Source organism: Ochotona princeps, chromosome 1, assembly GCF_030435755.1.
Source record: "Ochotona princeps isolate mOchPri1 chromosome 1, mOchPri1.hap1, whole genome shotgun sequence".
NCBI classification, from domain to species: Eukaryota; Metazoa; Chordata; class Mammalia; order Lagomorpha; family Ochotonidae; genus Ochotona; species Ochotona princeps.
In genome coordinates, this window is record NC_080832.1 from 82,985,010 (window position 1) to 83,055,658 (window position 70,649).

The 70,649-nt window shown below is 46.0% G+C and overlaps 3 protein-coding genes and 1 pseudogene across 3 annotated transcripts; 2 read left to right on the forward strand and 2 right to left on the reverse strand.

The window, feature by feature from the left end:
* Positions 1 to 11,154: 11,154 nt before the first annotated feature.
* Positions 11,155 to 11,726, reverse strand: LOC101529597 (COP9 signalosome complex subunit 8-like; annotated as a pseudogene).
* A 10,402-nt stretch (positions 11,727 to 22,128) lies between these two features.
* Positions 22,129 to 23,946, forward strand: LOC131481284 (putative KHDC1-like protein). The gene is made up of 4 exons (XM_058669606.1): positions 22,129 to 22,243; positions 22,391 to 22,573; positions 22,881 to 23,029; positions 23,872 to 23,946. The coding sequence occupies exons 1-4, from the start codon at positions 22,129 to 22,131 to the stop codon at positions 23,944 to 23,946; spliced, it is 522 nt and encodes a 173-aa protein (XP_058525589.1).
* Positions 23,947 to 30,039: 6,093 nt separating this feature from the next.
* Positions 30,040 to 31,645, reverse strand: LOC131481285 (KH homology domain-containing protein 1-like). The gene is made up of 4 exons (XM_058669618.1): positions 31,531 to 31,645; positions 31,201 to 31,383; positions 30,842 to 30,894; positions 30,040 to 30,078 (listed from the first exon to the last, which is right to left on the reverse strand). Exons 1-4 carry the CDS (start codon positions 31,643 to 31,645, stop codon positions 30,040 to 30,042), a joined length of 390 nt encoding a protein of 129 aa, XP_058525601.1.
* Positions 31,646 to 35,545: 3,900 nt separating this feature from the next.
* LOC131481287 (putative KHDC1-like protein) lies at positions 35,546 to 44,354 on the forward strand. The gene is made up of 4 exons (XM_058669626.1): positions 35,546 to 35,565; positions 41,325 to 41,443; positions 41,589 to 41,771; positions 44,137 to 44,354. The coding sequence occupies exons 1-4, from the start codon at positions 35,546 to 35,548 to the stop codon at positions 44,352 to 44,354; spliced, it is 540 nt and encodes a 179-aa protein (XP_058525609.1).
* The last annotated feature ends 26,295 nt before the right edge of the window (positions 44,355 to 70,649 follow it).

Sequence of the window (70,649 nt, forward strand, 5' to 3'; positions counted from 1 at the left end):
TTTCAGATCAGTTCAGATTTGGCCATAACAGCCATTTAGGGAGTAAACCTGTGCGTGGAAGATTCTGTCTCTCATCTATGTAAATCTGCTTTTCAAATACAAGTAAATAAGTACAAAACTTTTTAAAAAGTCAATGCTATTTTGAGAAAAGTTTCACTGACATTCTGTCCCTCAACACTAATTTAATGTAAGTTCTAGGCATTGTCTTTTTAGATTTTTTTGAAAGATTTATTTATTTTCATTGGAAAGGCAGATTTACAGAGAGAAGTTTCACTCCCCAGGTGGCCGCAATAGCCAGAGCTGAGCCAATCTGAAGCCAGGAGCCAGGAGCCTCTTCCAGGTCTTCCACGTGGGTGCAGAGTCCCAAAGCTTTGGGAATCCTTTCCTGCTCTCCCAGGCCACAAGCAGGGAGCTGGATGGGAAGTGGAGCTGCCAGGATACAAACCAGTGCTTATATGGGATATGGGCACTTGCAAGGTGAGGATTTAGTCCCTGAGCCGCCATGCTGGGCCCTCAAGTCAGCTGCACTAAGAAGAAAGAGTGTCCCCATTTCCTTTATCCAGCACTGCTTGTGTGTCTGAAAATAGGACAGGGAAGACGTTTTAGCCAGTGAAATATTAACATACAACAAAAAGTTACCTGTTCTAGTTTACACCTAGTAGCTCTCAAGTACTTGACAACCTGGTTCACTGAAGTAAATTTTCCAGATTTACACAACAGATAAATGGCCAACTCGGGCCTGTACCCCAGGTCAGCCTTGTCCTATCCCACAATCCCGATTTGTTGTTATATTCGTGCTGGCACCTGCTTCTGACAGCTCAGAAGGCTACTTAAGCATCTCCCTTCTGCCTCTGTAGGATACGGGCCAGCCAGCCAACCCATCCACATTCAGGTTTGCGAGTCAGGAGCTGCAGTCTCACCACCACCTGTAGCACATGCTCTGGGGGGAGTAACAGGGCCCTACAAGGTGTAAACGTACTCCTTCACCCAAATTGGAGCAATCTAAAGCCTGAGCTAGATCCAAAACACCAGGGCTGCAGCTCCCTCTGGGTCATGCCGAACCCATCGCACCTGTGAGGGTCCCGGGGCAGTGAAGCAAGAGAACCTGTTACTGCGACAGTGGAGAGCACCTGGGACAGCTAGAGCGCCTCTGCCTGGGCCAGGTGCCCAGGATTATCTGCCACTGTCCACCGTGCTCTGCACACCAACTAGAGCCTGAAAAATAGCGTTTCAGGAACGGTTTGGTTTCGGACAGTCTGGGGCTCAAATGTAATTTACTTCCTCTCCAAAAACTGCGTGGGCGTGGGTGTCCACGATTTCAGCCGGCAGCCGACCCTAGTTCCACTGCAAGGCCATGTGCATGGTCACAGTTTCCCTCAGGAGAGCAGGTGCGGTCCCCGCGATTTGGGAAGAACAGGCACCAGCCTTCAGAAGATGTGCAGACTCTGAGAGCAGGGCAATCCTGAGAAGGTGTTCATCTCACCACCCCCAACACTCTTTTTAGATTCCCTTTCCTTGGTATTCCTGTAGTCTCCCTCCAGTCCGGGTTTCCTTTGCACCGTCCCCCATGCGGTGCTGTTAGCTGGAGTTGAGCCTGGAGACCTGCTGGAGTGTCCTCGGGGAGGGCTAACGAGGCGGGAGAGGCGAAGACGGAGAGCACCAGAGAGAACTCGTGGCGAGCCTGGAGAAGCCGAGCGAGCACGGGCCGGTGCCGGCCTGGCCGGCGGGGCGCGCGGCGGAAGGGGCGAGCCGGAGACGCATAAGAAGGCGCCCGCCCGCCGCCCCTTCTCCCCGGCGCTCCTCCTGGCTCTCCGCGCTCCGCCGGCCGGCCGCAGGATGGAGGATGAACCCGGGGAAACCAACAGGCTGAGGCCGGTCGTGGAGGACTCCACTGAACCACTGGGCCTTTACGTCGACTCGTGGCTCTTGTTCGCGATGTTTGGTGAGCCAGTGCAGGTGGAAGGTTGTTCGGCATCCTAGAGTCCACGTTGGGCCGAGTCTGGTGGCTCTGAAGCTGGCTATCCGCTTCCTGGCTTCTGGCCCCTGGGGTGCCGCGGGGCTCCTTAGCCTGCAACTTAGCGCCAGCTTTCCTCTTGACAGGCTTGAACTTGGAATTGCTGCCCTACTTCGCGAGGTGGTGTTCAATCAAGATCGAGGTCTGGACGGACGCCTTCCACTGTGGATTCCTGCTCTTCTTTCGTGGACCGATATCTAGGCGAGATCTTGCGATGTTCAGGATTCAGTCGAGAATAGAGCAGCTCGGTGCCCGCCGCCTTCTAGGTGACCCGCTTTCTGGGGGCTCTGAGCGGGAATGCTTGGCGGCCCCTGAGATCCGGGAAGGCGGCCTCGCTTCCCGCGCCTTCTGGGCTGGCTCCAGTTGTACAGACTAAAGGCTCTTAACAGACGACCTGGAAAACATCACTAGATCTAGATCTAGACCTAGATCTAGATCTAGAGAGAGAGAGAGAGAGAGTGTGTGTGTGTGTGTGTGTGTGTGTAGTTCTTGATTCCTAGCAAGTCTAGAGCCAGGAGCAGCAGGGAAGTGCCATGGTGGCGAGACCCCGGGGGTCTCTGTACACCCACCCCTAAGGCAGCTCCCCCATGGGGCCAAATCCCTTAATAGGCCCAGCAGGGTCACAGGGCAGTGCATTTGGAAGCCGAGCCCTGGCCACAGCGTCAGCATCACCTGGGAAAGCCCACAGCCTATTCCACTCCTAGGGAAGCCAGTGGTTTACAAGCCCTTGCTCCAGGTGATTCTGATGCATGTTCCTGACCACCTGCTTTCTTTTCCAGTTGCAGTAATCGCCAGAGACCTGGGTCGCCGCATGAGGGTCTCCAGGGGCTTCATCTAAGGCCGCTGCCTGTCTGGAACCTGCTCTCCAAGCTGCGCTGGCCGGCGCGGGAACCCAGGACTGCGTCGTACCTGGCAGAAGGACTCTTGGCCGAGAGTCCAGTTCTAAAGGGGGTGGTGGTGCTGGTGGGAGATAGGTGTAAAGTCTAATTCTGCCGTGGTTTGAGTTATTGCAAACTCGAGTTTTAAAGAGTTTTTAGGTGAATCCTCAAAGGCTTTTATAATAAATAATCTTGATGTTTTTCATTTAATTTGTGTGTGTGTGTGTGTTTATTGAACAGTGCTCCTAACCAGGTGAGAGCCAACAGAAAAAGAAAATACGGTGGAGGAGTGGGGCATGAGGGAGCTTAAGATGTTTGGGGAAGGATGTGAAATGTTCCTGGCAGTCAGTGATTTCTCTCCCACCTCACCCTGCCCCCTGCTCAGATCCATGCTCCCCTGGCTGGGGGTCTCCACCAGGAAGAGCCCAGAGCTGCTGGTTGCAAGCGGGTCCCCTTCAGGGAGGGCAGAGTTGCCTTGGCTTGTCTGCTCTAGGGCTCAGCGCCGCCTTTGGCAGAAGCAGCTCGGTGCAGCCCTGAGTGGTGGCCTTAGAAGCCAGCCTGGGTGGATGGAGGAATTTCTGTGGGGATGCAGGTACAGTATGTCTAAACGATTTCTTTTCACCAAGTTGGACCAATGCTCCTGCAACAAAACAATAACAAATTTTTTTGTTGAGGTGGAAACAAAAATCTGGAGACAGAGCAGGTAGCTTATTTGCAGGGAGTAGCTTTTGATTGGAAGAACCAAAGGTCTCAGAAGGCAGGGAATGTAAGGATTCAGGGAGCAACATTATACCTTGTCTGATGTTGGCCGAGTTAATCTATGACTCTTTTTTTCCTTAAGATTTATTTATTTTTATTATTACAAAGTCAGATATACAGAGAGGAGGAGAGACAGAGAGGAAGATCTTCCATCTGATGATTCACTCCCCAAATGTCGGCAATGGCTGGAGCTGAGCCAAGCTGAAGCCAGGAGCCAGGAACTTCTTTCTGGGTCTCCCACGCGTGTACAGGGTCCCAAGGCTTTGGGCCATCTCGACTGCTTTTCCAGGCCACAAGCAGAGAGTTGGATGTAAAGCGTGGCAGCCAGGACTGGAACCAGCGCCCAGATGGGATCCCGGCATGTAAAAGGTGAGGACTTTAACCACTATGCTACTGCACCAAGCCCTAGGACTCTTTTTTTCTTGAAATAAAAGATTTAATTATTGGTAAGACAAAATTACAAAGGTAGGGTTGCAGGGGAGGGAGAGACAATTTTTTTTTTAAGATTTATTTCTTTTTCTTGGAAAGTCATCTTTACAGAGAGAAAGATCTTCTGTCCATGGGTTCACTTTCCATGCAGCTGCAACGGCCTGAACTTAATCCATGCAAAACCAAAAGCCAGGATTTCTTTTGGGTCTTCCGTGCAGGTGCAGGCTTCCAAGGTTTTGGGCCATCCACAAGCAGGGAGCTGGATGGGAAATGGATTAGCTGGGACATGAACTGGTGCTCAGATGGAATCCTGGTGTGTGTAAGGTGAGGATTTAGCCACTGTGCTATTGTGCCAGACCCCACTGTTCATTTTGCAAATGGCCCAAGCTGGACAGGTCTGAAGGCAGGAGCCGGAGCTGCTTCTGGGTCTCCTACATGGGTGCAGTGATCCAGCAGTTGGGCCCCCTTTGGCTGCTTTTCGCAGGCACATTAGCAGATAGGTGGATTGGAAGTGGAGCAGCTGGAACTCCCATCAGTGCCTGTTTGGTATGCCAATGTAGCAAGCAGCATCTTATGCCACTGTACCACAATGGTAGTCTGAATTCTTTCTTTTTTAAAGATTTTTTTTTTTTTTAAAAGATCTTTTTTCTTGAAAGAGATAGAGAGATATGCACACACAGAGAGAATGAGAAAGGCAGAATTTCCCATCCACTGGTTCACTCTTCAAATAGTCACAATAGCCAGATCTGGATCAGTGCAAAGCCAGGAGTTGCTTCCAGGCTTCCCGTGTGGGTACAGGGGTCCAAGGACTTGGATCATCCTCCACTGCTTTCCCAAGTTATTAACAAGGATCAGAAGTGGAGCAGCTGGAATTTGAAACTAGTCCATATGGGACACTGACGCCTCAGGCAGGGAATTAGGATGCTATACCACCACACCATCCCCCAGCCCCTATTTTATAACCTAATTAAATTTCTCGGGTCAGAGACATTAAGTACTTTTATACCAAGTTTCTTGACTAATAAACCAAAACTGATATAATTTGCTCAAATTAAACAAAAATGTGTTTTTATTTGAAAGGGAGAGACAGAGTGAGCCATGGCCAGTCCAAAGCCAGGAACTCATTGTTGCAGTATAGGAATCCAAGCATTTGGGAGCATCACCTGCTGTTTCCCAGGTCCCTGTTAATACTCCTGGGCAAGCTGCAAAAGAAGGCCCAGGTCCTTGAGGCCCCTCACCACATGTAATCCTGGGTATTGAAGCTGTTTGAGGGAGTTAACCAGCAGATGGAAGATCTCTCTGTATCTGTCACTTTCTGTCTCTCCATCTCTGTAAATCTGCATTTCAAATCTCTCTCTCCCTCCCCTCCCCCTGCCCCGCCCCTCCCTTTCTCTTTTTGAAAGAGTGGTATTGTTTGGTGAGTTAAGCTGCTACCTGGGACCACTGCCTAGAATGCTGTTAGCATCCCATAGAAGCAGTGGTTCAAGTTCCAGCTGCTCTGCTTCCAATTCAGCTCGCTGCTGATGTGCCAGGCAAGCTGAGGAAGATGGTCCAAGTGCTAGGATCCCTGCTGTCCGTGTTGGAGATATAGATGTAGTTCCTGGCTCTGGGCTTAGGACTGGCCCAGTCCTGGCTGTTCGCATTCATTTGGGGAGTGAACCAGCAGATGGAAGATCTTGTCTGTCACTCTGCCTTTCCAGTAAATAGATCTTTTTACAAGATATTTTTAAAAAGATTGATCATTATGCCAAAATGTATTTGTTTATCTTTGTTTTATTTTCTCAAAATCATTCTGAAGTATTTTCATGTTGTAACACCTTTTGTTCTGTGACTTGCTTTTTTCCATTTTCTTAGTGGTATCATTGGAAAGTGGTCTAAATAGCTTTCCATTTAGAAGCTATTATGATTGATGGATGGTTTTTGTGACCTATTTCGTAAATTTATTTTTTCCTTGAGGCTAATAGGCCCCATTTGTCTTTTGGAAACATTATTGCTTTGCATTAGATTTGTAATTTCCTGAAGTTTACCTTTTCATTTTATTTGTTTGAAAATCAGACAAGCATCTGCTATAGGCAGCTGCCTCGGTTGCCTGGTAGTTAGGCAAGTGTTACACTGCTGGGAGAAAAGCAGCCAGGAGCTGGTGGGCATCCTGGGCCTGGGTGATGCCAAAGTTGTGTTAACTATATCAGTGTGCCAGTATGGTTGCCTATTCTATTTTTTTAGGAAACTTCTGTCTGGGACATGCCATCCTGGCTTCCAGGCAGCGAGCTGCAGATTGCTCAGGGGAGAGTGTTTGGGGCTGTGTTGGAGTGGAAGTGGCTGAGGGCATGTTTGACAGGAGAGGAATGACTTCTGGGGTCCTCCATGGACCTGGCCACTGCACGTGCAGGTATTCAAGGGCGCTGAGGCCAGGTGGTTTAGGATGGGGGAAAGCAGAACATATGTCTGGATCCCCTGCCTGCATGGGAGACCTGGAATGGCTCAAGTAGCATTGTCTGCTGCTTGCTGGTGCACACAAAAGCTGGGGTTGGAGGATATGCTGGCTGGGCTAGGCCGAAGTACCCACTTGTGACTTTCAGAGCGTGAAGTGGGTCATATCAGGCCAGACTGCAGTACCCACCAGAAAAGGAGAGAACCAGATCTGGGGAGGGGACAGGGGCGGCAGATTCCCTAGGGGATTTGTAGGCTGGCCTCTGTGAGATTACATCATGTGCATGTTTGTGGGAGAGCTGGGGGTGGTAACAGGCCCAGCCAGGCTAGACTGCGAAACTTACCTGAACACATGGGAGCTGAGGTCTGGGAGGAGGCTGGGTAGTGGCTGCAGCACCAGCTGGCATATGTGGGATCCAGAGCTAGTAGCTGGCCTAGTAGGAGAACTTGGGGGAACACCCCTGCGAGGCAGCTGTAGCTGGGGTACACAATAGCTGGGGCTCTGAGCAGGCCAGGCTAGGAAAGCCTGCAACATTTGTCAGTATTTTTGTGGGCTGAGGCTGGGGGCTAGCAAGGCTGGCCAGGCTTGGCCATGCCACAACACCCTCTGGTAGCCAGGAGAATCAGGGTGTTGGCTGTGCCCTGCTGGGCTAGGCTGTACCACTTGCCAACGAGAGCTGAGACTATGAGCAGGCCAAGCCAGGCTGACCTGAAGCAGTCTCCATTTCACAGCTACTGTACACCTCTCAAATGAAAAGACATATTACAAAATCAACAATAGAAAGAAAAATAGAAATTTACAATGCCATGAAGTTAAATGACATGTTACTAAATATGATAGTCTCCATTACACAGCTACTATACATCCCCTTAAATGAGTAGCCACAAAACAAAATCAACATCAGGCAGAAAAAAGAAATTAACAACACCATGAAGTTAAATAACATGCTACTAAATGACTAATGTGCAGCTAAAGAAATGAAAATCAAGAACCTTCTTGAAGAAAATGATGCTACTGTATGATCTATGCGTCATTAAAGAATTTAATCAGAAGAAAGTGTTTTGAAGAGATGAAACTAACAGAAAACAACAAAACCCATGCAATATAGATTCTGCTGATTTTTGTTGGTGAAATGTGTCTTCTAGACAACAAATAGATGGGTTTTGTTGTTTAATCCAGTCTATCAGTCTATGAGGTTTGATTGAGCTTTAGCCATTTACATTCAGAGTTAATATGTATGGGTGTTACTTTGGTCCTGTCATTTTAGGAATGGGTTGTTCATTGGTTTCGTCTTGTGTTGTCATTTTACTGGGCTGTTCTTTCCATTTGCCTTTGTTTTTGGTAGGTGCTATTCCTCTTCTCTGTCAAGAGAACATCTTGAAGTATCATTTGTAGGGCAGGTTTGGAAGAGGCAAATTCTTTTACATTTTCCTTACTGTGGAAGAATTTTATTTCATTTTCAAAGACAAAAGAAAGCTTTGCTGGATATGTTATCCTAGGCTGACAATTTTTTTTCTTTTAGAATCTGGAATATGTCACTCCGTTCTCTTCTTCTTGCCTGTAGAGTTTCCTGTGAGAGATCTCCTGTGAGTTCAACTGGCATTCCTTTATATGCCAATTGATTTTTTTTCACATGCACATTTAAGAATGTTTTCCTTATGGTCGATTGAAGAGAGCTTGATGATCATGTGTCTTGGTGAAGATGGCTTTAGATCAAGCCTGTTGGGAGTTCTGTGCCCCTCCTGGATCTTGTTTCCCAATTCTTTCTCTAGATAAGGGAAATTTTCCTTTATTATTTCATTAAATACATTTGCAAACTCAGCTTCTCTTTCTGCACCTTCTGGAACTCCCATAACTCTTATACTTGGTGTTTTAATAGTGTCTTTCAATTCTTGAATACTTTTTTTGGCGTGATGCAGCTCTGCTTCCAGCTTTTTGTTTACCTTCCAATTCTGAGATTCTTTCTTCTGCTTGCTTCACTCTATTTTGGAGACTCTCTGTACTTTTAATTTGCTCTACTGTGTTCTTAATTTCTGATATATCAGCCTTGATTTGCTTTATTGCTGTTATTGCTTGTGTAAAATATTCCTTAAATTCTTTGAACTCTTGTATGTGCTTCTCATTGTTGATCGGAAGCTTCAAAAAGAGTTTTATGAATTCTGTGTCTCCCACTTTCTCGATGTCTTCCTCAGTGAACTCTGAGGCTGGCTTAGGGTTTTGCTGCTTCACAGGGGAGTTTTCATAAATATTCATTGTGCCTTTGTCTCTTGTTTTGCTCTTGGTCATTGTACTTCTGGTTATCAGAGTCTTCTCCTTGGGGCAGGTTTCTAAGCTGTGTCACCCACAGGGCTACATTTTGATTTTACTTATTGCAGTTGGTACACAACTCTTTACTTGCAGCCTCCAGCATTTCCAGGTCTGGGTTCTTATGCTAGATTTCCACAAAGAACTCCGTAGCCCCAACTCCTGGCTCACCACTTTCCACCTCCGGTGATACTGTGCTGAGACTGTACCGATGTCTATACAATCTCTGTCCAACTTCTGATTGGAGCAGGTCCCAGGATTAGGGAGACACCATGTGTTTCATATAGCTAGGTTGTTGGTGGCACTGATCTTGCCAGAACCTGTTGGCTGTTAGGTAACATGAACCTATTTTGACCCATATGATGCCACAGTTGGTATTATTTTCCTGTGGAACCAGTGCTATCCACAGAACTCAGTGATTTCTCGTGAGCTCAGCACATGTGCAGTTCACTGTTGTCCCCTGAAGTCCTAAAGCTTTTGCCACAGTGTACAAAATGGTGCCTGATGTACCACTACCAGAGTTCTTGATGTGAGGGCTACCCAGACCTATCTTGGGTGGAACCTGTAGAATGCCATGTTGATTTAGTTCACTGAGTCAGAAATGAGTTCACTCCCAGCTCAGCGTATGCTCAGTCCTTTTCCTTGCCTTTGCCTCCTTAGGCAGAATGGTGCCCAATTCAGCTCTAAGGGAGCTGACTGGACTGTGAAATCCACCCTGTTTTCGCACTGCCCGTTTGAGATCTGCTGCTCTGTCTCTGCTCCTGGTCAAATCAAACAGACCAGCAGGATGGACAGTTCTTTGTCTGGGTTCACCTCCCAAGCTCCCAGTGGAAGTCCCTTCCCACCTGGTTGCTGGTGGAGTTCCAGCTGCTGGTGGAATTCAGATCACCATTAGCTGAATGCTGTGGAGTATCAGTCACTGCAACACCACACCGTTGTGTCTGCTGCCTTTCTTTGTCAGTCTCCAGGTACCCCTGTGCTGTTGTTCTGTCCTTTCCTATTTCCTGGGATGTGTCCTCTCTGCTTCATCCTGATTAAATGTTTCTCTGTCATGTCCTGGATGTTGCACTTTTGGTTCAGCTCCCTGTTAATAGTCTGGGAAAACAGCAAAAGTTGATTTAAGTCCTTGGGCTGCTGCATCATGTGGTAGACCCAGATGAACCTCCTGGCTCTTTTTTTTTTTTTTTTTTTTTTTTTTTGAAAATCAAACCTTTATTGAACAAATACACAACTGAAGTAAAGGGTGCTTCACTCTGGAGATAAAATCAACAGCTTCCACTGCTCGGTGGGCTCTCCCCAAAACATGAGACATGTTCAGGGTGTCTTCTAGCCGCAGATTCTGCGCTGAAGGTGGGCACAGCCTGGAGGTCATGGCTGCTCGGGCGGCTGCCTCTGCCTTGTGCATGCCACACTTCCCTGTCTTCTGCTGGCCTGACAGCTTGTATTTCTCACAAATGCCTCAGGCAACATTTGCATGGCAAACGTTCCACACCTGGCAAGGGACACACTGCTGCTATTGAAAAAACGTGAAGTTACCAAGTGGCTTTACTAAGGAAACAGTGTATTTGTTCTTGGCTAATTTTCTGTATCGGAAGGTGGGAAGGGTGCCTGGCACGATAGCATAATGGTTAAGGTCCTTGCCTTGAACATGCTGAAATCCCATATGGGCGCTGGTTCTGGTTCCAGCAGCTCCACTTCCCATCCAGCTCCCTGCTTGTGGACTGGGGAACCAGTTGAGGATGGCCCAAGGCCTTGGGACACTGCACCCGCGTGGGAGACCTGGAAAGAAGCTCCTGGCTCTTGGCCTCGGATCGGCTCAGCACCGGCCATTGCAGCCACTTGAGGAGTGAATCATCGGATGGAAGATCTTCCTCTCTGTCTCTCCTCCTCTCTGTACTTCTGCCTTTCCAATAAAATAAATAAATCTTATATAAAAAGAAGAAGGTGGGAAGGAGCACTTTCTCCAAAGAGTGGGAGTCACTGCCCCCAGCACCCCAGCGACAGGCCTCCCCAGCCCCCAGCCCCCATGCTGAGTGCCACCAACTGTGCAGGCGACAGTGAGGTGTGTACTGCGATGGGGAGGAGACCGCTGACAACCTGGTTCGACACAAAGCACAAAGCTCACTCTTGAGTCACTAGGAAATAGAAACCGCGTAATTCTGACAGGTTAACTATTACCATAGGAAAACTGTTTCAGTGACTGCAGCTGCCTGAGCACCGTGTATCACCCATGTATTTTATCACAGTGCTGAACTGAGCCATTCAAGTGATAAACATTTACATTTCTCTATGTGTCACTTTGCAGAATGCTGAAGGTGGATCTTGATCTTGGGGATCCGTCATGTCAACCTGGCCAGCTGCTGCTCATTCTGGATTGGGGGCAGTGGGGAGGGCTCTGAGAAGGGAATAAAGTTGTTAAAGGAAACATCTATGGCCCCTGCAACTGGCTTCCTGGGAAGCAGCATCACCATGGTGGAGTCGGCTTGCCATCCCTGCTTCAGGACATGTTTCACAGCCCACGAAGGTGATGAAGTTGTCAGCAACATTGGAGGTGTGCACCTGGGAGACCAGGGCTACGGGTTGCTTTCTCGTGGGGTCTGGCAGGGCCCCCATAATGGGCCAAAGGGCCTCCAAACACCAACGTGCGCTGATGGTGATACAGATCCCGGGGAAGTCCCTCTGCCAGATGTGCTGTCCAATGCCCAGATGGCCCCAAGCACAGCGTCCATAGACTTGAGAGCAGGCAGGATTCTTTTGCACAGGTATCTTACGTTATTCATGCCATTATGCAGCACATCCAAGGCCAGGGACTGGGCATGTCTGGGGTGATGACAATCCCTCAGGGAGCCTCGAGCTGATCCAGGAGCTTTTTGAAACTGAAGGCACCTTCTGCTATCATGGCCACAGGCATCTTCCTGGTCACTCCTGCTGCCACCGCTGCACCTGCCAGGCCACTGAACTGCACTGGCCCTTGGGGCGTCCCCTCCAGGCTCTTAGTTTTATACTAGCCTAACTCTGGCTGTTGTGGCCACTTGGGGAATGAACCAATGGATGGAAGATCTGTGTCTGTCTCTCCTTCTCTCTGAATTTCAAGCTTTCAAGTAAGTTTCTTTCTTTCTTTTTTTTTTTTTTTAATGAGAGCTGAGAAATCAGTACGGGTAATAATTAGGAATATCATTAAATTACCTAAGGGCTTTGTTTGGAAACCCCCTTTGATATGTTTCCATCAGTGTTCTGAATCTTCCCTCCATGGCTTGAAAGAAAATAGAGCTCGGGCAGCGGAAGAGTTATCTCTTACGCTGGAAACATTCTCATCCTGGTGTCGTCTGGCTGCAGGGTGAGGCACTGTGTGTGCATGAGAGGAGAGACAGGAAGAGGTAGTGTTCACTGGCTACATGCATGGCTCTGAGTCTTGCTGAACCATATGTATAAGTTTCGAAGTTTTACCCTTTGCCTTTGCTCTTAAAATACGGTTATCTATAGGAAATTAAAAAAAAAAAGTCCCGGGGGAGGGGAGATACTTTGGAAACTCACTTAAACACTAAGGCTAAAAGCTTTTCTACTTTATCCCTCAAAAAACCTGACTGATATCATACCAAACAGATTGTACAGGAGGAATAAATTCTGTTCTTTGGTACAGTAAGGTGACTATGACAAGTTTTAGGAATAACTAGAAGGTCTCAAAGGATCCAAGCAAAACAAGAGAGAGATAAGGAAACGGTAATGCTGATTATCCTGATTGGATCAGTATACATTGTTTGCATATATTGAAATATCACATTATTTCCCATAAATATGTCCATTGATTACATGTGAATTAAAATAACAAAGAAAAACTAGCTGGGAATGGAATTAAGGTAAGATTGAGCTCCATCTGCTGGCGCACTCTGAGAATTTAGTCCTTGGGATTAAGAGGTGCCCATGGTTGAAAATGCCACAATTACTGTCAAAATAATGGAAAGCTGGGGGGCTGCAGGAGGGAGCGTCTTGCTCGGATCCCGATCCCAGCCACCATGTGCTCATTATGAGCTGGGCCTGGGCGGCCAATTCGCCATTTGGCGCCAGGCTGTGCCTGCTGGCCACCCAGCAGGGGAACTCTGGGGTATTGGTTGTCCGAATCGCTGCTTTGGTAGCTCCAGGCTGACCTCACTGTTTCTGGGATCTGAGTCAATCCTAAAAATTCCCAATGCCAGTAACTCTTCCTTTGAAGAACTTCTAATCACTTAACAATGCAGAGCTGTGAACACCTATCATGCAAAAGATAAGCTCAGGCTTGTCTAGCAGGATATTGTTTTGCCTGACATGATGATGGTTCAGGAGACTGGTCACATTAGTCAGGACCATAATATCAACTAGCACTCTAGAACCTTATCCTGGGGTGGATTCTGTGCAGGATGTGTGGGCCACACCCTATAGAAAGTTTAGCCCCACTGGTAAACCTTAAAGTTTGGGTGGTTATGGACTAAGCTAGGGGTGACCAAGGAGCCTGCCATCAATCACAGGTAACGGGACCCACGACAGACTGGACTGGGCAAGGCAGCAGCACCCAAATGTGCATTCTGAATAGGGTGTGGGGTGGGCCGGGCTGCAACATTCACCAGCTCATACAAGGCCAAATGGGAGGCCAGAGTATACCGGGCACTGGCCTAAAACCCATTGACATGTATGAGAACTGGGTCTGGGAGTGGATCAAGTGGAGGAACGTGGGAAACTCTCCTGGCGAGTCATAGCTCCCGCTGGTGAACATGTGGTCCAGATCTGGGGGTCGGACAAGCAGAGCATAGTAGCTCCAAGATGTGTAAATTGGTAATGGAACGGAATGTACTGGGCAGCACTAACCAACCTTAGCCTACAAGCAAAACTAGAAATCAGCATGGAGCACAGGTCATACCGAGCTAGGCTCTTGTACCTACTGGTCCTCAGAGCAACCACGGCAGGTGCGTGATTTACGGCTAGGAACAGGCCCAATTGGGAAAGTAAGGGGACACCCTAACTGGGTTGAGGTTCCCACCAAAGGGCGCGTGTGCTGCAATGGGGGCTGAGTTCTATCTAGGAAACAGTTGCAGTCACCCAAGGCACTAGTGTGGACTGGGATTGGATGCACTGAGCAGGTCAGACTCCAACACCATCTGGTGTCATGGAGAACCAGGGTAGATGTGGGACTGACTAGGCTGGGTCTCAACCCCCTACTGAGCCATGTGTGAGTTCTATGTGGGTATGGAGGAGCCATGGCCGGGCTGAAACATCCAACAACAAGAACCAGAATGGGGTGAAAGCCAGCCAGGAAAAGTAGGGTTGGCTCAAGGACCCCCTGGTATGCGCAAAATCTGGCATTGGGAGGGGTTCTGATGGAGGAGCCTGGGCAACTCCTCTGGCAGGACACAGTCCCTGCAGGTAAGTGCAAGAAGCATGATAGGAAACAGTCCAGAATAGGCCATGGTAAGTTTCCCACTGGCACACATTCGGCATGGGTCAGGGCAGGCCAGGCTGAATCAGTTCATGTCATCCACTGGCAAATCCGATTATCAGAACAGAGTGTGGGTTGAGCCGGGTTTGGTCGCGACAAAACCAGTACACATTATGGAATGCCAGGGCATGGTTGCCTGTACTGGATTTGACTGCAGCACCCAACCAGCACATGTGAAATCCAGGAAGGGAGGGGCAGAGCTGGCAGGGGGATTAAGGGACTGGTCCCTGCGCTGGACAGCTACTCCCCCTGGAGAGCGTGGGCTGGGCTGGGGACATACCAGGCTAAGCGGGGCTATAACACCTGTGTGCCGCATGTGGACTAGATCAGGGAAAAGCCAGGCTGGGCTGATTGTTCCTACTGGTGCAAGCATAAATTAGAGTGGGTGAGGGATGTTTGGGCTTGGCCGCAGCATCAGATGGCAGAAGCTGGCACTGGGGGCTAATTCTGTCAAGTCAAACCACAGACCCACCTGGAGAGTGCATCAGCCGGGATTGAGAGAGACCTGGGAGGGAAATAGTGGGTTCCCCCTTCTTGGGTTACTACTCCCATGGGAGAGTATGAAAACTAGGATGGGGGCTGGGATGGCTAGACAGAGAGGCACTCAACAACATCCATGAGGGCTGGATGGTTGAGTTGGTTAGATGGAACTAAGCTTTAATACCCATTGACAAGTACAAGAGCCAAATGGGATGGGGGACAGACTGGTCCACTGCTACACATACTGGCAAACCAGGGTAGGGGGCGGGCCTGGTGGGGGTTGTTGTGAGTCGCCCCGACTAGGCTGCAGCTCCCACTGGTTGAAGGGCCGAGTATGTGCTGGGCAGAACCAGACTGGACTGCAACACCCATTGGTTCCAGTGCAACTCGGGACTGAAAACAGAAACAACCCAGCAATTGAAACCACCAGCTGATCGGGGTGATGGACTGTGCCAGGCCCTGTGTTTGCTAGAACATACAAGAATCTAGTCTGGGAATACCTCAAAGTTTCTTTGGAGATCTCCCCAATCAAACTGCTGGACTCAGAACTCTAACCAAAAAAAGACAGAAGACAGAACAGGTCAATCATTCATATCAGCTATATGTTGGCAGCGAAATATGGGGCAAACGGAGACTTTATGATGGACCATATCAATTGGTGGACGACCTCATTGAGCGAAACTGGCAGCGATACATAACTGGAGAACTATTAAAACCACTTGAGCAAATATCTCAGAGCATGCCCCACATCCGGGACTTGGGGTGGGCGGGAAACCGGGTGGGGCTTCTCCCTCAATATCCCCCTTTACCTCAGATACAAGATGGAAACAATATGGACATAATAGTATTACCCACTTCCCTATACCTCCTGAACCTTTTTTTGTTAACCATAATTGACTATGTAAAGATTGTCAACAACTATACAATAAAATAAAATAAATTAGAAAAAAACACACAAAAAAATAATGGAAAACAAGCCATAGTAAGCATAGGGGGCCAAATCAGCAGGGCCAATGTGTGTTTGGCAGTGTTGCAGGATTCTTGGCCAGACTCTAAAAGAAAACGAATAAGGAGTAAACATTGTCTTTCTATGGCAAAACAAACCCTGTGAAAATTTAGAGTGGTATATTTATAATGCAAAGTTGTAGCAGCAATTCTCAGGCCACAGGCACGGAGCTGGATGGGAAGTGGAGTAGCTGGGACACCAATCAGCACCCAGATGGGATCAGGGCGCTTGAGGGAGAAAGATTAGCCAATTGAACCATTACACCAGGCCCACAGCAAGAGTTCTCATAGAAGACAAGGTTGAGAGCAGTGAAGAAGCCAGCTGTCCCAAGGGAACTGGAGTTTGAGGTCTGGTGAACACATGAAGCCACTAACTGGGTGAGCAGAGGGCTGGCCGAGTGGGTGGGAGGGGTGTGAGCTGCACTGCAGCTGTCAGAGGGAGGAAGAATGGGAGCTAGTGAGGCCAACAATTCCAAAGTTAGGGAAAGAAAGGATAATACCACAAAAGCCAAACAAGAACAAAATGTTAGAGCAGAAGTAATGGGATAAGAAACACGCAGTATAAAAACAAAAGCATTTTTTAAAAGATTAGAAAGACACGAGTTCACATATACATATATAATAAAAAAAAAAAAAAAGGCGAGGGATGAGGTGAGAAAGAGCGGACGAATATCCCACCCCGAGTTCCAGGTAATCTACGTAGAAACTCTGTCCTCAGAGACGTGGAGCACGCCTCCCGGTTTCCTCATGTGTGAGCTGTATGTAGTGTCTTCCTTCCAAAGACACCACAGCAGGGGAGCGATACGCATTGCTGTTGCACAGAAACCTGCCAAGGACTGCCCTAGCTGCATCATTGAGGTCAACACTACAACTACGGTCAGGTGAGACAGGTGTGTCAGAGTGGATTTAGCTGTTGTTTGGGATGCCTGCATCTCACATTGAAATGCCTGGGATTGGGTCTTGCCTCTGCTTCCAGCGCAGCATCTCTGCTAATCATGCTCCTGGATGCAGCAGATGATGGCTCAGGAACTGGAGTCGCTGTCAACTCTACGGGGCACCTGGAAGGTCTCCTAGCTCCTGCCTGCGGCTTGACTCAGCCCTGGCTATTGTGGATTTTCAGGGACTGAACCAGCTGATTGAAGATTCGCTATCTTTCTCTCTCACACACACTCTCTCTGCCTTTCAAATAGTAATTGCTATAATGTGATGAAATTGATACTTGCATGATCTTAAAAGCCACAGCCCTACTCTAAGCATGACAAAAACATCCGCAAAGTCCACCAGAGGGCGTCTTACATTTGACGGTGTGCCTCAAAACTAAGCATCAAAAACAAGGAGAGCCAGTATCTTTCACAGCCAGGAGTTGTGGCATCCTGGGTGAGAGTCTAGAGCGAAAGGGGGCATTGAGTAAAAATTAATACATCAGAATAAGGAAATTGGAATAAAGTATACTATTAGCTAATAATAGTGTATCAATATTGAACCACCAATTGTAACAGTCATAGTAGCGTCCCTTTAGTGTTTCCCTTGTTTTTCTGCAAAAATTTAAAATTATTATTAAAAAATAAACCTATTTTAAAAATAATAGGGGCCAACCACATGGCATAGTGAGTAAAGCCTTCTGCCACAATGCTGACATCCCATATGGGCACCGGTTTGGGCACCGGTTTCTGATCCAGTTCTTTGCCAATGATCCAAGTTTTTGGAGTCATGCACCCAAATGGGAGAACCAGAGGAAGCTCCTGGCTTCAGCCTGGCCCAGCCCTGGCCACGTGGCTGTCTGTTGAACAACCAGCAGGTGGAAGATTCATTCTTTGTCAATGTGTGTCTCACTCTTTCTTTGTGACTTTCAAATGATTAGATGGATGAATGCATTTTCAAAAAAAAAATTTATTATCTTTTTAATTATTGGAAAGTCATATCTACAGAGAGCAGAGACAGAGAGAAAGATCTTCCATTTGCTGATCCACTCCTCAAGTGACCGCAACAGCCAGAGCAGAGCCGATCCAGAGCCAGGAGCCAGAAGCCTCCTCCAAGATCTCCCACATGGGTGCAGGGTCCCAAGGCTTTGGGTCATGCTCAGCTGCTTTCCCAGACCCTGGAAGGGAAGCGCAGCAGCTGGGATACAAACCGGTGTCCATATGGGATCCTGGGGCATGCAAGATCGAATTCTAATTTGACAGGCAGCCAGACAACAAATGAGGCACAGCAGGAAAAGGAGTAGGAAGCACTTGATGTATTCCAGCAGCACACAGGAGGTTTGCACTCGAAAGGGACTCTCCACTTTGCTCTCGAGCTCTGTTCATACTGACCCACGACATCTTCACTTCAAGCTGCTGGTGATACCAGATAAGCCCTTAAAAGGAAAGTAACTCTTCCAACATTTTCTTCCAAAAGTTTGAAGGTTTCTGGATGTAGGTTTAGATCTTTTATCCATTTAGATTTGATCTTGGTGTATGGTGAGAGATGTGGATCTATCTTTTTGTTTCTACAGGCTATCAACCAGTTGTCCCAACAGCATTTATTGAACAGACCTTCCCATTTCCTGGCTCTGCCCTCAGACCAGAGAGGGTCTCCCCAATAAGTAGTTGGACTTGACTGGACTATAAGATGCTGGACTCTCTATGCTTGGCATATGCTTGCTAAGAGGGAATCTCAACTGAACTTGAACTATGGTTACGCAACAGGGTGGTGGAACCCACCATGGGGGGAGGGTGTGGGGAAGTGTGGGGAGAATCCCAGCTCCTATGAAATTACAACACAATGTAATTAATGAATAAATTTAATTAAAAAAATGACTAGCAACTTAAAAAAAAAAAAAAAAAAAGAAAGTAACTGTGATGATCTGCGCCCTGCTTTTAGGTTTGCTGTTTTTTATCTTTGTAGTTTGGTGCCCCCTAGAGGGTAAGTAAGAGTTTTCAAAATCATGTCTGATAGGGGAAATTTTCTTTTCTGTAGTGCTTCTCTACAATCTGAGGAAAGAAACTCTTCTGAGTTTTTCTCAGAGTTTAGCTGTTATTTTAAGTGTCATCTGTTAGTGGAGTTTTAAGCTTTCACCTGATTCAGCTCAGAAAAACAGAAGAGCTATTCCTTTCAATGCTTTAACAAGCTGATTTTCTTCTACAGGTTACTTCTGGAATTTCTCAGAGCACTAACCCTAACCTTCAATTCTAACAGGCAAGTACAGCCATTGGTCAGAGAGAAACTATCAAAGAGTTGTGATGTTCATTTAAATATGGCTCAGCATTGCAATGGGAACATCATGAGTTATCTAAGAGGTTGCAGCAAAGGAAAACTTAACTTTTTTTTTTTTACTTATTTATTTGAAAGCACGAGAGAGAGAGAGAGATCTTAAAGATATCTTAAAGATATCTGTTGGTGCAATCCCCAAATGGCTACAACAGTTGGAGTTGGGCATGTCTGGAGCCAGGAGCCAGGAGCTTCTTCTGGGTCTCCCACTTGGATGCAGAGGCCCAAGTCCTTGGGCCATCCTGTACTGCTTTTCCAGGCTCATTAGCAGGGAGCTGAATCAGTAGTGGAGTAGTCAGGGCTTGAATCCTCCACCCATATGAGATGCCAGTGCTCTGTCACAGTGCCAGCTCTAGTACTTTCCCCACTCCACCAGCAGGGCGCTTGATCAGAAGTAGAGCAGCGTGTGTGAACCCGTGTCCATATGTCATACTGGCCTCAAAGGTGCAGCTTTAGCTGCTACAGCACATGATTCGCCCCCAGCTGTTTGCTTTTTGTTCAGAATGGTCACAATGACACCGTTTTGATTTTTAAAATCTTTCACAAGTTCTAAAAATGATACTACATGATCATACGGTTTGTGCAACACTAAGGTATTACTTTGCCTGTGGACCTTAGCTTTTGAGAACTAACTTGTGTAATATCTCCATATTACATTAGAATATTCTAATCATTAACTTTAAATATTAACTTTATTTATCTTTATTTAAAAAAAAAGATGTATTTGGGTCCAGCAGGGTGTCCTAGTGGCCTCACCTTGAACATGCCGGGATCCCATATGGGCGCAGGTTCTAGTTCGGTGGCCCCACTTCCCACCTAGCTCCCTGCTTGTGGCCTGGGAAAGCACTCGAGGACAGCCCAAAGCCTTGGGACCCTGCACCCGTGTGGGAGTCCTTGAAGAAGTTCCTGGCTCCTGGCTACAGATTGACACAGCTCCAGCCATTGCAGCCACTTGGGGAGTGAACCATCGGATGGAAGACCTTCCTCTCTGTCTCTCCTCTCTGTATATCTACCTTTCCAAAAAGAGGTAAAAATGTGATATTCCCTGATGTGACAGTTAGCTTTGAGTGTCAACTGGACTGGGTTGAGGCAGATCTGGAGAATGGGCGAAGTCTGGTCATTTTTGTGATAGTATTTCCAGAAATGATTGGCATAAGGGTTAGAGAAATGAGGGGGGAAGCCCACTCTTAGTGCAGGCAGGTCCCTTTCGGGTGGTGGTGGGTGAAAACGCTTAAGAACTACTGCTGATTCTTGGTTGGGGCACATTTGCTGGTGCAGCTGTCCTTGACTCTGTGTTTATTGGTCTTTGGATTCTAGGAGTTGTCCCAATGCCCTCCAAAGTCTCCCAGGCTCAGTGGCTTCCTGTTTCTTGGACTGAATCGTGCTGATGACGTTTCAGGCTGCAGATGGCCTCTGTGAAACTTGTCAACCTCTGTGATCATGTGGTGTGGGTCTGTTACTGAACATGAGCACCTGTTTCCACCAAGAAACAAGGAAGACCCCAAGTGCATGAATGAAGTTGCTGTTGGATTAACAGGGTGTACTAGCTTACAGCAAATTTTATTTTATTAGCAAAAGGAATACTTTCTAAAAAAGTGGAATATGGGCTCAGCACAATGGCTCAGTGGCTAAATCCTTGCCTTACATGTTCTAGGTTCCCATATAGTTGTCTGTTTGTGTCCTGGCTATTCCACTTCCCATGGCAAACAACAGCAAGGTCGTCCTCAGTCAGGGGCCGGCTCTGGACACACCGCAGCATCTCGAGGCCTGGGGAGGACAAATCCGAAGCTGAGAGAGGGCTCAGGACAGTGGCACCGATGTAATCCAACACCCCTCCCTCAGGGACATTGTAGGTGAGAGAGCCGCCTTCTCAATGGCCTCCCCAGGTGACCCATGACCACCTGCCACCACCTTCTCCCTGAGTCCCGTTATGCCACACAAAGACCTGAGGCTTTCCTGCTTCCCAGTGCAAACCCTTGCTTTACCACTTAGTTTTACTGGTTGGTGATCAGATTGCACACAGCAACTCCATCTGATTCTGCCAGATCAACAAGGTCTGTAAAATTCAACATTGACGGTAAACATCAATGGTGATGGCTGACATCACTGCAACCGTGTATGCAGCCCCTTCTTGCTAGCATTAGCATTAGTGAGTCCTCTTCAACTCACACGGCTCACACAGAGGGAGTAATCATTGTGCGCTCCCAGTGTGAACACGACACTTGTACCTCTCACCAAAACAGTTCCTACAATATTAACATATTCCTTTTATGTTAACACTAGGTAGTTAGCTGATCACCACACAAACCTTTCTTGTATATACACTGAAACTGTAAATGTGCCTTGTTCATAGCTAGTGATCATCCATAGGGGTGCTGAGTCATGTCTGGCTGCTCCAATCCCCCATTATGGCTCAGGAAAGCAGTTCAATTCCCTGGACCTCAGTACCCATATGGGAGACTCAGAGCAAGCTCAAGGCTCCTGGCTTTGTATCAGGCCAGATAAACCACTGAAGCCAGGCAGATGATAGACCTGTTTCTCTGATCCTCCTTGCTGCAAACCAACCACTAAAATCATAATAAAAAAGCTAATATATTCCGATTAAAATGAGCACCCCATAAGACTTTGCCTCAAGTTTACAAGCTGTGTATTGGTTCTACTTGAGGTGCTACACTAACTGGTTCCAGTTTTAAATAATTGTGTTATCTGTTGCCTGGGGGTTCCTGTCCACATTTGGGAGTGTATTGGAGAACCTTGCTGTTGAGCAGCTTCCACCCCTCCAGTCCTGGCCCTGCAAACGCCCAGCAAAGGTGATTGCTTCCAAATTCTCAGGCATCACAGTGAAGAGCTTTTTGCCTCCTGGGCATCAGAGGGGCCAGCCCTGATTCGAGAGCCCAGCAGGTGTGATAAGCTTAGGATGAAGGCAGGCCTGGCTTGAGTGGATCTTGTTGGGAGAGGCTGCAGAAATGTGTTGTCTCTGTAGGGTGGGACCAAGGGAGGGTTCTTTGAAGACTATGTGTTAGGCAGGTGGTGGGCCCTTCTATACTCCTACAAGGCTTTGGCGAGGCAGCAGTTTCCTGGATTTCTCCCTGTGGAGAATCAGCTGGGAGCCATGTATGACCTGGAAAGGAGCGCCGACATCCAGAGGCCGTGGTGGATGGTGCCTGAGCACTTTGAGCAACCGTCTGTGCTTTACATCAAAGAGGAGCACGAGGAGCAAATATTTGGTAGGTGTTCTTTGGTGAGCCTCCTCTCCCATCCCTCTCTTGAGGCTTTTCCAGCCTGCCCTGCCTTGCCATGGCCTGGTGGCCGAGGATCCTTCCCCCAGGTGCAGGTGGATGACTCAGCCCTTTGGTCACTTCTTACATTCACAGGTCCCGGAGATGCCTCCCTTCACCACATTGAAGTCAACAGCCACACCCTCATCCAGCTGGAGAGGTGGTTCACAGCCCACGGACGGACACGGGTCAGTGTCGTTGGACCACTTCGTGCACGCCAGTGGGTGATGGACATGATCTGCAGAGTGGGCAGCCCCGACTCATCGGTTCGGGCCCAAGGTAGGTCTCCCTGTTTGCATTGTGGCAGGTGGAGAGTTCCTGGCTGGGTCGCACGGCATTATAGGAGGATGTCTTGGAGACTGGAATCAGCTGCTCCTGGCTCTGCACTGGGAAGCAGGAAGGCCTCAGGTCTTTGTGTGGCATAATGGGACTCAGGGAGAAGGTGGTGGCAGGTGGTCATGGGTCACCTGGGGAGGCCATTGAGAAGGCGGCTCTCTCACCTACAATGTCCCTGAGGGAGGGGTGTTGGATTACATCGGTGCCACTGTCCTGAGCCCTCTCTCAGCTTCGGATTTGTCCTCCCCAGGCCTCGAGATGCTGCGGTGTGTCCAGAGCCGGCCCCTGACTGAGGACGACCTTGCTGTTGTTTTACCTGCAAGGCAGTCCATCCTCAGCAAGCTTCCTCTTCCCAGCAACTTTAACTTACCATCACTCTTGGGTTTCTGCTTCCCCTCGGTTTGAATTCGCTTTGCTGCATTCTGTTCCACTGGAGTTCTCTCGACCCATAATGAAAGCCTGACTTCCTGCGTGGAGCTGAAATCGGCAGACAAGTCTTGGTCTGGGCCTTGTGGGGACACTGGAATTCAGGGGCCCTTTCCTGCCCCTCAGCTCTGCAGAAATGTTCAATAAAATCAACTCTGGAAGATGCACATCCCTTGCTCTGCATTTGCTTGTGTCTTTTTGGATGTGGGTTTCTGGGTGCAAGCTGTATGCTCAAGCTGTGTGCATGTATAAAGGGTTTTTGGGAGACCAGGCTCACGAAGGAACCAGAAAGAAGATGGTTGTAGCATTAACTTGTCACATGAGGAAGACATGAAATCTGCCTTATGACAGTTAAAGTATCCTACTTCACTGAAGGCTAGTAAAACTGAAGAGGGAGATGGCAAACATGCTCTGTCAAGAGCCTGGTCAGTGATACAGGCCTAGCAGTTACAGGCTAACTACCTTTTCCCCAGAAAAGCTTCTTTTCTGAGCTTCTAGGTTAGTCTGTCACCTAAGCTAATTTGGGGCTCCTGAGAGGCCCTGATGGTCACTGTAAGAGAGGGAAGAAGCCAAAGCTAGCTAGGACAGAGAAGGCAATGTCCTGATGGAAACTTAGAGTTTTCTCTTGCACTGTGAGTATCTCCTGGGGCTCTTGGGTGCTGTTCCGAGGTGTCACTGAAGTCAATGGATGGCCTTGAGCCTGTGCAGGTTCCTGGGCTGCTTCTGTCCCATGCGGGAGATCCAATCGGAAATGAAGTACTTGGCCTTCAGGGGCAGTCATATCTCCATTGACCTCTTTGGTACTTGGTCTTCAGGGACAGGATATCTCCATTGACATCTTTGATAGTTGGGACATGGCCCTGGATGTCCTTTCTGATGATCCTTGGTGAAGTGTCCATTGCTTCTGCAATGAAGTGCACTTGGGAAGTCTCCGGGGGTCTCACTGGAACCAGGGGCACACATCTCTCTCATCCTGCTCTGCCATGGGATCCCCTCCTGGTCTCTAAGGTAAAAGACCATAGTGACCCCTTTAAGAGGATATCAGGATACTTTCAGGTTCCATTTGTAAGTTTCTAAAGCTCTGTCCTAATGTCCAGGGCAATTAAGAATCTAGCATCTATACATCACCTGTTCTTGTCTACATAGAATCTAATGGAATATTCTCAAATTCATTCCTCAAGCATTTTAAGAAGCTGGAGGATTTCTCTGCAGTCCTAATCTCAAGGATTTGTTTAAATCAAAATTAAGAGATTTAGCTTAGCAATTCTCATCTACAAACATTTTCATCTATAAGTCAATTAGAATAGAATAGAATAGCTTACCACGTTAACATGTACATGCATACAAGGTAACATTCATTATAAAACAAAACAACTTTTGTAATAGCTTTTGAAAAACAAGTTTAAAGTTTTTTAAAAAGTTTTTTTTCTTTTTTTTTAATCTATTTTATTGTATTGTTGTTAAGTTTTTTAAAAAGTTTTAAAGTTACCAGTTTAAATTACCAGTTATTTAGAATTATATCTTGCTCTCAGCAAACCAAATTAAATATGCTTTTAGTTGGAACCTGTAGCTTACTGTTTAACTTTAGCTCTATCTGCAATGGATGCAGTAGTATCTACTAGAACCTAGAAAATGAGGCATTCATTGTTAGAATTATAAAGTATCAACAAATGTAAATATCCATTTACTTCACACAACATACTATGGAACCACCTGTAGGACTTCACACACATTTGTACTATTTAGGCCTCTAGTCCGTATTCATTAGGATAACAAATGTGATTATTAATGCAATAAATTCATTAGACTTTAGTGATATTCTGACAGTTGTACCAATAGCAACAGATTATTTTACATATAACTCTTACATTAAGTTCCGGAACAAGTTGCCTTTTTTCTTTTTTTTTTTTTATTTTGCTCTTTTTTTTTTTTAAAGAAAGGTTAAATCACTTATCTCTCACTCCAACCCTCTCAGCTAAGAGGTGGGAGGGAAAGCTAAAGAAATTTAGGCCCTAAGGGTGGCTGGGTGTGGTCAAGTCAAAAGAAACTGGGAGAGCAAGTTAGGCCACGGGTTAAAGCAGGAAAAAAGTTTTAAACAGGAAATCTTTGTCTGCTACCCAATGAGGAGAGCAAATGGAGACCTCCAGACAGAGGGGGATGGAAGGGAGAGAAAAGGCAAAATGGCGGACAAGATAAGATGGGGGCTGAGACCACAGATGGAGAAGGATAAGATGGGGGTTTGTTAGAAAGATGACAAACGAGATGGGGTATCCCAGTACCTATGAAACTGTATCACATAATACAATGTAATCAATGAATAATAAAAAAAAAAAGCAAAAAAAAAAAAAAGAGAGAGAGATGGGGAAAGCATGGGGTGCCAGAGCCCTGGAAGAGGGCACTGGGGTTCCCTATTTCATGGCTAGAAAACTATGGAAAAGACAGACAGAAAGCTGAGAGTAAACAGGGAATGAGACCTCCCCACATTTTTCCGAATGCATGTAGTAATTAGCTAGGTTCCGAAGGATGCCCTGATCTAAAGTGCCATCAACCGGCCACTTGGAGGAGTTAGCTAGGGAACACTGGGGCCAATCCACATTACAGAGGCATATTAGAGTTTTACGTTTTAGGTAATGAGCCAATTCAAAGGTTTCTAAATTTGCTAGAAGACAGCCCAAGGGGGTGTTAGGAGGAACTGGCGATGAAAAAAATAGCCCCCATGATTAAAACTCAGGACTGATTACCACATGGACCTGGTCCGTGAAAATGACCCAGCAGTTGGACCCAGTGGTCAGGAAAAAATGGCTCTCCTAGAAGGTCCTCACCCCCTACGTAAGGGACAAGCCAGGTCCCAAAACACTGCCTGTATCCGAAGTCATTAACAGCCCAGCAGCCTGACTCGGAGGTACAGGGGACCGCCACACTGACCCAGTGGTCGGGGGACTTCCAGCCCAGCAGCTAAGAGACATGGCACCTGGCCAGGGTTTACAAGTTTACAGAGCCGGTCTCCTAAAAGCTCGTAAAAGTGGAAAATCAGACCTAGTTGGAGAAGCACAAATGTGCCAAGCAACATCCAAAACTCCAAGGGCTGAGAGGGAACCCTACCTATAGCAGTGTATGCATGCAACAACTTAGCATTCGGAAAGATGGTGAATACCTCGTGTGCTCCACGTGGAGATGGAGTACCGGGAGCATGTATTTGGGTCATGTCATTGCTGGATGGAGGCAGATGCTAGCATGGTCAGGTCAGATGAATTCAAGGACGGCCACGTGGAGGTTGAGAATTCTGAAACTAGCAGGTTCAGGTGAAGTCAGGAACAGGCCAAGAAGGTGAAATCAGGAACATGCCGTTGGAGATGAATTCGTGAACTAGCGGGCAGATGGAGACGGATTCTGATGACTGCTAACGAGTCTCGGTGGTGCAGATGAAGACAGTTATAGACGCATCGCAGTTCTCATGGTTCGGATCTGGGTAGTGGCTGAAGGCCCTAAGGTCACGCGGCCAAGTGCTGGGAGAAACTGACTGGTCACGGCACCAAATGAAATGGCGCCGGTCAGATATTTGAATAACTCCTTACAACTACAATTTCATGATCATAATGGACAATGCAAGAAAGCTGTCTGCTTTATTTATACAGAAGCAGTCAAACTCTGGCTCAGACTTTTTACGTCATGGTCAAGTGGGTATTTCTAAGGATAATTCTGCCATTTGTTTCACCTAAAACTCTAGAAGTTCCTGCTACAAGTCTTATTCTACAGCTCAATCTTGTATCACAAAGAAAAGGAGAACCTAAAGATCAAGGAAAGAATGAAGTCCTAAATACAGGTCCCTTGATTAGCATAAGGTCACTGGGGACAGCCAAGACAGTATGAATAATAAAAGGCCCTTTTGCAAGACGTTATTACTGACATTAATCTCCAAGCTCACATTGAGTAAAAAAGCCAAGTCCACAGTAGCAAACAATGCCTGAATAAGTTAGAATTCTTCTGCAGGGTGATCCAGTGTCCATGCAAAGGAAAGTAGAGCTGCATTCAGGTGGCTGTAGGGACATCTGCTAGACCCTGCCATACAGTGGGAAGTTCCTTGTGGCCCTGCCTGCAATGGAACAATACTCTTTACACCTTCGTGTCCCCCACATCCACTGCACAGATCCCAACACTCCCTGCTGGACCAGTGCTTCTACTGGGGAGCGTGAGACTGGAGATTAGAGCAGAACAGGCTAGCAGGGCTACAACACCTGATGGCTCGTGTTAGCTGGATCAGAGGAAAACCTGGCTGTGAAGACTGTTCCTACTGGTGCTGGCATAAGCCAGAGTGGGTGTGGGTTGGTTGGGCTTTGCTGCAGCATCAGCTAGCAGATACTGGCACTGGGGGGCTATTCTGTCAAGTTAAACTGCAGAACCACCTGTAGAGTACAAGATCTGGGAGTGGGAGTAGGCCCATTAAGGAAACAGTGGGTACCTCCTCATTGGGTTGCCACTGACACTGGTGAGCATGAGAACCAGGAATGGGGCAGGCATGGCTACACAGAGAGTGACACCTGCCAGCAAATGTGTGAGCTGGAGAGTGGGACTGGTTGTATTGAACTAGGCTTCAATGCCCATTGACATGTATAAGAACTGAATAGGATGTGGGACAAACTAGACCAGTCTGCTGTACATACTGGCAAGCACGGGAACCAGGGAAGGGGGAGGTCTGGTGGGGATTATTTGGGCTGCTCTGACTAGGCTGCAGCTCTCATTGTTGTATGTGAGGGCCGAGTATTTGGTGGACAAGATTGGACCAGGCTGCAACACCCATTGGCTTGTGTATAAGACAGGGCTGGAGACAGAACTGACCCAGCAGTTACAACAACCAGCATGTGCATAAGCTGATTGGGGTGAAGACTGTGTCGGACTCTGTATTGGGAAGCACACACAAGAACCATGTGTGAGATCACCTCATGTAAAGTTTGTTTGGGGATGTCTCTAATCGAATTGCTGAACTCAGAATTATGGAAAGTATCGCGGTGCCATGGTCTGACCAAAGAGTGCATGTGTCAGAGCCGGACCTACTCAGTGGCTTAGACTGAGCAGTGGACCGCATGTCCAAGTGCACATGGAAGATATGGCAGTACATTGGAGTCTACAGGGGACACCTGGTACAACAGAGGATGCAGGACAAAACAAATTGATCAACTACCCCAATCAAGTATTGGCAGTGAATATTTGGGCAAACGGAGACTCTAGAGTGGACTATGTCAGCCAGCAGATTCTGGAAAGATTTCAACATGCTTGGAGTGGCAAGACTGGCAGTAATTCAGAACTGTTGAACTATCAAAGCCTCTTGAGCAGGACCCTCGGAGCATGCCCTGCATCAGGGACCTGGGGTGGTGTCGGGTGGCTGTCCTCCATCCCAGGGTACAGAGGTGTTTGGGAGACTGAGTGTGACTTCTCCCACTAACTTCTGTTTTTTACCAGATACAAGAAGAAAAAAAAGAGAATGTGGAAATAATGGTCTGACTCACTTTCCTGTACCTTGACATTTATCACCATAATCAACTACGTAAAAATCAACAAAAATAAAAGTAATTTTAAAAATAGTGTAGAAGAGACACAGTAGTGTGCTATACCAGACTAGAGGTGATGAAAGTATTGCAAATTGTGGCATTTGGAGAATATTTTCAAGTCGCTTTAATTTGATGATCATTATGTGGTTGTTCTATGGTCAATAACTTGAAAAAGATAACAGTATTGGGGTTCATTAGAGAAAATCACTCATGAGTCTGGTTGTGAGAAAAAATTTAATTCGGCATTGAACATTAGTACCTACTCCAAATTTTAGGGAACAGTGGTTTTCTAGTCTGTTGCCTTAGGATCCCGGAACACAAGAATATCCTATCATCAAGGGTAGACACAAAGGGGTTTCTCATGGAGAGGTGGAGCAAGGTCTGGCTGGGCTTGGCCTTATTTATTCCCCCAAATTAATTTATTATCATTTGAAAGGCAGGTGTACAGAGTGAGACATGCAGAAAGATACGCAGCCCCAGAGGAGACTGCTGACTCTCCGCTCACATCCCCACAGTGATGACCATTGAGGCCAATTTAGAGTGAACCTGCAGATGGATGTCTTTCTCCATAGCCTCCTCTATGTAAATCTGGCTTTCAAATATAAATAAATATATATGGAAAAATAAAAGCACAGAGCAACAAGACCCTTCTCCACCTCTCCGTGAGCAAAACTTCTGTACCTACCAAGGATGATAACAGAATATACGTTTTGTTTCCGGTTCCTAAGGCAAATCACTTGATTCATGAGGGATTTTCTCTAATGACTCTGATACAGCTATCCTTTGTCCAGTAACTGACCATAGAATAACCACATAATGACCAAATGTAATTGATTTCAAAATGTTTGTATATATGTATTTATCTTTATTGGAAAGTAGATTTACAGAGAGGAGGACATGGAGACAGGTTTTCCATCTGCTGATTCACCCTGTGAATTGGCCCTAAGGTGATCAGAACCTCTTCCGGACCTCCCACTCGGTGCAGAGCCCAAGGTTCTGGGGGCATCATTTGCTACTTTCCCAGGCCAGAAGCAGCAAGCTGCATGGAAGTGGAGCAAACGGAACAAGAACAGGCGTCCCATTAGGCTTGTTTGGGTTTTTTAAAGATTTATTTTATTTATTTTTATTGCAAAGTCAGATGTACAGAGAGGAGGAGACACAGAGAGGAAGATCTTCAGTGCGAAGATTCACTCTCCAAGTGACCGCAACAGCCAGTGCTACACCAATCCAAAGCCAGGAACTCTTCCAGGTCTCCCACACGTGGGTGCATGGTGCCAAGTCTTGGGTCCTCCACTGCTTCCCCAAGGCCACAAGCAGGGAACTGCGTGGGAAATGGAACTGCTGGATCTAGAACTGGCGCCCAAATGGGATCCTGGCACGTTCAAGGCGAGGACTTTAGCTGCAAGGCCACCACACTGGGCCTACCCTATCGATTTTTCAATGCTCTTTGTTCAGTAGCAGGCTCAAAGAGGTGACCTGGTGATCTAGTTATTTAGAAGGGAAGCAGTTGGATTTGGGGACCTGGCTTCATGGCCTGCTTTAGGAATCTAGGGCCTTGTTTTGCAGCCTATTCATGGGATTAGTATATGTGCTTTCAAAAGATTTGTTGATGGAATTACTTGAAAGGCAGGATCACAAAGTGAGAAGGGGAACCCCTGTTCACCTGTGAGGACCCTCAACGATCCTGGACTTCCTGGCAGCTCTTTCTTTTTCGCGGAAAGCCCTCTTTTCATCAGAGCTCTCTATGCAGGTGGCACGCAGGGAAAAGCAGTTGCTGCTACAACCAACCATCTTGTCTCTGCTTCCTTCCCGAGCCTGGACACCCAAAACCCTACACACGAACAAATGCATCTCAGCCTCAACCTGAGCACCCAGCTTGTAGCCAGAAGCCCCTTCTGGGCTCTCTACCCGCATCCAAAAAGACACAAGCAAATGTAGAGCAAGGGATGTGCATCTTCCAGAGTTGATTTTATTGAACATTTCTGCAGAGCTGAGGGGCAGGAAAGGGCCCCTGAATTCCAATGTCCCCACAAGGCCCAGACCAAGACTTGTCTGCCGATTTCAGCTCCACGCAGGAAGTCAGGCTTTCATTATGGGTCGAGAGAACTCCAGTGGAACAGAATGCAGCAAAGCGAATTCAAACCGAGGGGAAGCAGAAACCCAAGAGTGATGGTAAGTTAAAGTTGCTGGGAAGAGGAAGCTTGCTGAGGATGGACTGCCTTGCAGGTAAAACAACAGCAAGGTCGTCCTCAGTCAGGGGCCGGCTCTGGACACACCGCAGCATCTCGAGGCCTGGGGAGGACAAATCCGAAGCTGAGAGAGGGCTCAGGACAGTGGCACCGATGTAATCCAACACCCCTCCCTCAGGGACATTGTAGGTGAGAGAGCTGCCTTCTCAATGGCCTCCCCAGGTGACCCATGACCACCTGCCACCACCTTCTCCCTGAGTCCCGTTATGCCACACAAAGACCTGAGGCTTCCTGCTTCCCAGTGCAGAGCCAGGAGCAGCTGATTCCAGTCTCCAAGACATCCTCCTATAATGCCATGCAGCTCAGCCAGGAACTCTCCACCTGCCACAATGCAAACAAGGAGACCTACCTTGGGCCCGAACCGATGAGTCGGGGCTGCCCACTCTGCAGATCATGTCCATCACCCACTGGCGTGCACGAAGTGGTCCAACGACACTGACCCGTGTCCGTCCGTGGGCTGTGAACCACCTCTCCAGCTGGATGAGGGTGTGGCTGTTGACTTCAATGTGGTGAAGGGAGGCATCTCCGGGACCTGTGAATGTAAGAAGTGACCGAAGGGCTGAGTCATCCACCTGCACCTGGGGGAAGGATCCTCGGCCACCAGGCCATGGCAAGGCAGGGCAGGCTGGAAAAGCCTCAAGAGAGGGATGGGAGAGGAGGCTCACCAAAGAACACCTACCAAATATTTGCTCCTCGTGCTCCTCTTTGATGTAAAGCACAGACGGTTGCTCAAAGTGCTCAAGCACCATCCACCACGGCCTCTGGATGTCGGCGCTCCTTTCCAGGTCATACATGGCTCCCAGCTGATTCTCCACAGGGAGAAATCCAGGAAACTGCTGCCTCGCCAAAGCCTTGTAGGAGTATAGAAGGGCCCACCACCTGCCTAACACATAGTCTTCAAAGAACCCTCCCTTGGTCCCACCCTACAGAGACAACACATTCCTGCAGCCTCTCCCAACAAGATCCACTCAAGCCAGGCCTGCCTTCATCCTAAGCTTATCACACCTGCTGGGCTCTCGAATCAGGGCTGGCCCCTCTGATGCCCAGGAGGCAAAAAGCTCTTCACTGTGATGCCTGAGAATTTGGAAGCAATCACCTTTGCTGGGCGTTTGCAGGGCCAGGACTGGAGGGGTGGAAGCTGCTCAACAGCAAGGTTCTCCAATACACTCCCAAATGTGGACAGGAACCCCAGGCAACACAGGCCCACACAGGTGTTTTCCAACAAGCCTAGGCCATTGATTACACTGCAGCCACATAGGGCCAATACGTAGGAACCTCAGCCTTTTATTATGGTTTCGCGGAGAGGTCACAATTTCATTAAGCTGAGTGCTTTTGAGAAATGTTTAGGGAAACACCGACCAGTTTTCTACAATGCGACTATTTGGGCTCAGCCGTAGAAGGGTTGATCTAAGAATCGGGGATATTGAAGGAGTCCTCTGGCCACAGAGGGCCACTGACTTCCTGTGACTCCAAACACAGTGTCAGAGTGCCCCTTCTTTAGCTTGTTCCATCACAACCACTGCCTGGGTCACTGACTCCAAGAGTTGAAACACATGTTTCTCTTTGGGAGATGATTTCAACAAAATTGTCATAGAAAAGGAAACTAGTAGAAATTTATTAGCAAATTGTTTTGTATCATTCTAGAAGTTGATGTGCTCTGAGCTTGGTATGATGTTTTTCCCAAGTGGATGAAGCCCATTTGAAGGTGAGGCAGTGAAGGCAGTATGTCTTTTTCTCTCTTCCTTTTCTTCTCTCTCTCTAACTCTGCTTTTCGAATGCATTTAATAAGTCTTAGAAGAACAACAGCAACAACAGTGTACCCCTTGCTGGTCCTCTGCATACTGGACCGCCGGCAGCAGTAACGTGTCCAGCTCCGCCTGTTGCAGCCTTCTGGGGACTGGACCAGTACACGCAAGATCTTTCTGTCTCTGTGTCTCCTCTTCTCTCTCTGTCATTCTGCCTGTCAAATAGTTCAGTTAATAAGTATTTTTCAAACACTCAGGATAATCCCACAAATAGGCCACAACAAGGCCCATGTTTGCAGCTGCAATGACTTGAGCTGAGCCAATCTGAGGCCAGGAGACAGGAGCCTCTTCTGGGTCTCCCACATGGGTGAGGATCCCAAGACCTTGGGCTGTCCTCAACTGCTGTCCCAGGCCACAAGCAGGGAGCTGGATGGAAAGTGGAGCAGGTAGGACATGAACCATTGTCCATACGAGATGTCAGTACTTGAAGGCAGAGGATTAGCCAGTTGAACCATCACAACAATCCCAATACTATGTCTTAGGAGTTGCATATATTTGGCCCTACACTCTTCCAAAATTGTGACATTGATAATTCCAGTTAATCAGGATGAGTAATATTTAAAAGGGATAAGAAATGCAGTAATCAGAAGTATTGTTTAAATCAGTTGGAAGGAACACATCATGCCAATAGGAGGAAGCCCAGGCATAACATGACAAAGGCTTAGACCTGATTTTTATTTCTTTTCTTCCAATTTGTATGGGTCTGCTCTTCAGGCCTGAGAAAGGGTACTTATAAATGCTCCCCAAAATCATATACACAGTAATCCCCAGGACAAGAGAAGAAAAATCATTTTTTTTGGTCTCTTTTCAGAATAGACATAATCTATCCCAGAAGCCTCTTTCAGATTTCATCTCATTTTATGATAGATACAAGTGCTATTTCCTAAAGCAGCCATTGGCAGGAATATGATGATCATAACCAATGAAGTTCATCATATGTAGTGGAAATGATGTTGGGAATTATTGTCCATCATCATTAAGAAAAGACAAGACCATAATAGACCATAAATATATTAACTGTGTTTGATTTCTGCATTTGTTTAGCACTCTTGCCTGCTCATTGAAAATTGCTGATACTTCAGGTTTTAGATCTACTTGTCTTCCTATGAGTGTACTTCCATCAGGACTCATGCAAAACTCAATGTGCACACGTACAAGAAGATATTGAATAAAAACAATTACCTCCATCTGTTATGCTTGCCATTCAGGGACTTTTCTATTGAAGATTGTGCTCAATTAACAAAACTTACCGCACACCCTTAGCTGTGTTTTTAGCTCCATTGTAATTGGAAAGTGGTTCTTATAATCATTCATGAAAAATTTAAGAACTGGCTTCTTATTTTATAAACATGTTTTCTTCATGCAATCTGACTTTTTTTTTGGTTAAGATTTATTTATATTTATTGGAAAGGCGGATCTACATAGAGGAGGAGAGACAGAGAGGAAGATCTTCCGCCCGATGATTCACTCCCCAAGTGACCGCAACGGCCGGTGCTGTGCCAATCCAAAGCCAGGAGACGTGAGCTCTTCCGGGTTTCCTACGTGGGTGCAGGGTCCCAAAGCTTTGGATCATTCTTGACTGCTTTCCCAGGCCACAAGCAAGGAGCTGGATGGGAAGCAGAGCCAGCTGGGATTAGAACCGGTGACCATATGGGATCCCGGCGCATGCAAGGTGAGGAATTTAACCATTATGCTGTCGCGCCGGGCCCCATGCAATCTGACTTTACAAAGCTTTCTTGTAAATGTTAACTGGTTGCTTTGTTTCAGCAGAAGACTAATATTTAGAAAGTGAAGATTGAAATGTGTACAGAACTAGCTAGATCAGATTTCTCAAGTAGAATGCCAAATTTCTTGATGTCACAGTTGCCATTTATAAATGTTTTAGAATTTCACATTTCCCCCTCTCAGTATAAAAGTCATAACAAGAAATCATAGGAAAGTAATAATGTGTAATAATCTGCTGTACTCAACAATTTCCTCAAAGTTCAGTAATGCTGAAGAAATAGCCCACAGAACACTTGGAAACAGGCAACATCAGATGTAATCAAGTCATTGATATTGGCTTGGATTGTTGGTTAATCTGTCATTTGAAATAATGGAAACAGAGCCTCCAGCCAGGAGCTGTAGTCGGTATCACTCATTCCTTCTTAGAGGACAGAGTGGGATGTGAACCATGCTCCTGGGTAGGGTAGTTGCTTTCTGCACTCTGAGTTGGCCAGAGTTTGGTTTCCCTATGGTTTCCCCATTGGCTTCCTCTTCCCTGGCAGAAATAAATCTTGGTCTTAATTTTGTCCCAAGTCTTTGAAAAAAGCAGTCTGCCCACCCAGGGTAAGAAAGACACCCTGTGCCTGGTAGAGAAGGATGGGAGGAGAGAAACCACTGGGGTGGAAGACAGAGGAGAGAAAGAAAGAATAAAAAGAGGGGTGTTGGGCACGGTGTGACAGTGTAATGGTTAAGGTCCTCACCTTGAATGCACTGGGTTCCCATATGGGCGCTGGTTCTAATCCCAGCAGCTCCACTTCCCATCCAGCTCCCTGCCTGTGGCCTGGGAAAGCAGTTGAAGACAGCGCAAAGGAACCTAGGCTTTGGGACCCTGCACCCGCATGGGAGACCCGGAAAAAAGTTCCTGGCTCCTGGAAATCTGCCTTTCCAATAAAATAAATAAATCTTAAAAAAAAAAAAAAACCAAAAAAACAAAAAACTAGGGGTATCTGTGGTCTCCTGAGAGGTGCCGTCTGCCGCATAAGATATACATGTGGGCTTGCGGTATTTCTCACAATTGATCCTCAGAGGCTCCCTGCTCACTCTCAATTTCCCAGCATAAGACTCCAGATGTGTTGAGAGGAAAAGCTTGAAGTGGGACCCAGGCGTGGTGACTTGATGTTGGCCATGCACCTGCTTAAAGACAGGTATTCAAGCCACCTGTCCCAGACAGGGAGTTCACACGGTCCTGTGAGCTGCCTTCAAATTACATCCCCAGTTCACACATTTGCAGGGATGAGGACAAAATTGCTTGCTGACTCTTCTACAACTAAAAAAATTTCAGTTTGTTTCTTAGTGACATGGGGAGCACATTTCACTGTGTTTGTTACTAAAGAACTGTTCTGAAAGGTCTGTTTAAAAGATATTTGTAACCAAAATTTTAATCTCAAGGATTCTCACAAAGTTCAGCTCTAGAATACACACTTGAACTTGTAGGACATCTCAAATTTCCCAATAAAGACTGTTACATAGCTGTGTATTAGACACTATAATCAAATTAGGAAGTTATGATCTCAGGAAAGGTTAACTTTCTCAAAACTTACCAAATAGTTGGTATATAACTAACTGGACAACCTCTTTCCAGAATAAGAGTAGTTTTTTTTTTTTTTCCAAAAAAAATCAGTTTTAATATTGCAGCTTTTATTTATACCTGCTGGCTTGCAACACAACAGCTTTTTTTTTTGTTTGTTTGTTTTACTTTTTATCATTATCATTTTATGATATAGTTCCATAGGCCTTGGGATTTCCCTTATATCCTCCCCAGTCCCCTCCCCGCTCCCTGAGTTCCCCTATATCATTACTAAAGTATAGTTCTTCATATACAGTCCTATGTCCATCATTGCGGGCATGGACAGTGGCAGAGAGTCCAGCATGCTATTGTGAAGATAAACAGTTGCATTGGGAATCCATCTTTGCCTGGAAGCACAAGTGCACACCGCATCGTACCCCACATCTGGATATGACAGTCTCCATTTCACAGTTACTGTACATCCCCTTAAATAAAAAGCCACAATACAAAATCAACAAGAGGAAGAAAAAAAGAAATTAACAACACTATGAAGTCAAATAACCTGCTACTGAATGACTAATGTGTCTCTGAAGAAATGAAAAAGAAAATCAAGAGCCTTCTTGAAGAAAACGATGCTTCTGTATGATCTATGAGTCATTGAATAATTTAATCAGAAGAAAGTGTCTTGAAGAGGTGGAACTAACAAAAACATTAGATGAGACACAGTCTGCAGATCTTTGTTGGTGAAATGTGACTCCTGTAGGCAACAAATAGATGGGTTTTGTTTTTTAATCTAGTCTGCTAACCTATGACATTTGATCACTTTAAGCCATTTACATTGGGTGATATGTATTGGTGATAATTTCTTTTTTTTTTCAGATTTAGTTTTTATTGTAAAGTCAGATATACCGAGAGGAGGAGAGACAGAGAGGAATATCTTCTGTCCTATGATTCACTCCCCAAGTGACCACAATGGCTGGTGCTGCGCCGATCCAAAGCCAGCAGCCCAGAACCTCTTCCAGGTCTCCAACACGGGTGCAGGATCCCAAGACTTTGTGCCATCCTCGACTGCTTTCCCAGGCCACAAGCAGGGAGCTGGATGGGAAGTGGAGCTGCTGGGATTAGAATTGGCGACAATATGGGATCCTGGGGTGTTCAAGGGTAGAACTTTAGACACTAGACCTCCACGCTGGTCCCGTGGGTGATAATTTCGTTCTGTTGTTTTGGCAATGGGTTGTTCATTGGTTTAGTCTTCTGTTGTTATTTTGCTGGATGTTCTTCACATTTGCCTTTGGTTTTGGTGGGCGCTATTGCTTTTCTCTGTCAACAGACCATCTTGAAGTATCCTTTGTAGGGCAGCTTTGGAAGAGGCATATTCTTTTAACTTTTCTTTACTGTGGAAGAATTTTATTTCATCTTCAAAGACAAAGGAAAGCTTTGCTGGGCCGACAATTTTTTTCTTTTAGAATCTGGAATATGTCACTCCATTCCTTTTGGCCTGTAGAGTTTCCTGTGAGAGGTCTCCTGTGGGTTCAATTGGCATACCATTATATCAGTTGATTTTTTTCATGTGCACATTAAGCATGTTTTCCTCATGTTCAACTGAAGAGAGCTTGATGATCATGTGTCGTGATGAAGATGGCTTTAGATCAGGCGTGTTGGGAGTTCTGTGCCTCTCCTGGATGTTGTTTTCCAGTTCTTTCTCTAGATTAGGGAAATTTTCCCTTATTAGTTCATGGAATAGATTTTTAAAAAAAATTTATTTATTTTTTATTACAAAGGCAGATATACAGAGAGGAGGAGAGACAGAGAGCAAGATCTTTCATCCGATGATTCACTCCCCTAGTGACCACAACGGCTGGTACTGTGCCGAACCGAAGCCGGGAACCAGGAACTTCTTCCAGGTCTCCCACGCGGGTGCAGGGTCCCAAGGCTTTGGGCCATCCTCGACTGCTTTCCCAGGCCACAAGCAGGGAGCTGGATAGGAGGTGGAGCTGCTGGGACTAGAACTGGCGACCATATGGGATCCTGGCGTGTTCAAGGTGAGGACTTTAGCTGCTAGCCCACCACTGGGCCCTCATGGAAAAGATTTTTAAATGTAGTTTCTGTTTCTGCACCTTTGGAACTTCCATAACTCTTATACTTGGTCTTTTAATAGTGTCTTTCAATTCTTGAATATTGTTTTAGATTGATCCAGCTCTGCTTCCAGCTTTTTGTTTGTTTCCCCCTGGTGACAGGAAATATCTTCCAATTCTGAGATTCTTTCTTCTGCCTCCTTCATTCTACTTTGGAGCCTCTCCACTGTACTTTTAATTTGTTCCACTGTATTCTTCATTTCTGATGTATCACCTTTCATTTGACTCATTTCCAGTGTGACATATACCTTAAATTCCTTGAATGACTGTATTATGTGCTTCTTGTTGTTGATAAGTTGTATAACAAGTGCTTTGAATTCTGTATCCTCCACTTTCTCAATGTCTTCCTCAGTGAACTCTGAGGTTGGCAAAGACTTTTGCTCCTTTGCAGTGGAGCCTTCAGTGATATTCATTGTGCATCGGTCTCTTCTTTTGCTCTTGGTCATTGTACTTCTGGTTATCAGATTTTTTCTCCTTGGGGCATGTTTCTAAGCTGTGTAACCCATAAATCTACAGTTCGATTTTACTTACTGCAATTCGTATATGGCTCTTTGTTTGCAGTCTGTTGTGTTACTCCCTCCTGTGAGTTATATGTCTGAGTTCTTATGTTAGACTTTACCATGGTCTTCGTAGCCCCAGCTTCTGGCTCACAACTCTCCATCTGTTGTGATTCCATGCTGAGGCTGCACTGTTGTCTGTACAACCTCTCTCCCACTTAAGGTTAGAGCAGGCCCCAGGATTAGGGAGACACCAGGTGTCCTATATACTAGGTTGGTGGTGGTGCTGATCTTGCCAGAACTTATTGGCCATTAGATTTGAGGGCCACATGGACCTATCTTGACCCATATGAGGCCATAGTCAGTATTATTTTCCTGTGGGAACGGTGCATGCAATGCACTGAACTCAGTAAGTTCTTGCAGAGCTAAGCACATGCACAGCTCACTGTTTTCTCTGCAGTCTTAAAACTTTTGAAACACTGTAAGAAATGGGGCCTGATGTGCTACCACCAGAGTTCTTGATCTGCTGGCTCTCAGGTCTGAGTGTTACCCGGACCTGTCTGTGGTGAAGCCTGTAGGATGTCACGTTGTTGTAGTTCACTGAGTCAGAAATGAGTTCACTCCAAGCCCAGTGCATGTGCAGTACTGTCCCTTGCCTTTGCCTCCTTAAACAAAAATGGCGCCTAATTCAGCTCTAGGGGCTGGACTGGGCTGTGAAATCCACCCTGTTTCCCCCATCACCCATCTGGGACCTGCTGCTCTGTCTCTGTTTCAGGTCAAATCAAACAGACCAGGAGGGTGGGCAGGTCTTTGGTTTACCTCCTGAGGTCCTGTTGAACATCTTTTCCCACCTTGTTGCTGGTGGAGTTTAGACTGCTGGTGCAATTTGGATTGCCACTCGGTGAATGGCACTGGGTTGAGTCACCGCAACACCACACTGTTGTGTCTGCTGCTTTCCTGTGTCTGTCAGTCTCCAGGTACCCCTCTGCTGTTGTTCTCTTTTCTCCTATTTCCTGGAATGTGCCCTCTCTGTTTCATATTGGCTAATGTTTCTCCATCTGTTCAAACGTGTCTTTACCCTATTCTTCCATCTTGATTTGATATTATTATTTAGTTTTTGAAATGACCAGATGCTTATATTTGGCATTTCGAGGTGGAGATGTAGCTAACTGAGCCACTGTCTGGGCCCATAAAATATTATTTGTTTATTTATTTATATTTATTTAGGGCCTGTCATGGTAGCCTAGTGGATAAAATCCTTACCTTGCACCTGCAAGAATCCCTAATAGGCGCTGGTTCTTGTCTTGTCCTCTCCATTTCCCATCCATCTCCTTGATTGTGGCTTTGGAAAGCAATCGAGGATGGCTAAAACTTGAGTCCCTGCACCAGTGTTGGAGACCTAAAGAAGTTCATGGCTCCTGGTTTCGAATTGCCTCAGTTCTGTCTGTTGTGGCCCAGTTGGGGAATGAACCAGCGGACACAAGATGTTTCGGTCTGCCTCTCCTTCTCTCTATAAATCTGACTTTCTGATATAAATCTCTATAAATTTGACTTTTTAATAAAAGATTTATTTAATCATTTGGAAGTCAAAGTTACAGAAAGAGAAAGGAGAGACAGAGGTCTCCTATTCTGGCTCATGTCTCAGATAGCTACAATGCTACAACTGCTGAGATTGGAAAAGCAGAAGCCAGGAGGCAAGAGTTTCATCCAGGTCATTAGCAAGAGGATGGATTGGAACTGGAGCAGCTGGTCCACAATAGCATGCTGGCCCTGCAGGCAGTGGCAAAGCAGTCCATGTATTTTCAGCAGCCAGGTCATGGCAGGATTGTGATGCACCAGTAGGAAACAAGGCAATTCTGAAACTATGTTTGAAATCAGTAGAGTCAATGACACTCTGCAATCCAGACCTCATTAATCTTCCCATTGACTAGATGCGAGCACAAATGCCAGATGTTCCCATTTTTATCCGTGAATCTCAGCTTCCTTAAATATTGCTTGGAATTCATCAGTCAAATCCTGTAATAGACTTCCCTCATCCCCCACTGTGAGCCCTATGGTTTTGAGTTGTCTGGGCGCTAAGCAATCCCACATGTGTAGTCACTTACTGGCTGCTGCAAACTGTCCAAATCTAGGGAGCCCACTCTGGAGCCTTTCTGCTCCAGTGCCTTCTTAATCCCCTTCTATGGTGAGAGCAAAGTAGGTGAATTTCAAGTCCTTTGAAGTTAGAATGAAGTGGGACCAGATGGGTGCCAGATTCCAGTCCTGGAAGCCCAGCTTCCTACTTAGTTCCCTGCTAATGTGCCTGGGAAAGCAGTGGAGGATGACTCAAGTGCTTGGGAGACATAGATGAAGTGCTGGTTCCTGGTCCCTGGCCCAGACCCAGACATTTTGGCCATTTGGGGAGTGGGTTAGAGGATGGAAGATCTCTCTTTGTCTCCACCTCCCCTTTGTAACTCTCCCTTTCAAATAAATCCATCACTCTTTTTGAAAAAAGTATGTAGAATGAAAAAAAGGTTTTGTCCTGGACATTAGCAAGGGCATCACTGATAAGCAAATTAACTTGAGATGAAAAGATCAAGCTGAGAACTGGCAACTACTTTCTTGGGTTTTGGGCGGAGCTGCAGTGATTGTATAATCTTGGTAGGGTGGGTCAAGGGTGGGGAGTTTGAGGCCTATATAAAGGACAGTCCTGGGCCTTTCTTCATTATTGCGAGCCAGCTAGCTGTCAACTAGCTTCCTCTTCGCCTTGTTCTTTGTCACGTGAGAGCAGTGCAGGACGTGGGCATGAGCAACCTCAGCAGCCAGCCGTGGTGGATGGTGCCTGACAACTTTAATGCTCCAATGGAATTATACATTGAAGAGGAGCAAGAGGAGCAAATATTTGGTAAGTGTCCCTTGTCCACACCTCCCCCTCTACCTAGTTTCCAAACTTCCTTTCCCCCACCCTGCTTGTCGCAGATTCCAGCCTTTAGAGCTCTGTTTTCCCAAGTACTGGTGTTTTAACATCTCTTCTCCAATTCTGCTCACAGGTCGCGGTGACATGTACCTTCGCAGCATTGAGGAACACAGCCAGAGCCTCATCCAGGTGGAGAGTTGGTTCACAGCCCAGGGACAGACTCGGGTCAGCGTCGTTGGACCCCGTCATGCACGCCGGTGGCTGATGCACATGTTCTGGAGCTTGAGGCACATAGACTCCTCCCAACGAGCCCAAGGTAAGGGCTGATGAAATTGTAGTTGAGGTATTTTTTTTCTTTTTTTTTAAGCATATATTTTTATTGCATTTCATTTTTTAAAATTAATTACATTGCATTATGTGATATATTTTTTATGCACTGGGATTCCCCTCGCCCCTCTCCACACCCTCCCCCTTGTTGCATTTCCATAGTTCAAATTCAGTTGACATTCTTTCATTGGAGGTATTTACCAAGCATAAAGTCCAGCATCTTATTGTCCTGGTAAGTTCAATGGTTTCTTGGTGAGACCATCTCTGGTCTGAAGGAAGAGCCGGCAGAGTATCATCCCAATCAATTAAAGGCCCAACATAATATTTCCAACCATTTACAACATTATGGCATTAATTGACATGGTATTGATTAACCAATATGTTAATAGGAAAATGCAGGTTCTCAACCACAACCTGTGACTTCTTCATAGACATTTGAATTTTGGTTTATATTCAACTTGGGTCTATACACCTTAAAATGGCTTAGATTGCTATTCAGCTGTCTCATGCCTATTTTAATTTTAGTATTTAGCAGTTTATAGCATTGAAGCATGATTTTGCTGAACCTGGCTGTTTTTCGGGCGGTCTAACTCTATAATTTTTTATGTCAACAGTTTAGGTGAGCGTGTTTAGGACGGGTGTGCAGAGAAATCTTCCATACCCCAGTTAAGATATTTTTGGGCTCGGCAGTGTGGCCTAGTGGCTAAGGTCCTCGCCTTGATCCCATATGGCCGCTGGTTCTAATCCCGGCAGCTCCATTTCCTCTCTATCTCTCCTCCTCTCAGTATATCTGACTTTGTAAGAAAAATAAAATAAATTAAAAAAAAAAGATATTTTTAAAAAAACATTTATTTTGGGGTAATATGTATTTCTTTATTTTAAAGGTTTATTTATTTTATTGGAAAGGCAGATCAGATTTACAGATAAGAAGAGATAAGGGAGAAAGGTCTTCTATCTGATGGTTCACTCCCTGGGTGACCAAAATGGCTAAGGTTGAGCCTATCTGAAGCCAGGAGCCTCTTTCAGGTCTCCGCTGTGGGTGCAGGGTCCCAGGCTTGTGGCTTTCCCAAGCTAGACAGGGAGCTGGATCAGAGTGGAGCAGCTGGACATGAACTGGTACCCAAATGGGATTTTGGCACATGCAATGTGAGGAGAGGATTTTGTCCTTGAATCATTGTAGCAAACTCATAAGATGTATTTTTAAAAAATTTATTTGAATGGCAGAGTTCCAGAGAGAGGAGAGAGAAAGAATCCTTCACCTGTTGGTTCACTCACCAAACGGCTGCAATAGCCAGAGCCAAGCTAGTCCAAAGCCAGGAGCTTTGCCTGGATTTGCCATGTGGGTGCAGAAGCCCCCAAACTTGGGCCCTCCTCTGTTGCTTTCTCAGGCCATTAGCAGGGAGTTGAGTGAGAAGTGGAGGAGCAGGACTTGAACTAGCACCCATTGGGGATCCCTGAGTACCAGGCATAGGCCTAACCTGATATTCCACATTGCCGGCCCTGGTAGATTTTATCTCAAAAGCAGAGATCGAGAGAGAGCAACAGAAGGAGATCTCCATCAGCTGGTTTACCTCTGAAATGGCTACAACAGCTGAGGCCTGGCCACAGTGAAGCAAGAAACCAGGAGCTTCATCTGGGTCTCCCTTATGGGAGGCAGGGGTCCAAGCTCAGGCACATTGACAGCATTACGGCAGAACTGACACAGCCAGGACTTGAATCCTAGTGTCTCAGGTGGCATTTCTTTTAAGGTTGATTTTTTTGAAAAGTGGAATTTGAGAGGCACAGGGAGAGAGCGATCTTCTGTCTGTTCGTTCAGCCTCTGAAATGGCTGCCTGGTTAGGACTGGGGCAATCTGAAATCAGCAGCCTGCAACTCCATCCAGGTCTCCCACAGGAGTGCAGGCGTCCAAGGGTTTGGTCCATCTTCTGCTGCTTTCCCAGGTGCATTGGAGGGCAGCTAATAGAAAGTGGGGCAGCCAGGACTTGAATCTGCACTTGCACAAGATACAGTCGTCGTAGGCCATTCTTAAACGGCTATTCCAAAACACCAGCCCTGAGTTGAGATCCCGATGGTAGATTCCTAGCAGAGTTGTATGTTGCTGTATAAGTTGTTGAAGAATTCATTAGGTGACTGAAGCCCAGATGTTCCCTGAGTCCTTTGGGAAAGAAGGGGCCAGCAGCCAGAGGCATTCATGAGTCCAGAAATCACTCAGGGAGGAGAACATACGGAGCAATTACACAACTAGTCAGCTGGGAAGAGCACGGCTGAGGCAGGTCACTTTTCCATAATGTCGCTGTGGCAGTGCTAGCCTGCTGTGGAGTGGTCCTTGTTAACTATGGGCTTCCCTTCCCCAGGCCTCCAGATGCTGCAGCGTGTCCAGAACCAACCATTGAACGAGACTGACTTCTACAACTCTGTCAGGATGCAGCCCAACACTGGTTACTTCTCTTTGGCCTCCAGATTGAGTGGGACCGTCTCTCTTGATGTTCCACCAGCTTCCAGTTTCCCCTGGAGTGATTGTTTTCAACCCCCTGAATTTTTCGTATCCGTCATGAGGCGTCATATTCCATAAGAAGCTGAAAGAGGGAGGGAAGGTTGTGGCGTTACCCTTGGCCAAGATGTTTGAATTTTAGGTACTCCCTTTCCCGCTCTTACGCTGTGCAGTTGTCCAGTAAAAGCAGCTATGTGATTTGAAGTGTTATGTGTTTGATTGGTTTTCAAAGCCTCAAAGAGGTTTCTGTGGACAAACTGACTTTAAAAATGAGTTTCCTGAATACCACAGAACCCTAGTGGGGCAGGAAGGGGTGAGAGAGAAGTCCAGACACAGTCAGAAGATGGTCCCAATCAACTGCCTGGTGCAGTAGGTCCCATCAGACCCACCACTCCTGGAGCTCATGGTCCCGGGTACCTATCACCTCCAGACTGGCATGGCCCACTTTACCTCAGCATTGACCAGAAAGTGCTCTAGCCTGGCTTGGTCCAGCCTGCTTCCAGTGCCAGCTCCTAATTGGTGCTGCAGCCTCTCCTGGCTCAAACAGCCCCCGTCCTGGCTTTGGTGTGAACTAACTGGTTGCGGCCCAACCTGGCCCCTCCTGCACCTCGTCCTGGTTCTCACATCTGCCAGTGGATGTTGTGTGCTGGCCTAGCCTGGTCCACCCTCCAGGCCTGCCCCACATGCATGCTGGCCAGTACTGTAGCTTGGTCTGGTTTGGGTTGCTCCCAGCCTTGGTTCTTGGGCTCATCTGCAGGGACTGTGTCCTGATAGGAGTTCCCAAAGCTCCTCTATCAGGTCATCTCCCTGTGGCACACATTGGTGGGTCCTTAGCCCAGGTTGACTTTGTCTACCTCTTGTTCTGGCAAAATAGTGTCCTTGCCCAACTTACCCAATCCCCTTCCAGTTTTCACTGTTGGGTGTTGCAGCCCAGCCATACCTGGTCCACACTCAGACACAAACCCTCATGCAGTTCAGCAGATGAGACGTAGCACGTTCTACAACCCCCTGGCTCTCATGAGTACCAGTGGGTGCTGGAATCTAGCCCAGTCTGATGCTCCCCAGACCCAGTACCCATCCATGCTCAGGGAGACTGCAGCCACATCCAGTCCAGCCTGCTCATCTCTAATCTGGCTCTTGTGCTCACCAATGGGAATCCCAACTTAACCAGAGCATCCCCTTAGCTCTCCAGGCAGACCTGCTCACAGCCACATATCTTGCACGTGCCAATGGAGATTGCTATCCCACATGGCTGAGTCCACCTGCCCCACCATGAGTTCTGCCCCAGACCTAATTCTCTCATGGACCAGCCTCACATTACCTGTTCCCTGTTCAGACTCTGACTGGTGGGTTCCATGATCTAGCCCTGCAAGTACATGGAAGTACAGCGGCCTTGTACATGGAAGATCCTCAGAAGTTGTTTCTCACCTGGACATGAACCCTCAGGTCTCTGCTTGAGCCCACCTGTGCCAATCCCCAGACCAAATGTAAGTTGTCATCCGCAAGTTCCTAGAGTACACCGCCAGGCTTGAGGGCTTTGTCTAGTGCCATTGGTGCCCAGGCTGCCCAAGGCCTCCCCTGCCCCTGCCCTAGGGAGTCACTGCCCAGCTGTCCACACCTATACCCTGTTAAGTAGTTTTCACAAGAGTAGTTACTAGACAGTATTTAGCTGCTTCAAATTAAATGAAATAACTGGGAAGCTCATGGTGGTACAGTGTTAGTTTCTCACTAAATTTGAATGATTCTTTTTTGTTATTTTCTCTTTAAATACTTTTTAAAAAAAGATGTATGACTTTTGCTTGAAGGAGTTTCAGAGATCGACAGAGAGAGAGAGAGAGAGAGAGAGAGGTTTTCTCCACTGGTTCACTCCTCAGTGGTTGTAATGGCCAGAGCTGGACTGATCTGAAGCTGGGAACCCCAAGCTTCTTTAGTATTTCTCACAAGTGTGCAGGGCCCCAAGGACTTGAGTCCTCTTTGGCTGTTTTCACAGACCACCAGCAGGGAGCTGGATCAGAGTGGAGCAGACAAGGCTCAAACCAGTGTCCAACTGGGATGCTTGTACTATTGCAGGTTGGGGATTATTCTGCCACACCAGCCCCCAGCGATATAATTTATAAAAAGCCAAAAAATGTAAGTAGACTTGTCTCTGAATTCCGTGAATATACATATTATAAAAGCACAATGATTGTTATACATGCTTCAAGCCTCTCACAACAATCATGGATCTATCGCTGTTCGTTTTATGACACAGATTACTAGAAAAGAGCTTTTTTCCCAATGCTCAATAGATAACTTAGTGGAACTTAGGAGTAAAGAGTTGTGACTGATTACCTGAAAATGAAGTTTCACTGAAGATGCTTCCGTGAACAACCTCTTGAGGAGAAAGCTTTTAAAAAGGCAAATTGAATTTCTATTTGCTTACCGGATCATTTTCTGTTTCAGAGGTATAATGGTTTTTTTTTTTCCCTCCAAAGAATGTCAAGCTAGGTCTTAAATATATTCTGCAGTTTAACTACATTTTTCTTAACCAGTAACTGAGTTATTAGCTATGTCATGGAAATCTTAATTTTTTTTTTCAAGCAGGTAAGTCTTTCGTGTCCCTCAGAATTCAAAAGGTGCCTTAGGTAAACATGGTGCCTTCCAAAGTGCCTCTCTGCCATGCAGTTTCATATCCTGTGGGAAACCTGATCACATTTTTAAATATAAGCTTAGTTTCCATTAATGCACACATACACACCATTTCTTTTCTTCCTGCTTTACAAACAACATTATCTAATATCTTGTATAGTGCTTTCTTTCTTTTTTTTTAAATTATTATAATTTTATGATACAGTTCCATAGTCTCCTGGAATTTCCCTTAACCCTTCTCCAATTCCCCACCCCCCAGTTCCTCTATATAATTACTGAAGTATAGTTCTTCATACACAGTCATATGTCCATCATTGCGGGCATGGACAATGGTACAGAGTCCAGCATCCTATTGTCAAGATGCAGTAAACAGTTGCATTGGGAGTCCATCTTTGTCTGGAAGTAGAGATGCATACTGCATTGTATCCTCACATCTGGATATGTTAGTCTCCATTTCAAAGTTACTGTACATCTGTTTATGAGATGTGGAGACTTTTTTGAGGGCATTGTTAGGGATGGTACAGCCACAGATCAGGTGGATCCTGTTGGTTTCATGGAGCGGTGAAGCTGGAGGTGGCAGAGAAACTGGGAGAAAGGGTCCCTTGATGAGACAGGAAGTAAGCTTGTCTGTGTCTATGTGGTCATCCCTCCTAATGCCACCATGATTCAGTTGTGAGGGCCCTCTCCTAATATCTTACCTAAAGCTCATCACTTCCGGATTTAATCGTCTCCAAGTTGACTGGCTTAAGTTTCCATCCTTAATCCATCAACTATAAAGTAAACTTTGGACACTATGCCCTTAATAGACAGGCCTTTGGGGAATATCCATACCTATGTCCAAAGAACAGCAGATCCCCCAGCTGTAGGCAAAGCCAAGCCAGGCCAGGCTGGGTTGGAGCAACCACTGGCATGAGGAAGATCTGTGGCTGGAAGTGAGCCTGGTCATGGTGCTAAGAGGACACTCCTGTTGGGCTGCAGGTCCCATTGGTGAATATGAGGGCCAGAATGGGGGTAGCAATCTGGACTGGACATGACTTCAGTATACCTCAAGCATGGGTGTGGAGTGGGTCTGGGATGTGCCCAACTAGGCTAGACTCCAGCATCCACTAGTGTTTGCTGGAGCTAGGGTAGATGTAGAATGGACTGGGCTAGATCTAATATATTTTTTAAGATGTATTTATTTTTATTACAGAGTCAAATATACAGAAAGGAAGATCTTCTGTCTGATGATTCACTCCCCAGGTAACCGCAAAGGCTGGAGCTGCGCCAATCTGAAGCCAGGAGCTTCTTCTAGGTCTTCCACAAGGTTTCAATGTCCCAAAGGCTTTGGGCCATCCTCGACTGCTTTCTCAGGTCACAAGCAGGAAGTTGGATGGAAAGTAGTGGAGCTGGGAATAGAACTGTTGCCCATGGACCCTGCGACATGGCCTAGCAGCTGAAGTCCTCACCCTGAACCTGCCGGGATTCCATGTGGGTGCCGGTTCTAATCCTGGCAGCTCCACTTCCCATCCAGCTCTCTGCTTGTGGCCTGGGAAAGTGGTTGAGGATGGCCCAAAGCCTTGGGACCCTGCACCCGCATGGGAGACCTCAAGGATGTTCCTGGCTCCTGGTTTCTGATTGGTTCAGCACCAGCTGTTGTGGTCACTTGGGGTGTGAGTCATTGTAAGGAAGATATTTCTCTCTGTTTCTCCTCTTCTCTATATATCTGACTTTGCAATATAAATATATATATATATATATATTTTTTAAAAGAATTGATTCCCATATGGGATCCCGGCACATGCAAGGCAAGGATTTTAGCTGCTAGGCCACAATGCTGGGCACTGGGCTAGATCTTGATACCCACTGAACGATGTGAGAGTTTGATCTGGAGGTGGACCAGGCATGGCTGGGATGAGGCAACCAACAATAAGAACCAGAAAACATGTGAGCTGGTTGGGCAAGGCCACTGTTTCTGCCAGGACAGGTGGTGGGCCAAGTCAACCTGGCCCAAAGATCCACTGTTGTATGTGTCATCTGGCACTGGGAAGTGACTTGATAGAGGAGTTTGGGGGAACTCCTCTTCTGTCAGGACACATTCCCTGTAAGTGAGAACAAGGCTAGGAAAAGCCCAGGCTATAGTACCTGCCAGCACATGTGTGAGTCAGGTCTGGGGGTGGTCCAGTCTGGGCCGGCTCATAATACCCACTGGCAGACGTGAGAACCAGGACAGGATGCAGGACAGGCAGGGTTGGGCCACAACACCAGCCAGTCCACGTTAAAACCAGGATAGCTGTTGCAGTCAGTATTTGACAGTGGATATCTGGGTGAATCTAGACTCTAAGGTAGACTATGTCAGCCAATGCACCTTAGAAATATTTCCTCAATGTTGGAGCAACAGAATCAGCATCATCTCAGAACTATCAAAACCACTTAAGTGGTACCCTTGGAAGATTCACTGCATCAGGGACCCTGGAACGACATCGCTCAGCTGTCCCCCATCACTGGGTACTGATGCAGTTAAGCTGCTGGGAGCAGCCCTCTCCCTTATTCTCTATTTTCCCCAGATACAGGAAGAAAAGAGGAGATTGGAGGCAGTTGTCTCACGCACTTTTCCCATTCCTTGATGCTCCCCATCTTAAACAGTGGTCCACTAGGGACCACTCTCTCAACTGTGTAAACATCTTCAAAAATAAAACGAATATGTTATTTAAAAAGAAAGAGTAGCAGATTATAGGTAAAAACTTTTTCTCTTTTTCTTTGGCCCATGTTTAGAGGGGGAAAGGATTGCTTTTCATGTTGATTATAGTATTTATCTCCATCTTGCCTCTCTGCCTGAACACTAGGTATAATGTTCTTGAAGAGGTTTTCTTCTTCTTTTTATTATTATTATCATTTTATGATACAGTTCCATAGTCCCTGGGAGTTCCCTTAAACCCTCCTAAAATTCGCCCCCCCCCCGAGTTCCCCTATATTATTTTTGTAGTATATTTCTTCATAAACAGCCATATATCCATCATTGCGGGCATGGATTTTTGGCAGAGTGTCTAGCATCCTATTGTCAAGAAAGCCTTTCGAATTGATGAAACTTAAAAAAAAATCAAAAAATCAAAATCCATGAGGTATAGTTTCCGCTGATCTTTGTTGATGAGATATGTCTCCTGTGGGCAACAAATAGATTGGTTTTGCTTTTTAATCCAGTCTACTTATTTATGATGTTTGATTGATAAGCTTAAGACATTTACATTCAGGGGTAGTATGAATGGGTGGTAGTTTGGTCCTGTCATTTTAGCAATGGGTTATTCATTTAGTCTTCTGTTGTCATTTTACTGGGATGGTCTTCTCATTTGCTTTTGGTTTTGGTGGGTGTTATTCCTCTTTTCTGTTAAGAGAACATCTTTAAGTATCCTTTGTAGGGCAGCTTTGGAAGAGGCATATTCTTTTAACTTTTCTTTACTGTGGAAGAATTTTATTTCATCTTCAAAGACAAAGGAAAGCTTTGCTGGGCCGATAATTTTTTGCTTTTAGAATCTGGAATATGTCACTCCATTCTCTTTTGGCCTATAGTTTCCTGTGAGAGGTCTTTTGTGAGTTTAATTGGCATTCCTTTAGTGTCAATTGATTTCTTTCACATGCACATTTAAGGATCTTTTTCTTATGTTCAATTGAAGAGAGCTTGATTGATTATCATGTATCTTGGTGAAGATGGCTTTAGATCAGGCGTGTTGGGAGTTCTGTGCCCCTCCTGGATGTTGTTTTCCAGTTCTTTCTCTAGATGAGGGAAATTTTCTTTTATTATTTCAGTAAATATATTTGTAAAACCAGTTTCTCTTTCTGTACCTTCTGGGACTCCCATAACTTTTTACTTGGTCTTTTAATAGTGTCTTTCAACTATTTTTTTCCTTTTTTTCTTTTATTTTTTCTTTATTCATTTATTTATTTTTAAAAATAATCTTCCTTAGTTGATTAGGGTACAGAGCGTCAAGGGCTACAGGAAAGTGGGTAATACAATTGTTTCTACGCTAATATCATCATTTTTTCCCTTTGTATCTGGGGTCAGGGGAGAAACAAAGGGAAATGCCCCACCCAGGCTCCCACCCATCTCCGATCACTGATGTGAGGCAAGCTCTGAGGGTCCTGCTCAAGCAGTTTTGATAGTTTAACAGTTCTGAATTACTGCCAGTCTTGCTGTTCCAAACGCGATGAAATCTATTCAGAATCTACTGGCTGACATAGTCTCTTCATGGTTGGGGTTCTGAGATCAGCAGTTCAGTTGGAGGGATCTCCAAAGAAACCTCATCTGAGATGATCCCAAACCTGATTCTTGTGTAAGTTTGCCAGTACAGGGTCTGGCACCGTCGTCTCCCCAGTCAGCTTATGCACATGCTGGTTGTTACAATTGCTGGGTCATTTCTGTTTCCACTTGAACCAATGGGTGTTGCAGTCCAGCTCAATCCTACCCACTTCATACTCGGTCCTCACAAAGACTAGTGAGAGCTGTAGCCTAGTTGGGGCAACTCCCCATCACCCCCACCAGGCATACCCCCTACCCTGGTTCCCATGCCTGTCAGTATTAACCGCAGGCTTGCTTGTTCAGTCTGTCCCACTTCCCGTTTAGCTCTTATACTTGTCAATGGGCATTGAAGCCTAGTTCAACTCAACCAACTTACTATCCAGCCCACACACATACTGGCAGATGCCTTTCTGTCTAGCCACCCCTGCCCCTCTTCTGGTTTTTGTGCTCTCCAGTGAAAGTGGTTACCCATGAGGGAGGTACCCACTATCTTCCTACTAGGCCTCTCCAACTTCCAGATTATGCACTCTCCAGGTTGTGCTGGGATTTAACTTAACAGAATTAGCCCCCGGTGCCAGTCTCTGCCATCTGAATCTGTGGCAAAGCCCAACCAACCCTCACCCACTCTAGTTTTTGCTTGCACCAGTTGGAACAGTCAGCCCAATATGACCCCTCCCCAATCTAGCTTACATGAGGCCCACAGATGTTGTAGCCCTGCCTGGTCTGGTCTGCCCCCATCCCAACTCACGCTCCCCAATGGGAGTGGATGTCCAGCAGGGGAGCCCATATTACCCTGCCAGCTTTGCCTCCTCCCCCCGGTTCTCACCTGTGTTGCTTGGGCGCCGCAAACACATCTGGTATGGCTCACATCACCTTGGCATTCCTTAATGTGCACTGGTATGTGTTGCGACTGAAACTGTCCTGACCCACACTCTATGCTAGCGCTTGGATTTGCCCATGGTTGATGTGAACGGGTTTAGCCTTGCCGGAGTCCAGCTCCAGCCTGGGTTTTGGAACTCGGGAAGGGTGCGTGGATGAGGCGCAGAAAGAAAGAGACGGACCACTAGGATTCCATGATGATAGTGGACACGGCAATAAAGCCGTCCGCTTTATTTATACAGAATCAGTTAAACTCTGGCTCAGACTTTCCACGTCATGGTCAAGTGGGTGTTTCTAAGGACAACCATGCCATCTGCTTTATCCAAAAACAACAGAAATTCCTGCTACAATCCTTATCCTACAACCTAATCTTGTATCACAAAGAAAAGGAGAACCTAAAGATTAAGGAAAGGATGAAACCCTAAACACAGGTCCCTTGATTAGCATAAGGTCAATGGGGACACCTAAAACAGTAGGAATAGAAGGCACTTTGGTAAGACATTATTATTGACATTAACCTCCAAGTTCACATTGTGTAAAAAGCCAGTCTCACAGTAGCAAAAATGCCTGGACAGATTAGAATTCTTCCGCTGAGCCGGCATAGTAGGCACGGCGAATGTCCAAGCGAAAAGCACCATGGTGGTGGTAGAAGTGCTGGGAGCCATCTGCTCCAAAGCCTCTTTTTTACATATTATCTCCTCTTCCCCCCAAGCCCATTAACAGGACAATAGGACATCAATGAGTCTGCAAAGGCCAGGTGCTACTGCCTTAGGCCTGATTCCTGAGTGCTCAGCTAAAGCAATGTAAATCAGCTCCACAGCCCACAACATATTCCCCCTTCTGTATTAAAGCAGACTTGAATGCGCCTGTCTTAGGTTGTGGACTCTCAGGTTTAACAGCCTTACCCGTCATGGGGAATCTCCGTAACATGACGGAGTCCCTGTCTTAGGTCGGTCCTTGCCTGTGTCCATCTTACCCGTCACTGGCTGCCTTTCAACGCATTGTCTGCTGCAGCTGCTCAAACCATACTTGGGGAGGCTGGCAAACCTGTTCCAAGGCTAGGAGTGATATCAACTCAGTAGCAATGAGCAAACACCAGTTCCCGGACTTGGGAAAACAAAGCACTTCATGGGTGAAACATACATAAAAGGCACAATGGGAGACAAGAGGCCATGAACTTAGGAGTAACTTAGCTCAGTAGCAATGAGCAGACAGCAGTTCCCAGGCTTGGGAAAACATTTTGCACTTGCACAGATGATACACCAGAAATGCATACAATATAACAGAAAGGCATACGATGGGGTACATGAGGCTTAGACCAAATCTAACAATATCTGCTATTTCTTTTCCAACAAATCAACCCGCAGTCCAGCATAAGCATTCCCACCCGCTCATGTTCATCAGTAAAGTCCTGTTGTTCCATAACTCTGGCAGTCTGTTCTGCGACCTTGTTACTGGCTATGATGGTTGCCGTTATGCCAAAGTCTCTTTTATTCTTATTCAGTCCCAACAGGCACAGGCAGGATTCAGGGCAGCTGCAGGATAACAGCAGAATCGCAATTGCCATTCCAGCATGGTGTCAGGGTGCAACGCAACTTGGTGTCATTCACTTCAGAAGCGTCTCCTGTACAGTCAAGGGATCCTTCCACATAACATAACCCTTCTGCTTCTGGTATCCAAGCAAAAGAAGGTGGAGCTGCATCCAGGTGACTGTAGACATCTGCCGGGCCCTGCCTCAATGGGAAGTTCCTTGTGGCCCTGCCTCATTGGAACAATGTCCTCACATCCTTGTGTCTCCCACATCCACTGCACGGACCCCAACATAGCACGGAGGATGACTGGGCCGGAGAACAATACGAAAAGAATAATTAGTGCAATTCCTAAATTTATACAAAATGAAAACAGTGGCAGTATCATACCATAGTTCAGGCAAATTTACAGGTAACATTACATATGAGGACCTTCTCAAGACAACAAAAGTATCAGGCATCAAGTAACAATTAACAATGCACTAGTACAAATTACAGTGTATACAGAACCATCTGGCAGTGGGGCCGTGTTAATCATCACGGAAGCTGGAAGTAGCTTAAGGCTCCATCTTGTAAGGGAGGAATGTTACTTATCAACAGTCCTTTTGGAAGTGGCTTGAGTTCTGTGCAGAGATGTCTTCCGTGGTAGAAGGTATTCAGCAGATGTACGCATGACGTGTCCTCATGGCAGGTGTTGATCTTCAGACTCAGCCTTTAAAACAGTTCCGGGTGGAAGTGTCTGTCGATCCCAGCAAGCGTAGCATGGAGGCTAGAGAAACTCTTTCTGTTGTTATGGCCACAGGGCGGCAAGAAGGAGAGATAGTACCCTGGTACCTAGCTTGCTATTCTTCCTCTGGGCCTCTGGGAAAGTGGGCTGTAGAGGCAATCCTTGGGATTTCAGGTCCATAAGTTAGCCACACCTATATAAACTCTGGAGATCTAACTGTATATTCTGAGAGGCCCTTTGGAGTTTTTGGAGAGGAAGTATAAGAGAAGTGAAGGAAAAGTTAAAATAATTAAAAATAATTATATAGATCACGCTCAGTAACAATATCAGGTGAAAACCATCAAAAAACAGCCTTAGAAAATATTTGCCCAAAGGTCCAATGTTTGCTATAAATTTAAAATAAAGGCACATACCCAAGTAACACATTGAAAAAGGCAATGAGAGTATAACATGAGAAACCTGGCCATAAGTGAACTTAAGCAAAAGCATACGGCTGACTAAAAAACATTTTCAATGATAGTCTGAGATTTAAATTAAGTGAGCCAAAAAACAATATTACCTTAGCACAATAAAGTAGCTTCAATAATGATCTAAGAGCTTTAGACATTTAAAATTATAAATTGGTTAGAATTACCCTATTGTTTGTAGTAAAAAAAGTTTGCATGGTTATTCAGATGGTTTACAAATATAGAATAGAAAATGGATTATAGTAAAAATTTTACGAAGATGGCTTAGGGAACATATATCAGACAAGTATATCTGTTCTTTAAATAATTTTTGTTACAAAACCTTTAAGAGTTAGTTAAAACTATAGTATTTCCCAAATAGCAAACGCAGTAATGTATAATAACAATTAAGAACTGTTTTGTAATAACTGTAGCTGGGAAAAATGGCATAAAACTAAGATCTATCATGTACCCATTTCTCATGTGATCTCAAGGAACATTGAAGACAAATAATAAAACAAACACACGCACATATATACATTCTCCCTCTTTTTTTTTTTTTTGAAAACTATAGAGGATTATAAGAGTAAAATTTTAAACAATTTTAACAAAAAGACGTACAGCAAGATAGACATATGTGGCCACCATACTCACTCAATTTTAAATAGCTAATGAGCCATGACTTCTCATATCCTGACTCAAGAAGTTGTGTTGCATCCAGTCCTCTCAAGTCCCAGATAAGTACTCAAGACAAGCAAATTTGGATGAGGTACCTGTATATAGGCAGAGGTCAGTGCAAATCCTGCGAGCCAGGAAGCCAGGACTGGCAGTGGGGCCGTGTTAATCATCACGGTGGCCTCCCCAGACTACCGAGTCAGGCTCTAGAACTCAGGATGGCTACTACCTTCTGACTGAGGCCTTCAAAATGTTACAAAGCACACAAGAGATCATGTCAGATAAATTTAGGATTAACTAAGGCGCCTTTATAAACCAAGCTTGGTGATAGCAATACCCATTAGAAAATTACTAAGTAAAAGTCAACAATGATAATTCAGTCTAAACTGAAACCCTGAGAGGAAAAAATTGGTCATTACTGAAGACCCTGATTTTAGTTATCTGAGCAATATAAATTAGCCTAAGAGATAAGCAGTCAACAGCCTAGACATATTTATAAAACCGTAAACATTTGTCCTTTTATGGCTTTTTTGTTGTTAAGCATTACCTGTCCTGGAACTCTTGGAAATACAGAAATTTGAATTAACTTCTGCAAAAAAAAAAAAAAATTGTTTTATAGTAGTATATTGATATGACAAAATTTTGCCCCACTTGGCATCTGGCAGTATCTTTAATACAATCCAAATGCTTACTCAGTTGCATCTATTAAATAAAACTTTTGAATTTTTAAAATGCATATCAAGGATGTCAAGATCTATAACATCTAGTTGAAACAGAATCTCTTTATGTAACACAATATAGATTAGATGTAATTATTGGCATTAAGTGATCACTTTAAATACCTATAAAATAAGTACATAACTTTTATCAATCTTAAGCAATGTGAACATACTGAAAAGGCAGAAAACACAAAGATTACTTCAATATAGAATCTTATCATTCTGAGACGCTTCAGCAAGGTCAGATCTGGAGTTCACTGGAGCTAACTAGAAAAATTTAATCATTAATTAATTAAAAACAATTAAGAAGATGTTATAATATTTGGTTATAAAACTTTGTTGTTATGACAGAGGATCAGATTTTAATTCCATGAATCAATGATGAATATTTTAGAAAATGCTGCAAACAGTATTTTAAAGACTATAGATCTAAATTAAAAACTAGCAGATATAAGCACGGGTACATCCCATACCTGGAAAAAATTTAACAGTGAATTAAATGTAACTCTTTCAAAGCAAAACCTTAAGCAATACCTTAAGAGTTATATTCCTAAGATTCAAAAATTCAATATAAAAGTTTAATAGAGTTAGAAAAGAGATGTTAATTATGAAAAAACATTGTTTATGAAGTACAAGAGGCTAGGTGTTCTTCTGGGGACCCAGTTTAGTTTATCTCCCATCACTCTGCTCTTGGCTAAAAAAGGTTGGAGGAATGCTTGACAAAGGAATTAAAACAAAATACCTGCTGAAGAGAAGAGAATTTAACCCTGAAGTTGCTGGGCAGGAAGAGGAACTTCTGTAGAAGATGCTTGCTGTGAAATGGCAGGGGGAGTGGAAATGTAAATTGGATAAGATCTAGAGCCCTAGTCAGCAAGTTCACGCCCTGTGGAAAAAAGAAAGCATTCCCTCCTCCAAAAGTTATGAGGAAACCATGTCTTTCCCATTGGCCTGTAAGGATGTTTTCAAAATCTATGATTAAAGAAGCTTTTTTGTTATATGACCATCTGTAAAGACTAAAGAAGCAGGTTAAGGAAACAAAAAAGGTTAAAAACAAAGACATTAAGAAACAAATCTTTTGAAATATAACCAACGGATTTTAACAAAATGTAAGAGAGGATTTTCAGCTAACTGGTTTGAAATTGAATCTACAAGGGTTAAGAGTGCTATTTGTCTTATCTCAACCTTGGATATTAAAAAAAGTAAGCTGTTTAGAGCTATAAGGATTAATTATTTACATCTTTGCCAAAAAAGCTCCTTATTCTTATGACATCTCTTTGTAATTAAGGTAGAGCTCAAAGCACAATAAGAAGTAATAATTTTTTATACATGAAAAGAAATGGAGCCACTCTAATGACCTTGTTGCCACAAGCATCCAGTTGGGATATGAACAGTAGGTAGTATAATTAATTGCCAATAAAAATACCAACTTTTAATTAGCATATCCACAATCAATATCAGGTTTTAAGTCTGTTACTCTTCTACAGGCACAGCTTGGGTAAGATAATGCTGTCTTTTAAACCTCTGATTGTTCAAGGCCCAAGACTGGCCCCGCCACGAGTTTCCTGACTACAGGCGCTGGCCATTATGATCAATTTTAGATTTACATTTACATACTTTTGCCCAATGATCCTTAGCAGTATAGGTGCCACATTTTTGAGCTAAAAGAGATGCTGTTCGGCATTGCTTTGGAAGGTGGCTGGGTTTCCTACAATTATGACATTTAAATCTATTTTGCTTTAGTCTATTTTGCTTTAACCCATTGCTTAAGGTAGCACTCAACATTTTAGTTTTGTACCTTTCAGAGACAATATCCACACATGACCCTATTATTTGGGGGGCCCAGGACTGGGCCCTCCCGTTTCCCTGCTTCTGACCCTGTACAGACTGATTACTCAATTTAGATCGACTGCGAGGCAATAGAACTGTTCCATTCTTGTGGAATTTAGACTGACAAGCCTTCTGCCAATGAAATCCCTTCTCACACCGTGGACAGACAGTGCGAGGAATATTTAAATTGGGTCTAGCAATGTCCCTATAAGTTTCTTCCTGTTTGAAATTTTGAGATGAGTTTCTGGCAGGACAACTGTGGCTGAAATGCCGTACTCCACCACAAGAATAGCAATTGTTTCTTTTTTTACGTCTTTGATTGCCTCTTATGTTCTTTAAAATCTGAATCGCAGTTTGACCTTGAAGAGCTGCAGCAATAGTTAACCCTTGAACGTAAGATGGAGTTACCTCGGCACAAGCTCGAACATAGTCTGACAACTTTCCTTTCCTTCTCACTGGCTGAATTAAGGTTTGGCAAGTTGGAGTAGCATTTTCAAAAGCTAACTGTTTGACTATAAGATCTGTAGCTGTACTGTTAATTACTGTCCGGCTCGCCGCTTCTGTGAGTCGAGCTACAAAATCTTCAAAAGGCTCCTCAGCTTTCTGTTTAACATTTACAAAACCTGAAGACTTTTGATCTGGAGGTGGCAGGCGTTTCCATGCTCCCAATGCCAGGGAGGAGATAAGCTGTAGAGTCTCCTTAGGCAGAGTAAGTTGTTCTGAAACGCCAAGATGAGTGCCCTGTCCTAAAAGCATGTCTAAGGTAAAAGAAGGTTTGCCACACCTCACAGATCCCTGAGACTTTACTTCTGCCTTTGCTAATTCCTCATACTCCATTTTCCACACAAGGAAGTCTCCTCCTGTGAGGCAAGCCTTGGCAGTCTGAAACCAATCATACGGAGTCATCCACTTTGCTCCTAAGCTCTCCACCATTGCCATAGTGTACGGGGAGTTTGGCCCGTAGTCTGAGATAGCATGCTTTAGTTCTTTAATAAGCTTATAAGGCAACGGTTCCCATTCAGGTTCATCCCATTCGTAAATCACAGGAAAACAGAAAAAATCACCTTCCTTATGAGCTTGCTGCATTGCTCCTTTAAAACCAATCTTTGCTATATCTAGTCTATCTGGAAATGGCTTGGAATGCTTAGCCGAATACCTTGAAGGCTTGTGATTAACAGCAGGAGACCTTTTATCATGTAATTCAGCCATTTGCCCCTTTTCACAATCTCTAACTCCTGGTTCAAATATTTCTGGTTTAAAAAAATCTTCTTCATCTGTTAAACCTTCCTGGTCGGTTTTACAATATTTTACATTATCTTCAGGACAGACACTTTCTATTGAGCCATAACTAAGGCCTAAGCCTCCCTTCTCAGGATCAATAAGGGGAGTATGTTCTCTCTGCTGAGCTGAAGGTGCGGGATAAGGCTCGAGTCCCACATCTAATGCCTGCCTTAAAACATTCCAAATGGCATATGCAGAGGATGGCATGCCCACTCTTCCATTACTCCGATACCACCTTTTCATATCATTCCCTACCTGATCCCATGTGTGTAAGTCTAAAGTGCCCTGCTCAATAAACCACGGGCTAACTTTTTGTACAAATTGCAAAAATTCTAATAGTTGCTTACTGCTAACTTTAATGCTCTTCCTATGTAAGGTATGTTTAATAATATCAGCATATAAACTTCTTTCACTAGAATCACTCTGGCCCATTTTTACAGCACAGAGGGTACAAGACTTCTCAAAAACTGTTCTGACTATTCACCCCTTCTAACCTGACCTTCTGTCAGGGGGTCTGCAGTGCCCTGGGTGAAGTCCTGTCCACGCCGCAAAGAGAAACAAAAGACCTACCTTCGTCGAGTCACTCACGTTGGCGCCACTTGCCGGAGTCCAGCTCCAGCCTGGGTTTTGGAACTCGGGAAGGGTGCGTGGATGAGGCGCAGAAAGAAAGAGACGGACCACTAGGATTCCATGATGATAGTGGACACGGCAATAAAGCCGTCCGCTTTATTTATACAGAATCAGTTAAACTCTGGCTCAGACTTTCCACGTCATGGTCAAGTGGGTGTTTCTAAGGACAACCATGTCATCTGCTTTATCCAAAAACAACAGAAATTCCTGCTACAATCCTTATCCTACAACCTAATCTTGTATCACAAAGAAAAGGAGAACCTAAAGATTAAGGAAAGGATGAAACCCTAAACACAGGTCCCTTGATTAGCATAAGGTCAATGGGGACACCTAAAACAGTAGGAATAGAAGGCACTTTGGTAAGACATTATTATTGACATTAACCTCCAAGTTCACATTGTGTAAAAAGCCAGTCTCACAGTAGCAAAAATGCCTGGACAGATTAGAATTCTTCCGCTGAGCCGGCATAGTAGGCACGGCGAATGTCCAAGCGAAAAGCACCATGGTGGTGGTAGAAGTGCTGGGAGCCATCTGCTCCAAAGCCTCTTTTTTACATATTATCTCCTCTTCCCCCCAAGCCCATTAACAGGATAATAGGACATCAATGAGTCTGCAAAGGCCAGGTGCTACTGCCTTAGGCCTGATTCCTGAGTGCTCAGCTAAAGCAATGTAAATCAGCTCCACAGCCCACAACAAGCCTGGTCTGCCCCCCACCTATGCCATATGTCTGATGGTGGGTATCTTCCTCTGGCCTGGTCTGGGTTGCTCCATATTGTGGTTCTGCACTCACCTTTAGGGGCTGTGTTCTGACAGAGGAGTTTCCCAAGCTCCTCCTTCGGAAGCTCTCTGCCAGGTCTTGCGGTACTAGTGGTTCCAAGAGCCAACCCTTATTGCTGGCCTTCAATCCATTCCAGTTCTTGGTGATGGCTGTTTCATCCCAGCCAAGGCTTATCCATACCAAGACACTGCTCACACATGGCTCAGTAGGGGCAGAGACTCAGCCTAGTGCATTCTACGTCTACCCAGGTTCTCCAGAGTGCCAGATGGTGCTGGCTTCTAGCCCAGCTTGGTGCGCCCAGCCCCAGTCCACATTTGTGCCTAGGGAGATTGCAGTCATATCCAGACAGGAAAACAGCCCCCACTCCAGCCTCTGCACCCTCCCGTGGGAATCCCAACCCAGCAAGAGTGTACTCTTACAGCTCCCCCACAGTCTATTTCCAATCCTAGATTGCGTGCATGTCAGTGGGTGCTCTGACACAGTTGGCCTAGCCCCTCACCTGTCTCAGCCTTTGCCTTCGATATTGTGCCACAGTTTTCCTGCCTCATGAAGACCAGTTGGGGCCAGAGCCTAGGTCAGAATGACATGTGCTCCATCCCGATTTCTTTTTTGTGAGTTGAGGTTTGCTTGGCCCTGCCCAGTCCATCCCCTTCTAGTTGCAGCTCAGCCCACTCCACATTCTATTTTAGGATGTAGCTTTGGGTGGTGCTGCCTTGATCTGCCCAGATTGCCATCCGTTCCTTTACCTGTAAGTGATGGCAAGTGCCATGGTTACTCCTAGCTTAGCCCTTTGCCAATCCAGCTCGCGAGCTAACCTGTGGGAATTGTTTTTCCACAGGGTTTGGCCCACACTTCCCCCACAGACTTTACTCCCAGACCAAGTTCATCGTATGCTGGTTAGTGTCTTGACCCTGCCAAATGAGAAGAGTCCATTATTCCACCACCCAGTCAAGTAATGGTACCTAGCCCTGCCAGACAATCCCCCATCCATAGCTTGATGTGGAATGGTGTGTGGCCGTCAGTGATGCTCTATGCTAACAGCCCATCTTAGGATTCCTAATTTAGCTAGTGAATCAGTCTGGCCCAAGTAGATCTTATGGATGCTCTCCTCCAAACCATCAGGTCTCAGTCTCTACACTTACCTGAAAGTTTCATGACCCTGTTACTGCGAATCACCCAGAATTTATCTCTCACCTACACTAAAGCTGGCCTTATTCATGGGTGTCCCTAAGCAGCAATTTCATACCTTAAGAACTCCATAGCTCGCTGCTGGGCAGCCAGCAGACAGACCCTGGCACCATTTGGTGCACTGGCCACCCAAAGCCAAGGACTTGTTCACTGCCTTTTGGCAGTGGCTTTGGCCTGAGTCCCCAGCCTTGGATCCAGCCCCGACAGGGGCACCACCCATAGCCTCCACACTGCAGGGAGTTGCAAGCCACCTTCAACCCCAAGGCCCGGACCCTTCTCTATTCTTGAGTACTTTTTTTAGCATGATCCAGATCTGCTGTCCGTCTGGTCTGAGGGCTAACGCAACCTATCTTGGTTGTAAGATGCCATGTTAATGCAATTCACTGAGTCAGAAATGAGATCACTCCAAGCCCAGTGCATGTGCAGTACTAGCCATAGCCCTTGCCTCCTTAAACAAAAATGGTGCCGAATTCGGCTCTAGGGGCTGGACTGGGCTGTGAAATCCACCCTGTTTCCCCCATCACCCATCTGGGACCAGCTGCTCTGTCTCTGTTCCAGGTCAAATCAAACAGACCAGCAGGGTGGGCAGGTCTTTGGTTTACCACCTGAGGTCCTGTTGAACATCTCTTCCCACCTTGTTGCTGGTGGAGTTTAGACTGCTGGTGCAATTTGGATTGCCACTCAGTGAATGGCACTGGGTATGAGTCACTGCAACACCACACTGTTGTGTCTGCTCCTTTCCTGTGTCTTCAGTCTCCAGGTACCCCTCTGCTGTTGTTCTCTTTTCTCCTTATTCCTGGAATGTGCCCTCTCTGTTTCATATTGGCTAATGTTTCTCCATCTGTTCAAACGTGTCTTTACCCTATTCTTCCATCTTGATTCCTCCTTGCCTTTCAGGTAGATGAAACAAACAAATGTTTAAAAAGCACCAAGTATTTATGCTGGCCATAGATATGCCATTGGGTTGTCTGTTTCAGATAATTTAAAAAGGTGTGTTTCCAAACCATCTAAAATGCGAAGAAATTAAAGAACTTCTAGAAACACTGTTATTACTGAAAGGGTGGCTGTGTAAAGAAAAAAAAAAGTGGAGACTTATTCAGAATGCAGAGACTCTGAGTTCTGAGTTAACTCATTTTATCTCACTGTGCTAGGGAAGTGGTATTGACCAAAGCAATGGCTCCACTGTTAGTCTGTAGAAATATTTGGGTCACAAGAGAGCTCATTCCTCGGGTAAGTGCGCCATGAGGGAACTTGGGAACTGGCTTAAAATTCCTAGCTCCACCCAGCTGCTAATATCTGGCAGCTAGGTGAGTTTGGGAGGGGTTTGGGCCTTGGGATTTGGGGGCAACTGCCGCTCCTCACAGTGTGGCGGCTGTGGGGGGTGCCCCTGCCAGGTTGGACCCAATGCTGGGGGCTCATGCCAAAGACACTGCCGCAAGGCAGTGAACTAGTCCTCGGCCTCATCCAGGGCGACCAGTGCACCATGTGGTGCCAGGCTTTGCCTGCTGGCCACCCAGCCGGGAAGCTCTGGGGTAATGGATGTCCGAATTGCTGCTTAGATAGCTCTAGGGTGACCCCACTGTTTCCTGGATCTGAGTCAATCCTAAAGATTCCCAACGCCAGTGGCTCTTCTTTTGGAGAACTTCTAATCACTCAATAATGCTGAGCTTTGAACACCTATAATGCAGAAGATAACCCCCAGATTGTCTAGCAGGATATTGTTTTGCCTGACATGATGTTGGTTCAGGAGACTGGTCACATTAGGCAGGTCCATAATTTTAACTAGCACTCTAGAACCTTATCCTGGGGTGGACTCTGTGCAGGATGTGTGGGCCACACCCTGTAGAAAGTTTGGCCCCACTGGTAAACCTAAATTTTAGGTGGTTATGGACTAAGCTAGGTGTGACCAAGGAGCCTGCCATCAATCACAGGTAAAGGGATCCGCCATAGACTGGACTGGGCAAGGCAGCAGCACCCAAATGTGCATCCTGAATAGGTTGTGGGGTGGGCCGGGCTGCAACATTCACCAGCTCATACAAGGCCAAATGGGAGGCCAGAGTACACCGGGTACTGGCCTAAAAACCAATGGCATGTATGTAAACTGGGTTTGGGAGTGGATCAAGTGGAGGTACTTGGGAAACTCCCCTGGTGAGTCATAGCTCCCGCTGGTGAACATGTGGTCCAGATCTGGGGGTCGGACAAGCAGGGCATAGTAGCTCCAAAATGTGTAAATTGGTAATGGAACGTAATGTACTGGGCAGGACTGAGCAAACCTTTGTTTACAAGCAAAACTAGAAACCAGCATGGAGCACAGGTCATACCGAGCTAGGCTCTTGCACCTACTGGTCCTCAGAGCAACCACGGGCAGGTGCATGATTTACAGCTAGGAACAAGCCCAATCGGGGAGGTAACGGGACACCCTAACTAGGTTGAGGTTCCCACCAAGGGGCGTATGTGCTAGAATTGGGGCTGCGTTCTATCTAGGAAACAGTTGCAGTCACCCGAGGCACTAGTGTGGGCTGGGATTGGATGCACCAGGCCAGTTCAGACCCCAACACCATCTGGTGTCATGGAGAACCAGGGGGTAGATGTGGGACTGACTAGGCTGGGTCTCAACCCCCTACTGAGCCATGCGTGAGCTGTATGTGGGTATGGACGAGCCATGGCCGGGCTGAAACATCCAACAACAAGAACCAGAATGGGGTGAAAGCCAGCCAGGAAAAGCCACTGTTCCTGCTAGGACAGGATGTGAACTGAGTTGGGTTGGCTCAAGAACCCCATGGCATGCGCAAAACCTGCCATTGGGAGGGGTTCTGATGGAGGAGCCTGGGCAACTCCTCTGGCAGGACACAGTCCCTGCAGGTAAGTGCAAGAAGCATGATAGGAAACAGCCCAGAATAGGCCATGGTAAGTTTCTCACTGGCACACATTCAGCATGGGTCAGGAGCAGACCAGGCTCAGTCAGTCCATATCACCCACTGGCAAATCTGATCACCAGATCAGAGTGTGGGATGAGCTGGGTTTGGTTGCGACAAAACCAGTACACATTATGGAATGCCAGGGCGTGGTTGCCTGTACTGGATATGAATGCAGCACCCAACCAGCACACGTGAGATCCAGGAAGGAAGGGAGGGGCAGAACTGGCAGGGGGATTAAGGGGCTGGTTCCCTCGCCGGACAGCTACTCCCACCGGAGAGCGTGGGCTGGGATAGAGACAGACTAGACTATGCAAGGCTACAACACCTGTGTGCTGCATGTGGAATAGATCAGGGAAAAGCCAGGCTGGGCTGATTATTCCTGCTGGTGCAAGCATAAATTAGAGTGGGTGAGGGATGTTTGGGCATAGCCGCAGAAGCTGGCACTGGGGACTAATTCTGTCAAGTCAAATCACAGAACCACCTAAAGAGTGCATAAACCGGGACAGAGAGACCTGGGAGGGAAAAAGTGGGTTCCCCCTTCTTGGGTCACTAGTCCCGTGGGAGGGCATGAAAACTAGGATGGGGGCTGGGATGGCTAGATAGAGAGGCACTCAACAACACCCGTGAGGGCTGGATGGTTGAGTTGGTTAGATAGAACTAAGCTTTAATACCCATTGACAAGTGCCAGAGCCAAATGGGATGGGGGACAGACTGGTCTTCTGCTACACATACTGGCAAACCAAGGTAGGGGGCGGGCCTGGTGTGGGTTATCGTGGGTCGCCCCGACTAGGCTGCAGCTCCCACTGGTTAGTGTGAGGGCCGAGTACGTGCTGGGCAGAACCAGACTGGACTGCAACACCCATTGGTTCCAGTGGAAGTCGGGGCTGAAAACAGAACCAACCCAGCAATTGCAACCACCAGCTGATCGGGGTGATGGACTGTGCCGGGCCCTGTGCTTGCTAGAACATGCAAGAAACTGGTCTGGGAATACCTCAAAGTTTCTTTGGAGATCTCCCCAATCGAACTGCTGGACTCAGAACTCTAATCAAGAAAAGACAGAAGACAGAGCAGATCAATCATTCGTCTCAGCTACATGTTAGCAGCGAAAAATGGGGCAAACGGAGACTTTATGATGGACCATATCAATCAGTGGATGACCTCATCGAGCGAAACTGGCAGCGATTCACAACTGGAGAACTATTAACACCACTCGAGCACATATCTCAGAGCATGCCCCACATCCGGGACTCGGGGTGGGCGGGAAACCGGGTGGGGCTTCTCCCTCAATATCCTCCTTTACCTCAGATACAAGATGGAAACAATATGGACATAATAGTATTACCCACTTCCCTATCCCCCTGAACCTTTTTTTTTTTCTTTTTCTTTCTTTAACTGTAATTAACTATGAAAAGATTGTCAACAACAACACAATAAAATAGATTATAAAAAAAAAAAAGAAATATTTGGGTCATTGCCTGCCTTTTCACAAGGTGGAACCAGGATGCCCCGAGAGACAGGTAGGATTCTGATGGTGAAAGTGTGAAAGTGCTTGCTGGTTATTTTGACCCAGTGATGGTCCACAGCAGTCACTGTGGTTGTCAACGAGGAGTTGTTCTGAAATGTCTTTCAATCAAAATCCTTTCTGTCTCAGACAAATATTTGTAAAAACCAGGAGAAATTCATTCTAAAATTAAGCTTGAGAAGATTCTCTCAGACTTCCAGGGCTTGGGACTTGCTGTTGCTCGTGATGCCAGTGGGATCTTCTTGGTTTCCACACCTTAGGAATTCTCATCTGCTTTAAAGAGGAAGCTCTGTCGTCCCATAAGCCCTGAACATATCTGAGCACTAGAGATGGAGATTCCGTGTGTGCAGGGCTTTCTTCAGGAAGTAAGAACACTCTTCCCCAGAGAATTGCTGAATGGACCTCTGTAGGGTTAGAATCTTTGGAAGAATCTAAACATAAATTCTGGAGGAAATGCTCATCTTAGCCTCAAAAATAAGGTAATCAAAGGAAGTTCATCTATTGGGTTTCCCAAGTATCATTCGGAAATGCTTGGTCATTGGAAACATCCTGCCAACCAAACTCCTTCGGATTTCATTGTAGATGCTACTAAGCAGGTGACCTCACCTCTGGGGCTAACACAAGACACATTTTCTGGGGTTACTATTGTGGCTCAACAGGCTAATTCTCTGGCTTGTAGCACCAGCATTCCATTTGGGTGCCAGTTCATGTCCCAGCTGCTTCACTTTCCATCCAGCTGCCTGTTTTTGGCTTGGGAAAAAAAGCAGAGGATGATCCAAAGCCTGGGGACCCTGCACCCATGTGGGAGACCTAGAAGAATCCAGTCATTGCCCAGCTTTGGTCATAGTGGCCATTTAGGGCGTGAATCAGTGGATGGAAGCTCCTCTCTGTAAATCTGACTTTCAAATAAAAACAAATAACTAAACCTTAATTTTTTTTCCTGATGTTCTAGCCTACATTTAAAATTTTTGTACTTATCCTGCTTTGGTTACCCCTACAGGCCAAGCAATAGTTTTCAAGATAGTTTCCATGACTTACTCTGTTGAAGTTCTTTGTTACCTCTGGAAATGCAAAAGTTTTGTGTTTTCCCTTAGACTATACCTATTATTTTATTTTTTTCTATTCTAATCCTAAATTTATTCAGCACAGTTCTTTCTCTGTACCTAACACAGTATGGTTATTTAAAATGTTGCAAAGTAACAAAACCCAGAACAAATTTTACAATACCTACTGTATAACAATCCCCTCCCCTCTTTAAGAAGAAAAAAAAGAAAAGAAAGAAAGAACATGTTGCAAAGGTAAGTGGCAGGGTTGTCATGGGGGAGTTCTGGGTTTTTTTTTTTTTTTAGAGATGTATTTATTTTTATTGGAAAGTGAGATATACGGAGAGGAGCAGAGACAGAGAGGAAGATTTTCCGTCCACTGATTTACTACCCAAGAGCTGTGCTGATCTAAAGCCAGGAGCCTGGAGCTTCCTCCGGGTCTCCCACACAAGTGCAGGGTCCCAAAGCTTTTAGGCCATTCTCAATTGCTTTCCAAGGCCACATGCAGGGGGCTGGATGGGAAGAGGAGTCGTCAGGATTAGAATCGGCGCCCATATGATATCCCAGCACATGCAAGGCAAGAACTTGAGCTGTTAGGCTACCATGCAGGATCTGAGGGAGGAGTTCTATGATGAGCTCTCAGCTGGCTCACTGATTTCGGGGAATATGAGATGACATGGCGTTGGGGTGTGCATGAATTGGAAAGACAGACATATTCACAGTTAGTCCTTTGGCAGACGGTAGCTGGCTGTAGAGTCGCTCAGCCCCTTCCTGAAAGCTGCCACACAGTAAGGCCAAGGCTCCAAGCCACCTGCACGAATGTAAATGCACCCCCAGGCTGTGCTGCACTGTCACCTGGAGTCCAGCAGGATTTGTTATACAGACTTTCAGGAACTGAAATAACTTTTGCAGCCAGTCTTTAAGGGCACACCTCAAGACCAACAGCACTTCTGCCTGCATAGACCATGCTTCAGTTGCTGCCTTTGAAGTCCACCTCAGTTTTGAATGTCCTTTCCAAGCAGTTCTTGCTTGGTTGAAAAAGTGATACAACTGAGTCGCATGGTGCCTAAGTCATACAGTGTGTTTCTTGGCCCTGCACATCAGCAAGAGGCAGAGCTGGAGTCTGCGAGAGGATCTGCGCCTGGGAACAGACATTCTCCGCTTCCTTGGGGAGGTTGGCATGCACCCCAAGAGAGGCGGTGGCAACAATCTCTAGTTAAGGCTGAGCTACCTGGAAGGGAGGTGACCTAGGGCTCGGGACCAGCGCACTAGTGGCTGTGATCTCCTGGCCATCAATTTGTTTTCCACCCATGTGCTTCAGTGCATTTCATTAGTTTCCTTAACACCGGGGCCAGCTGTTTGAGACAGGGAAGACAGCCTGCTAACACGTGGTTCAATCATTTTAGTTTTCCCACTGGTAGAAAGATCTCCATGAAGCGGTTCTCGGTGCGCTTCTGTGGGTTCAGGGGACTGTCGCAACCTTTCTCTCTCCCTTTCATCTTCTAAGTGATCTCGAGTGGGAAACATGAATGCTACCTTTTGTCACTTTGGTGCCTGTGTCGGGATGGAGCCCGAGGAGCTGGAGCTGGAGGAGTGAGGCGTGGACCTTTCTCATGCATCCCTGGATCCCTCTGCCTATCCCTGCATTTAGGCAGAGGAAGCGTTATGTTCCCCAACTGCTGCAAGAGCCAAGGATCAGGAAAATTTTATGCTTGAAGTTATTTTAAAAGTTATTTATGAGTTAGAGAGGCAGAATTGAGAGAGAGAGAGAGAGAGAGAGAGAGAGAGAGAGAGAGAGAGAGAATCTTGCCTCTGCACTCCCCACAAGACTGAAAAGGCTCGAACTTGGTAAGGTCAAGCCAGGATCTTCTTCTGGGTCTCCTACGTGCATGGCAGGGATCCAGGCACTTACACCATCTTCCACTGTCTTTATAGGCACATGAGCAGGGAACTGAATCCAAAGTGGAGCAGACAGGACTTGAATTGGTGTCCCAATGGAATGCTGATATTACAGGTGGTAGCTTAAATTGTTATGCCACAATTCCAGTGCTTTCAAATATTGCTAATTTATGGTTTTGTGTGTGTGTTGCAGTTGATTCAATTAAGAGAAAGTTAACAGCTATTTCTTTTAATATCTCAAAAGACAAATTTTCTTTTTAAAAAAGATTTATTTATTTTTATTGCAAAGTCAAGATATACAGAGAGGAAAAGAGACAGAGAGGAAGATCTTCCATCGAATGATTCACTCTCCAAGTGAGCACAACGGCTGGTGCTGTGCCGATCTGAAGTCAGGAGCCACGGACTTCCTCCAGGTCTTCTATGTGGGTGAAGGGTCCCAAGGCTTTGGGCCATCTTTGACTGCTTTTCTAGTCCACAAGCAGGGAGCTGGATGGGAACCGGCACCCACATGGGATCCTGGTGCTTTCAAGGCAAGGACTTCAGCCACTAGGCCACTGTGCCGGGCCTGACAACTTTTCTTCTACAGGTATCTTCTAGAATTTAGATTTCTCTTATAGTGTTGGTCATAACCTTCATTTCTATCAAAAACAGACATCTTAAAAACAATATTAGAGATAGATCATACAAAGCATATTGATTATATGCAGTCTAGCAGAGCATCATGATGGTTATAACTGCCGTGAGGATACTAAAAGGCTGGGCTCCTTCCTAACCTCTAGGTTTTACTCATTAATTGTTTAGGGTTGTCACAATGATTTCATTTTGAGTGTGGTACTTTTACAAGTGGATGCTGATCTCAAATGACAAAATATTTCTGTTGACATTCATGATTCATAGATCAAGGTTATTCTTGCTGTGGCTACTTCAATTTTTTAGTTTTTAAAAAAATTTAAAATTTTCTTTTCAATATTGTTTGCATAATCCATGTGGACTTCTGACCAGTGTAGGGAGGGTCAGTATGGAGGAAGGTGAGTGGGACAAATGCCTCAGTTTTTCTTTTCCTTCCTTCCTTCCTTCCTTCCTTCCTTCCTTCCTTCCTTCCTTCCCTCCCTCCCTCCCTCCCTCCTTCCTTCCTTCCTTCCTTCCTTCCTTCCTTCCTTCCTTCCTTCCTTCCTTCCTTCCTTCCTCTCTCTCTCTCTCTCACTCTCTCTCTCTCTCTCTCTCTCTTTCTTTCTTTCTTTTCATCCAATGTCCACAGGGGAGGTGGTGGAGGGAGCCACTCTTAGCTGTCAAACTGCGTCGGCACCCAGGCATGGGGTATGGTCCTTCGATGATGCCTTAGAGTCCCTGATGTGTTCCGAGGGTGTAGTTGCCTAAGTTGTTTTCATAGTTCTGTGCCATCATTGGCTTCATT

Excerpts from the sequence above, each read along its gene's own strand:
- LOC131481284 (XM_058669606.1), top strand. The coding sequence starts at position 22,129 with ATGTATGACCTGGAAAGGAGCGCCGACATCCAGAGGCCGTGGTGGATG. Across the intron at positions 22,574-22,880 it reads CTCATCGGTTCGGGCCCAAG|GCCTCGAGATGCTGCGGTGT; the intron begins GTAGGTCTCCCT and ends TGTCCTCCCCAG. Across the intron at positions 23,030-23,871 it reads TGGGTTTCTGCTTCCCCTCG|GGACAGGATATCTCCATTGA; the intron begins GTTTGAATTCGC and ends CTTGGTCTTCAG.
- LOC131481285 (XM_058669618.1), bottom strand. The coding sequence starts at position 31,645 with ATGTATGACCTGGAAAGGAGCGCCGACATCCAGAGGCCGTGGTGGATG. Across the intron at positions 30,895-31,200 it reads CTCATCGGTTCGGGCCCAAG|GCCTCGAGATGCTGCGGTGT; the intron begins GTAGGTCTCCTT and ends TGTCCTCCCCAG. Across the intron at positions 30,079-30,841 it reads CCCTGACTGAGGACGACCTT|GTCACCTCTTTGAGCCTGCT; the intron begins GCTGTTGTTTTA and ends CTAGATCACCAG.
- LOC131481287 (XM_058669626.1), top strand. The coding sequence starts at position 35,546 with ATGCACCTGCTTAAAGACAG. Across the intron at positions 41,444-41,588 it reads GCAAGAGGAGCAAATATTTG|GTCGCGGTGACATGTACCTT; the intron begins GTAAGTGTCCCT and ends TTCTGCTCACAG. Across the intron at positions 41,772-44,136 it reads CTCCTCCCAACGAGCCCAAG|GCCTCCAGATGCTGCAGCGT; the intron begins GTAAGGGCTGAT and ends TCCCTTCCCCAG.